The following is a 69,443-nucleotide window of genomic DNA, read 5'->3' on the forward strand; positions in this document are numbered from 1 at the left end:
ATTTTTTGTCTTCACTAGTTGTCTATTTGGGCCCATGGAAAATGAGTGACGAGAGGTACGATACAATCTACACGCAGAAGGTTTCATTCAGAACGGGAGGGCAACAGAAATGCTAAAAATAAACCTGCTTCCATACAGCGCAGCAACCGAAAAAGGGCAGAACGATTGCTTCATTTTACTATAGTGTGTATATACACTGTGCAGAATTTGCGATGGTATGAGAGAGTCCGTTTGAGTATTTGTCTTTTTCATACCAATTTTTGCACCCGTTATTTGCTATGAAACTAACCTCCTCCCAAAATGCTCCAATGCGGTGCTATTTTCACAGCAGAAATTTTCTGAAAACTAGGCATCCATGGACCATTTCAGTGCGATTGTTCCACGAGAAATATTTATTTATAATATTTTTATTCCTCGCCGTTCATCAGCATGAGGCAAATTTCCAGTCAGAAATCTTCGATAAAGCTTGTCTTAATAGGCCATTTGTTAATGCCATAAATGTTAATATTGCCCCTCCATTCATCAGAACGTTGCAAATTTAACACTACACAGCAAAAAATAAATTTTAATATAACATCCAAGAGGATGCACTTCAATCATGTCAAAAACCCCATGAAATTTGTATGGTCACAAAAATAAACAATTGCAGTAAAAGCAGCGTAATGTCAGTTCATGCACTGTATTAATGATAATTTTGTCCTTTTTGGCAAGTAATTTAACACCATATTATCGACAGATTGAAGTGCATCCACTTAGATGTGATACTGAAGTGATTGATTGATTTATTTTGTTTATTTAAGAGACTTTCAACCGCAGGCTGATATTATAATATTTTTTTTTGCTGTGTATAAATTTTCAATACACCTTGCAAATCTATTCAGCAGTACTATTAAATTTAACATCAGGAATTTTCAGTTAAACCCCGTCCATTCACTATAACGGTGCAAATTTCACACCACAATTTTCCAAAACAAAACGCTTGCCCCTCCATTGACCAGAACGCTGTAAATTTTCCACCACTAATTTTCATTGAAGGTTCCCCTCCTCCTTTACACCAGCTAGGAGCTAAATTTGTACTAAAAATTTTCAATAAAGCTTGCACAATTCTCCATTTACAAAAACGGTTCAGATTTTCCTCCAATATTTTCAATACAGCTTGCCGTTCCACCAACACTTAGTTATTTTTCACCAATTTTCTGCAATTAAGCTTGCCCCCTCCATCACCAAAAGGGTGTAAATTTTCCTCCCTTAATTTTCATTGAAGGTTTCCCTCCTCCTATACACCAGCTCGGAGGTAAATTTGAACTATAAATTTTCAATAATTTTATTTAAAATCAAATTCAATTAAAGACCCCTACCGCCCCCTGATACAAACCAACAATTCCAATTTCAGGAAACAAAAATTAAAAAAAAATAAAATCAAACTCAACTAAAGACCCCTAGCGCCCCTTTTGCTTCTAGGAAATTAAAAGCAAAAATTCAAATTTTCTCAAACATCACAAACGTCTTCAATTTGCATTAGTATCATTAAAAAGAAATAAAAATAAATACTCTTAGCGTCCCATTATGCAAACCATTTGTATTTAATGAAAAAATCAAAACGCCTTCCAGAAAAAAAAATATGGAAGAAAATAATATTTAAAATCAAATTCAATTAAAGACCCCTAGCGCCCTCTGTTACAGCAGAGATATTTGAAATCACACATCCAATTTTCCCATTTTTCAAACGCCCTCCACGAGCATGCTCATCATCAAAATAAACACAAAAAAATAAATTCAATTAAAGACCCCTACCGCCCCCTGATACAAACCAACAATTCCAATTTCAGGAAACAAAAATTTAAAAAAAATAAAATCAAACTCAACTAAAGACCCCTAGCGCACCTTTTGCTTCTAGGAAATTAAAAGCAAAAATTCAAATTTTCTCAAACATCACAAACGTCTTCAATTTGCATTAGTATCATTAAAAAGAAATAAAAATAAATACTCTTAGCGTCCCATAATGCAAACCATTTATATTTAATGAAAAAATCAAAACGCCTTCCAGAAAAAAAATATAGAAGAAAAAAATATTTAAAATCAAATTCAATTAAAGACCCCTAGCGCCCTCTGCTACAGCAGAGATAGTTGAAATCACACATCCAATTTCCCCATTTTTCAAACGCCCTCCACGAGCATGCTCATCATCAAAATAAACACAAAAAATTAAATTCAATTAAAGACCCTTACCGCCCCTGATACAAACCAACAATTCCAATTTCAGGAAACAAAAATTAAAAAATTAAATCAAACTCAACTAAAGACCCCTAGTGCAAACAAACTATTCTAATTTTATTAAACATTCTAACAGCATCCAGAAGCATGAATGTCATCAAATAAAAAAATATATAAAATTTAATCAAATACCCCTGGTGCCCTCCTGTTGAATCACACTTTCAAATTCCTTATTTTCCAAACGCCTTGCTGTTTTATGACATGAGTATCATCGAAGTAAAAACAAATTTAATTTAAATTAGATACTCCTAGCGCCCCCTGTTGCTTTTTGTAATTTAAAAATAAAATCATCTTTTTTAATTCCTCCGCCGAATTTGCTTTTGCTTAACAATTAGAAAATAAATCAAGTTTTTAAAGATCGTTTTGTGTGGAGGCATTTAAACTAATCTTACAATTTTGTAAACACTTCATGATTGCCTACGGCGGCTGTCTCAGAGAACTTAGATTTTTTTGTTCACCTTGCTGATAAATCACAAGAAAGGTGTGTGTTATGTTTATGGACTTTTGATTTTTTTATAATGTGTATGAAAACAATAGGAGGGCGTTAACAGTAAAGGTCTAGCATGAGGAGCATCAGGAGGGCGCATAAGGTATGAAACACAAATCATTTGGGGGGGCTATGGCCCCCCCTGGCCCCCCCTTGCGCACGCCACTGGCAGTGACGTATTTCTATCTGTTCGCAGATGTTCAGCAATGTGTACAACATTTTTGCTTCTAACACCAGCAAGCTGCCTGTTGGCCCAGACCTTATATAAATGTCATTGGAACGCTACCACATCACATCGCTCGTTGAGCAGAAAAACGAGCACTTTTTGATTCACCGATTTGTTTGCACTTCCCCTTCTGTTCTGTGCCTATACAGTAAAAGTATGGACGACTGTCACCACAAAACTGAACAAAGCTGTTCCAATCGAGCAAAGCGGCTCGCAAAGCGGTGCATTTTGACCGTTCGATTGGAACAACTTTTGACAGACGTTCATACTTTTACTGTAGGGCTTTATATATACCCACTGACGTTTATGTAAGGTCTGGGCCAAAGCGCTTATTGGTGTTGGTGAAATGTGCAAATGTTTAGTGGTGTTCGTATTTTATTGCAATGTTTATCTTTTTACACGCAACAGCTGTTGGCAGTGACGTATTTCTATCTGTTCTCAGTATGTTAGCAGTGCCCGAATAGAAATTTACATTAGCCCAACGTTTGATTTTGATGTCTACATCAGCATCGAAATCAAATGTATGCCTGCTGTCAAACATTAGAAAACATTATGATTTAGTTGTATTTAAGCAACGTAACATGGTGTATACATCAGAAATTTTGGAACAAAATTTTGCCATTCTAATGTCGGTCTGACGTCAAAAATTTCAATCTCTTGACATTAGAACCAAACGTTTTAAGGATGTTTTCTGATGTACATTACGTTAGAACTAAACGTTGTTCGGATGTTTTTATATGTAAACGTTTTCTGATGTTTTCTAATGTAGATGTTTCCCGATGTTAGAACCAAACGTTTTCGGATGTTCTCGGATGTAAAAAACGTTAGAACTAAACGTTGTTTAAATGTTTTTATATGTAAATGTTTTCTGATGTTTTTTAATGTAGAAGTTTCCTGATGTTAGAACCAAACGTTTTTGGATGTTTTCGGATGTAAAAAACGTTAGAACTAAACGTTGTTCGGATGTTTTTATATGTAAATGTATTCTAATGTTTTCTTATGTAGATGTTTCCCGATGCTAGAACCAAACGTTTTTTGGATGTTTTCGGATGTACACAACGTTAGAACTAAACGTTGTTCGGATGTTTTCAATTGTACTTCCTGTTTGTTGTTCTCTGATGTTTTCAGATGTACAAAACGTTTAAAGTAAACGTTGTTTGAATGTTTTAAAATGTAGATGTTTACTTATGTTTTAAGTAGTATAACCACTAGAATCTTACTTTTCAAATGCTTTCAATTATATTTACAACACATTAGAATTAGTAACATAATCGTGTAAACACTACACACCATTGTTGTTAGATAACATCATAAAAATGCGTACATAACTGTCAATGCTGAAGCTCCCGTTTCCCACCAGTCAGTTAACTGACCTTAGCTAACCTAATGTCATTGCGGCAACTCTCTATGCGGCAGGGGAACTATGCCATTAGCGCGCTAAGAGTTATTAGACCACTGACATAGGCGCCAATTTGTAGGTGACGAGGCACTTGGTGACATTACAGCGAGCTTGACGATTGTTGCAGCATTTTTTAATCAAACTAACAGTTAAGGTGTGTAGTGTTTACAAGATCATGTTTCTAGCACTAATGCTTTGTACAATTGAAAGCATTGGAAAAGTTAATTCTCATGTTTTGCACAATCAGAAAACATAAAATTGTACAAAAAAAAATCATCCATTCTGGTAGACTATCTCTTAAATGCATACAGAATAGCCATTGCGTAAGCTCCCGTTTCCCACCAGTCAGTTAACTGACCTTAGCTAACCTAATGTCATTGTGGTAACTCTCTATGCGGCAGGGGAACTATGCCATTAGCGCGCTAAGAGTTATTAGACCACTGACATAGGCGCCAATTTGTAGGTGACGAGGCACTAGGTGACGTTACAGCGAGCTTGACGATTGTTGTATCATTTTTGAACGAACTACCAGACAAAGATGCCTAGTGTTTACATAATCAAGTTTCCAAATCTACAGGGCCACCCACATTAGATCCGGATCTGGAGCGATGCAGCAAAGTGACAGCTAAATATATTGTCTAACTATAAAATTTACGACAACGCAACGCAAGCAGATCTAATGTGGGTTACCCTTAAGGCCTGTGGAAGAGTGAAAACTGGTGGCCGCGTGAAACTTTAGGGAAATTCCCCAATAATTTGCAAAATTTAGCAAAACACAAATGCTCCGTCCATGTGTCGAACCACAAACGAAACTCGTCAGTTGGTGGGGATTGATGACTTCCTTGGTTGCTTTGGTGGTGTCATGCCTTCCTTCGAAAAGAAGCACAGCCGTGGATCCTGGCCCTTGAGTTGATGAGTCCAGGTCTAGGTGTTCAATTGCCTCCCTAGCGTAAGTGGTTGCCACTCGGTTGCAGAACATAGAACGATAGAAAATAAACAAGAAAACAAAGCCAAATTGAAGATTAATCCAGGGATTTTGCAATAAATATTTAGATGAGCTAAGACTAGAGAATGCTAGAGAAACTGAAAGACTATCAAAGCAAACTATGCACCTAGATCCAAATCTTTTCAGAAAACTTATCAATACGCATAGTTTGAACCGATGTATAAACATCATGCAGACATTGTTGTCTTTGAAATGTCTACGAGCCAGGTAAAGGGCCGAACCCAATGACACCAGGACAGCGGCATAGCGGTATAGGGGTAAATGTACATTTTAAGGTTAGTTAGAAGAACTACTAGAACTTCAGGGTAGTTCCATAGAGGTAACTCTAAGACCACTGGGTCCCGAAGAAAATCATTATTATTTTTGGCTCACTCAGTACCAGAACAACGGTCCCAAGCAGTCCCAAGCTATTTCACTCACCCCTGCATGTTCTGCATGAATCCACACACCCCTGATGTTATCTGTCAAACTTTCATAGCGAATCAAAACAAACATAGTGTAGTAATAGAATTTCAACTAGAATAGGGTACGTTAATCGTTTGCTTGGGACCAATAGGCTACTAAAGTGGTGAGCCAATTTAAAATCGTTAGTTTCGTATTGATTGTTGGTAGTTCTATAAACATCAGAAAAATACCAGATTTAATTTAATTTAAGTTAATAATTATTCTGAAGACCTACAACCAACCGGTGAACACTCGTGTTTATTTCAGTTACAATGGAGACGTAATTTGTGATTAGCCCCGGTCCCTTTCAAATTGTATCATTATTTATGAACGGCCTTATATTTGAAATGACGTTTCACATTCATCTAGTGATGTCCGATTTTCATTCGAATAATCGTTTAATCGATTAACGAACCGAAAAGTAAACTATTTATAATCGGTTAGATCATGCCGATATAAGCATTAACATCTCCACAGGATCATCACCGATCGTTTCAAATATGTGCTGCACTCTCATTGGTGGAAAAATAGCAGCACAGCGAACAAAAAATAATCGATTAGTTGTTAATCGAGTAATTAAAAAATGGGACATCTCTGATTTTGGTGTGATTGTTTTGATAAAAATGAGCGCAAAATTTCATCTCTTCCGAGGGGGCAGCAAAACCACAAAATTACCTTGAATACGGGGGGTTCTCATTGGATGAAAGGGACCGTGAAAGAAGACACTAAAATAGAAAGTTTTTCTTCCGACAGTTTCATCTTAGTATTCATCTTTGCTACAACTGAACAGAAATTCAAACGATGTCCTTTTGATATTCTTTGAATAGTTTAAATTGATCAGGTATTATTCTGAGAACCTACAACTGATCAATAAATCAATCGAAACTTTTCGGATATTACTACAAGAGATCAAAATAAGCAGGAATTGTTTTGAAGACCTACAACTGATCAGAAATTCAAATAAAGTAATTTAGAAAATATTCGAAGTGGTCAGGTTGATAAGGATTAGAAATTAAAATCTTGAGATATTTTTCGAAGAGGTCAAGTTGATCAGGAATTATTCTGAGGACCAACATCTGATAAAAAATCGAATTGAAGTCGTTTGAAAATTTCTTCAGAACGTAGAATAATCGGAAATTGTTATGAAGATCTTACTACACCGAAGGTCGTAGATCTTCAGAGAAGCTAGCAGAACTTTAGGGAAATTAAAAAAAAAAACTTCAGAGAAGTTTTAAAAAACTGAAATCTTTAGAGAAATCAAAAGAAAATCAGGGAAGTTCGTAGATCTTCTGAGTAATTTACAGCACTACAGTAATGTTTGTCGTCGTTTCGAGAAATAATCACTACTTTATGGATGTTCACAGATCTTCAGGGAAGTTTGAAGATCTTCAGAGAAATTAACAGAACTACAGTGATGTTCGTAAATTTAAAGATAATTTTTTAGTTCCTAAGGGAAATTTATAGAACAGAATTTCAGAGAAGTTCGCAGAACTTTAGATAAACTCACATAACTTCAGGGAAGATCACATAAATTTAAAGATCCTCGTACATCTAAGAGTTATTTTCAGTACTTCAGGGCAGTTCACAGAGCTTTAGGCAAATTGGCAGAACGTCAGGGAAAAATACTGAATTTCAGGGAAGATTGTTGATCCTCAGAGAAATTTGCAGAACTTAAAGGAGGTCTTCAGATAAATTTGTATTGCTTCAGAAAAAAATTGCAGAAATTCAGGAAAGTTTTGTAGACTTTTAGAGAAATTTTTAATATTTTAATGCTTCAGGGTAGTTCGAAGATCTTCAGAGAAATTCACAGACCTTCAGGGAGTACACAGAACTTCAGGGAAGTTCGAAGATCGTCTAAGTAATTTGCAGATTTTTAGGAAAATTTAACATAACTTTTACTTAACTTTAACTAAACTTTAACATAACCTTAACTTAATTTTAACTGAAATTTATTATAATTTAAATTTTAACATAGCTTTAACCTAACATCAACTAACCATATCTTTAACTTCACTTTAGCTTTAACATAAATTTAACTAAACTTTAACATAAATTTAACTAAACTTTAACATAACCTTAACGTAATTTTAACTTAAATTTAACATAACTTTAATCTAACATTAACTGAACTTTAACTTAACTTAAGCATTAACATAACTCTAAATTAATTTTAACATAACTTTAACTTAATTTTAACTTAGCTTTCACATAACTTTACCTTGAACATTACTTCAACTTTAACTTCCCGAAAAAAAAATTACAGTGAAATTTTCAGTGGAAACAATGCTCTAACATTCATATTTATTGTCGACAATAAAAATGATTGTTATAATGTTGTACTCTTCCGAAAACGGCAAAACTGCTACCTAGCTGTACAATGAATGTACATAATAAAATGTTGTTACAATGATTTTTATCGTATTTTTCATTTATTTTATTGTTAACATGATTCGATCATGAACAATAATGAACAACTCTATTACAATAAAAATTGTTGTTACATTAAATATTGGTGTATTTTCATTGTGGGTTACTTCACGAACAATAAAAATAAATCTGATTGAAGCATGCAGACTATGAGAGGGTCAGCAACACTGCCAATGTAACTAAGATAGGCGCTGCTCGTATGGCTCTGGCTTTGACAGTTCGTTTGACTCAAAATCAGGCAGTCCGCGTCCGCTCATATCTTATCCTAGACCCTCTCTAAAGCTTAATGGAGACCTTTTCCGTGCAGTCAACCCTAATAAAAATTGTATGGTTAATTTGCTTAACGACGTGTTCTGGGTATCATCCAAACCATTTGTGAAATAGTTCAATGATTTGGGTTATCGTTCGTTTATGGTTATTTTTTATTAGGGAATAATCATACAATAATAATAAAAAACTCCACCACTTGAAGATGTCAGAAAGGAACTCTCAGGTGGAACGAGGGGGACGACTCTATCTACGATGCAGAAAAGATTGTGTTTTACTGTGGCTAGCTGCACGCACGCTGAGTAGATAGAAGGAAGATTTATGTCGATTTTGAAGATTTCCTGCAAAAAGATGAAGCACGATGCAAGTAGATGGGAAAAATGAAAGATGATTTTTCGAAGATTGATTCGCTAGTATAAGATTTTTTGATCATCTAGAATTGAGATTTAGATGTGTCGCCCCCCTCGAGGTGGAAGCATATTTCATGGGCGATTCTCTCCAGTCGAATGCATTAACTTATCAACGGCGCTCAACCCCCAAGGAGACGTGACCTAGGGATATCGAGCGCAGGGGAGTTGGCCTGTATTTCTCACAAGTTCCGGATCGAATCTCGATCCATAACCAGTAAAAAAAAAGGACCACCCATAACAGACATGCCACCCCCTTCCCTTCCCGGGGCAATGTTTTATTTTTTCGATTTATTTTTAAAATCGATAAAGTAGATCTGTCAAGCCAACACATACACTCTAAAGTACACTGTTATTTTTTTAATCAATAAATTCGCCAACCAACAGTAAAATAACAATAATATATTATGTTATTGAAAAAAAAATTATATGGGAAAATCACGAAAATTTCATTGTTAAGATACTTAACAACCCCCCTTTTTTATTGTAAATTTTCCATTTACCATGAAATTTACTGTTTTGTACAACATAAATCAAGGTAAATTTATTGTAGACGTAACAATATAAATCATTGTTAAAACAATAATTTTCGTCTTATTGTTACATTGTTTCTTAATGTATTTTTGTTGTTATTTTTTTTCGGGTTAACTTGAGCATAACATAACATAACTTTAACTTATCTGTAACATAACTTTAAGATAACGTTAACGTTAACTTAACTTAACTTAGCATTAACTTTAACTTAGCGTTAACTTAACTTTAACTTATCTTTAACTTAATATTAACTTAACTTTAATTTAACTTTATCATAACTTAACCTTAACTTTAACTCATCTTTAACTTAACTTTAACTTCTCTTTAACTAAACTTAACCTTTTTTTACTTAACTTTAACATAACATTAATTTAATTTTAACTTAACTTTAACATAACTTTAACATAACTTTAACCTAACATTAACTTAACTTTAAATTAACTTTAGCATTAATATAACTCTCACATAATTTTGACATAACTTTAACTTAATTTTAACTTAGCTTTCGCATAGCTTAACCTTGAACATTACTTTAATTTTAAAATCATTTTAATTTTAACTTCACTCTAACGTAATTTTAACTTTACTTTAACTTAACTTTAACAAACTTTAACTTATTTTTAACTTTAACATAACTTTAACCAAATTTTAACTTAACTTAAACGTTGTTGTTAACTAAATTTTAACTTAAATTTAACATAACTTTAATTTAACTTTAATGTAATATTAACTTAACACATCTTTAACTTGACTTTAACTTTATAATAACTTTAACTTAACTTTAACATAACTTTAACTGAACTTGAACTAAACTTTAACATAACCTTAAATTAATTTTAACTTAAATTTAACAGAACTTTAACCTAACATTAACTTAACTTTAATAAACTTTAAATTTTATCTTAAATTTAAAATAAGTTTACCATTAACATAACTTGAACTTAACTATAACCTAACATGAACTAAACAGATCTTTAACTTAACTTAAACTTTATAATAACTTTAACTTATCATTAACATAACTTTAACTTAACTTGAACTAAAGTTTAACAAAACCTTAAATTAATTTTGACTTAAATTTAACATAACTTTAACCTAACATTAACTGAACTATAACTTAACTTTAAATTTAATCTTAAATTTAAAATAAATTTAACATTAACATAACTTGAACTTAACCTAACATAAACTTAACATATCTCTAACTTAACTTTAATTAAACTTTAACATAACCTTTACGTAATTTTAACTTAAATTCAACATATCTTTATCCTAACATTAACTGAACTTTAACTTAACTTAAGCATAAACATAACTCTAATTTAATTTTGACATAACTTTAACTTAATTTTAACTTAGCTTTCACCTAACTTTACCTTGAACATTACGTTAACTTCAAAATTATTTTAACTTTAACTTAAACTTAACTTTAAGTTAACTTATACTTAACATAACATAACATAACGTTAACTTAACTTTAACGTAACTTTAACTTAACGTTAATTTAACTTCAACTTAACTTTAACTACCTATCACAGAACTTTAACTTTAGTTTAACATAACTTTTACTTTAAAATAACTTAACTTAACTTTAACAAAAAATTAACTTTAAAATAACTTAAACTTAACTTTAACTTTAAAATAACTTTAACTTAACAATCTTTGTACAATTTCACTGGTTTAGATCAATCACGGAGTGCAACTATCGATACGTGCAGTCAGACTAAGCTAAGCTAAGCTAAGCTAAAATAACTTTAACTTAACAATAACTTAAACTTAACTTTAACTTTACTTTAACATAATATTAGCAAAACTTTAACTTAAATTTAATCAAATATAACATAAATTTAATTTATTTTTTGCTTAACTTTACCTTACCTATAACATAACTTTAAATAAAGATTACCATAACATTAACTAAGCTCTAACATAACTTTAACTTTAAAATTACTTTAACTTAACTTTGACACAACTTTAACGTAACTTTAACTTATCTTTAACATTAATTTAACTTAACTTTACTATAAAATAACTTGAACTTAACTTTAAATTTAAAATAACTAAAACTTAACTTTAACTTTAAAATAACTTTAACTTAACCTAAACTTTACTTGAACCTAACTTTAACAAAACTTTAACCTAAATTTTACCAAATCTAACATAAATTTAATTTCTTTTTAGCATAACTTTAATTTTAAGATAGCTTTAACTTACCTATAACACAACTTTAACTTAATTTTAACATAACTTTAACTTTAAAATTACTTTAACATACCTTTAACATAACTTCAACTTAACTTTAACTTACCTTCAGCATAACTTTAACTTAACTTAAACTTTAAAATAACTTAAACTTAACTTTAACTCTAAAATAATCTAGACTTAACTTTAACTTAACAATAACTTAAACTTTACTTTAACTTTAAATTAACTTAAACTTAACGTTAACTTTACTTGAACATAATTTTAGCAAAACCTAAATTTTACCAAATTTAACATAAATTTAATTTATTTTTAGCATAACTTTAACTTTAAGATAGCATTAACTTACGTATAACACAAATTTAACTTAAGTTTAACATAACTTTAACTTAGCTTTAACTTACCTTTAACATAACTTTAACTTACCTCTAACAAAACTTTCACTTACCTTTAAATTACCTTTAAATTAACTTTAACATCCCGCATAAACAATAACCATAAGAAGCGCCTAACCACCAATTCGGGATATCATCCCAACTTTATGCGGTATGGTCGTACCATCTATGACATCGTTAGTGTATGGTATCCGTTTATTAGGGATAACTTTAACTTAAGTTTAACAAAACTTTATCTTTCCTTTAAAATAACTATAACATAACTTTTTCTCTTACATAACTTTAACTTAACTTTAAACTTACTTTAACATAAATTTCACAAAACTTTAAATTAACTTTAACTCTACCTTAACATAAGTTAAACTTAATTATAACTTAACTTTAACTTTAACATAACTTGAACTTAACTTTATCTTACACATAACTTTAACTTTACTTTATCTTAACTTAAACATAACTTTAACTTAACTTAAACGTAACCTTAACTTAACTCTAACTTACCTTTAACGTAACTTTAAATAAATTTTAACTTTTACTTTAACAGAAGTTTATCTTACCATCAACATAACTTTTACTTTAACATAATTTTAACTTAAATTTAGTTGTTACATACTTAATTTAACTTAACTTTAAATTTTACTTAACTATAATAAAACTTTAACTTAAACATAAACATCGGGATCCGGTATCGGAATGCGTTACATCAGTAAGGATGCTTAACTCAGCCGGATTCCTCCTGCGGATCAATTTTGGAAAATAGTTACATCAAAATTGATCCGTTGGAGGAATCCGGATGAGTTAATCATCCTTGTTGATGCTTTGCATCAGTCAATTAAATCCGCCGGATTCCTCCAGCGGATCAATTTTTGGAAAAAAAAAATACATCAAAATTGATCCGCTGGAGGAATCCGGATGAGTTAAACATCCTTACAATAAGGATGCTTAACTCAGCCAGATTCCTCCAGCGGATCAATTTAAAAAAAAATAATTACACTTAATAACAAATTGTTCAATACTTACCTCTATTCCCGAACACCTCCGGAATTATTGGAAGCAGGCGGCTGAAAAAAAAAACAATTACAAAATAATCAAAATTTTGGATCTGTTTGTTAGAATTTGTAATTATTTTTCAAAATTGATCCGCTGGAGGAATCCGGATGAGTTAAACATCCTTGTTGATGCGTTGCATCAGCAAGGATGCTTAACTCAGCCGGATTCCTCCAGCGGATCAATTTTGGAAAATAGTAACATCAAAATTGATCCGTTGGAGGAATCCGGATGAGTTAATCATCCTTGTTGATGCTTTGCATCAGTCAATGAAATCCGTCGGATTCCTCCAGCGGATCAATTTTTGGAAAAAAGTTACATCAAAATTGATCCGCTGGAGGAATCCGGATGAGTTAAACATCCTTTTTGATGCGTTGCATCAGTAAGGATGCTTAACTCAGCCGGATTCCTCCAGCGGATCAATTTTGGAAAATAGTAACATCAAAATTTATCCGTTGGAGGAATCCGGATGAGTTAATCATCCTTGTTGATGCTTTGCATCAGTCAATGAAATCCGTCGGATTCCTCCAGCGGATCAATTTTTGGAAAAAAGTTACATCAAAATTGATCCGCTTGAGGAATCCGGATGAGTTAAACATCCTTTTTGATGCGTTGCATCAGTAAGGATGCTTAACTCAGTCAGATTCCTCCAGCGGATCAATTTTTAAAAATAATTACACTTAATAAAAACTGTTTAACACCTACCTCTATTCTATTTCCGTACACGTCCCAATCCGGAATTATTGGAAGCAGCCGGCTGAAAAAAAAATACAAATTAATCAAAATTTTGGATGTTTGTTAGAATTTGTCATTATTTTTCAAAATTGATCCGCTGGAGGAATCCTGATGAGTTAAACATCCTTGTTGATGCGTTGCATCAGCAAGGATGCTTATCTCAACCGGATCAATTTTTGAAAATAATTACATCAAAATTGACCCGCTTGAGAAATCCGGATGAGAAATTACAAATAATAACACTAAATATAACAAATATTTGAATACTTACTGTTAAAGTTGCTACTTTCCTTCGCGGCTCGGGTGAAGGAATTTGCGGTGCGCTCCGTGCACTCAGCCATCTTGTCTAGTTTGTTTATAAACAAACCAGACAAGATGGCTGAGCGCACGACAAAAAAAAACACACCAATTTAAAAACGTCAGTCTTTAAGTCGCCCAATGTCAAATGACGTCACTTTGTCGCCGGCAATTCGTGTGTAAAGCCCTACAGTAAAAGTATGGACGTCTGTCAAAAGTTGTTCCAATCGAACCGTCAAAATGCACCGCTTTGCTCGATTGGAACAGCTTTTTTCAGTTTTGTGGTGTCAGTCGTCCATACTTTTACTGTAGGGCTTTATTCGTGTGGGGTGCTGTATTCGTACACGGTAAGAAAAAAGTACCCAACGGCCAGTTCACTTTTACCTACTTTTGACTAGTTTGTCTCCTTTTCTCCTTCTAATGTTGTCAAAAACGGAGGAGCAAAACCACCCAACAGGGGTAGTAAGTGTATTCGTATACACGGATGCGGTATACACGCTAACTTGAAAGTACTCATTAATGAGTAAAAAAAGACCCATTTTGAAGAAAAGTGGTTTAACTCATTGATGATTAAACAATTTTACCCATTAATGAGTATCTGTTACCCATTAATGATTAACAATTACTCATTAATGGGTAACAGATACTCATTAATGGGTAAAAAATTTACTCATTTAATGAGTTAAGCCACTTTTCTTCAAAATGGGTCTTTTTCAACCATTAATAGGTACTTTCAAGTTAGCGTGTACAGCACACTATAGCCGACGTTATGTTTAACGTACAGAACAAGAGTAAAATCGGTTTTCAATTGAAACGATAATAATCAATTAAAACACTAATTAACTCTTGCACTGTAACGTCACCAGGGCATTGTTTTACATACAAATAAACATTGCCCACAGGGCATGCCAAAACTTCTTTCCCACTGCGAAAAAAAAAACTGTACACGGCCAATGAGATCAACACAAATTTGAGTACAGTGTACTCAATATCGAAAAAAGTGCAGGATGAGTAAATTTGCCGCATGTTTTCCTGTGGAAAACCTCAAAAATCTGCCCTAAAATAAGGAAAATTTACGAGAATCCAGAGAATCCAATCTTTGCTTTTCTCATATTCGGAACATGAGGGAAATTAATTCAAAACTGAGTTCCTGCATTTTTTGCGATTTATGAGTGAACTAACCTCAAATTTGGGTCGTTCTCATTCGCCGTGTAGTGCTGACTCAGGAAAAACAAACTTTGCATGCGGCGAGAGACCGAGGGACAACAATTTACATCGTTGTGAACTTTGATTCTAATGTAACGTTTGGTTCTGTTGTCATTGGATGTATTCTGATGTTTTATGCGTGCAACAAATTACATCGTGATGAAGTTTGATTCTAATGTAACGTTAGGTTCTGTTGTCATTGGATGTATTCTGATGTTTTATGCGTGCAACAAATTACATCGTGATGATGTTTGATTCTAATGTAACGTTAGGTTCTGTTGTCATTGGATGTATTCTGATGTTTTATGCGTGCAACAAATTACATCGTGATGATGTTTGATTCTAATGTAACGTTAGGTTCTGTTGTCATTGGATGTATTCTGATGTTTTATGCGTGCAACAAATTACATCGTGATGAAGTTTGATTCTAATGTAACGTTAGGTTCTGTTGTCATTGGATGTATTCTGATGTTTTATGCGTGCCACAAATTACATCGTGATGATGTTTGATTCTAATGTAACGTTAGGTTCTGTTGTCATTGGATGTATTCTGATGTCAAATTTTACATCGTCAAGACGTTTGATTCTGATGTAACGTTTGAGGCTAATGTATTTTTATGTACTTGGACGTCACACTGACGTCTGAATACATTAAGATTACAGCAATACACGTTAAAATTTAATGTATTGAAGATGTCTGCTGATGTTTCCTACATTACAATTTCTATTCGGGTGACGTATATCTATCTGTTCGCAGATGTTCAGCAATGTTTACAACATTTTTGCTTCTAACACCAGCAGGCAGCATGATAGCCCGCATAAGCGCGAACCATAAATTGACCTTACCGATAATGGTTATAAATTGTTTATAATCCCTGCTAAACTTCAACTGAAATGGTTATGGAACTTTACATGAACGTTTAATGATAAAGTTTTAACCTTAAGTATTATAGTTTTTTGGAAGTGGACCTTACAAATAATGGGTTGTTAAGAACCATTACCATTCCAAATTCTTGTTTTCTCCATACATTTTCGGAAAGAAAACTTTACTAAAACCTTTTAACTTATGGTTTAAGAACATTAATGGTAATGGTTATGGTAACCAGTAAGGTCCATGAATGGTTTTGTAACATCGATCAACTTTATGTGGAATATATCGCGAATTGGTTGCCTGTAAATTACTGATTACCAATTCACGATATATTTCACGTAAAGTTGAGCGATAATACAAAACCATTAATGGACCTTACTGACTACCATAACCATAACCATTAATGTTCTCAAACCATAAGTAAAAACGTTCTAATATAGTTCTCTTTCCGAAAATGTATGGAGAAAACAAGAATTTGGAATGGTAATGGTTCTTAACAACCCATTATTTGTAAGGTCCGCTTCCAGAAAACCATAACACATAAGGTTAAAACTTTATCACACAAACGTTCATGTAAGGTTCCATAACCATTTCAGTTGAAGTTTAGCAGGGATTATAAACAATTTATAACCATTATCGGTAAGGTCATGTGATGGTTCGCGTTTATGCGGGAGCCCAGACCTTATATAAATGTCTTTTCAATTGGCGTTGACGGCACCGTCAAAAAATTTGCTCTTCCAGCAAATATAGACAGTTTCTTATGGGAATTTTCGGTGGAGTGAAAGGATAGTACAAAGTCCGCCATGTTTCACGCACAGTCTGACGTTCGCTTATGGATTTTCTCATAGGAGTAAAGAGTTACAGAGTCGCCGTCAACGCCAATATACCAACAGCAGTGTTTGACAGTAGGCAGCATGTCCCGGGCTCAAATCATTTATTTTACTGTGCTGGACTCGTTGCCACGGTATAACATGTTGCCGAGCATGTTGCATATGCGCCTGACACTGGACTGCTTTCCTCCCACTTGGCAACAGAGGACTTTTGCATCAACTTCAATGACTTCCAACAAGAAAAAAATTTAGTGGTTGTAGTAAATTATTATATCAATAACTTTGTCGAATTATCTTAACAAGTAATAATTAATATTACCAAACTTCACAACTGATCATTTCCAAATGTATCCCGACTTCTTTAAGCTTACTGCGTGTTGATGATCCTCTCTTCGATTATATTTACATTATATTTTATTGGAATACCTTCCACTGAGCGTCCATTGGCAATGACGGTAAATGCGTAGCTCTTTACTCCTATGGTAAAATCCATAAGCAAACGTTAGACTGTGCGTGAAACATGGCGGACTTCATATTATCCTTTCACTCCGTCGAAAATTCCCATAAAGAACTGTCAATCTTTGCTAGAAGAGACAATTTTTCGAAGTTGCCGTCAACGCCAATTGACTTCTCGACGCAACATCTCACTTATACAACCTAGCTAGCGCAGTCCTGTAAAATCGGTTTGTTTATTATTTTCAACCACGAAATCAGCTGTCAAAGTGTTCGACTGACAGCGGATTGTTTTTTATTTTCAACCAGTAAAATTCTAATATGGACCAACAGGTCTGTGCCATAAAAAGGGAGAAACTAGAGTCGGTGTATAATGAGTCACGCCAAGAGAAAAACAGTTGAACTCGCATCACGGTTTTCGAAAGATTCCCTTTCTTTTAACTTGGCAACAGAGGACTTCTGCATCAACTTCAAATGACTTCTAGCGAGGAAAAAAAATAACGGCTGTAGTATATCATTAAATCAGTGATTTTGTGGAATTAGTGAAAAAGCAATGGTGATCATTCTAGTGCCGTGTACTAAATTCCAGAGCGTAGAAATTGGAAAGGGTTTTCGACGGATAAATGAATTCGTACCGTTTGTGTTTGACCGGGAAAACTCTGACCTCGGGACATCTTCAGGTTCCACAGAACCACACTAGACGAGAAAACTGTAAAAATTGAGTCCCTGAAGAAGGTCCCAGACGGACCGAAACGTTGGACAAAAATTAAATAGCAGTATTTTGATTTTGTCGAGACTGAACAGCCATTCACAACACACATCAATTCCCAGTCGAACCGTTCCATACGAATTATCTTAAGGAAAAATAGTAGAAATTGTCATTACTGATCATTACAAAACGTATCGCATGACAAATGAAATGCTCACTGCGTGTATATGATCATTTCTTCGGTTATATTTAATATTTAATTGCAATACCTTTCGTGGACCTTTCATAGCATCGTAATGCTTGTTTACTTTGCACGATAGGTAGCCGGTTTGACAGTTCAATAGGTAGACTTGGCTTCACTCTTGGCGTAACTAATTATACACCGACTCTAGGAGAAACCAGTAAAATGCATGTTTTAGTGAAACTTCTCACTAATACTAACGGTGGTAGAGAACTCTATCCAGCTTTCCATGCTCAGTAATGGTGGCCTGTTTGTATGAATAAATGTATCCTTCACTGTGCTTTTTGACACTAACTGGAGGGCGCATGTTGTTCCATTTTCTTCTGTTCCTGGGAGAGGGAAAGAGAAGGGTCAAAATCCGAACCTTTAGATAGCACAGTGAAGGATATATTTGTTTATGCAAACAGGACGCCATTACCGAGCATGGACAGCTGGATAGTCCTCTTCACCTCCAGGCGGGATCGTATTGGTGCGATTTGCTTGTGTTAGTGAGATGAATTTTGTTGTTAGCTGTAAGATTTTTGTGTTTGCTGTTAGCAGAGTTGATGTTCTAATAAGAGTCCCACTAAGAGGAAATGTTGCGAACGAGCAGCACTGTTTGTGATTTACTTTTCGTAAACCAGATTTTTTGCGTTAGCATCGGATGACTTTCGTTCAGCAGTGAAAAATTTCATGTCGATAACGGAACTTCTGGGAGACAAAAATAATCATAGAACCTGAAAAATGATGTGCTTGGTTCAACTTATAAATACCACTATGCACACAATAAAGCGAAGTAATGTTTTCATCTAAAATTACTGAAATATTATCAGAAATGAATGCAATACTTGTATTTCACTGGTGTGGGAACAATAATGTTTATTTACTTTGCTTGTTTTGTACCCCGCTTGACAGTTCGATTGGTCACTTCACGGTAACCAGCGTAAACACATTAATGTGTAAAATTTCACACATTTCGTGAAAAAAAGGACCCATCAAACGTCAACAGAAGTGTATTTTTTACACATTTTTCAAGAACGGTTTTAACTGCAAAATGTGTAAAAAGTAATCATTCAAAGAATTTAAATATGATAAGGACGCATGGTTTTTTTTATATCGGAGTTTTCTTATTTGTGTCAATGATTAAATAAAGATTGATCGGATTCAATAAAATTTGATTTAAAAAAATCGCATCCAGACACCGGACAATGAAAACCTAAGTAATGATATTTTTTCTAAAGATTAGCTATGAAAATACTTTGAATCACTTACCCTCTAAGCTTGTCTACCGTTTGCTCTGTTACAGTTTGGACCGTAGTTTCTCCATTTTTCTGTTGAAATTGCTGAAATATTTTTGCTTAGGCAAATGGCGTGCATCAACGGAGCAGGATGTGGCAAGGTTTAAAGTTTTTTTTTACCCATACATGAGCATAAAAATGCACATTTTTTGACTGGAACTACATTCTTAAAATGTGTATTTTTTACACATTTCAAGATCTCCAATATTTTTTGACAGCCGCCTTTATGCACAAAAAATGTGTATTTTTTTACTCATTTATATGTTTACGCTGGTTACCGTGTTGGCGGGACTCTTATTATAACGTAAAGGCCTGTATAGAGATCGAAGTGAAGCGAAAAATTCATACAAAATACTAAATTTTTCACCTGCGCGAAAAACGCAATTGGCAAATATTTCGCTTCGCTTTGAACTGTAAACAGATGCGATCCAGCGAAATCTTATTTTGTGGATCGTATCTTTTTCGCTTAAGCCTAGTATACAGATCGAAGCGAAACGAAATTTGAAGCACGCGAAAAATCATGAAATTTCGCTAGCGAAAAAGGTTGTGAAAAAAAGTGTGTGGAACATTTTCCAGTTTCCTTTTTTCGCAGTTTACAGGTTCATGTGAAACGAAATCGATCAGTTTACACCTCCGGTGAAGTGAAAATCTGACAGATACGCTCTCCCGAAACGTCAACTTTTCGCTTAGCTGCTGCTCTTTTCGCGAGCGCTGCATGCGCGGAAAAAAAATAAACCTCTTAGATTATAACATTGACTCTAATATGGACCAAAAGGTCTGTGCCATAAAAAGGGAGGAAAAATCAAGGTGGCTATATATAGGTGTTCTAATGTGTCAAATTCATGATTCAGCCATGTTGGATTATTGTACATATATTTACATTAAATTACATATATCACAAGTAACAAGGAACACGTTAAAATTCTGCACGGTCGCCTATCCATCTTGCTTGGAGGTTTACCCGGCACTAATGATTCAATTAATTGCCTGATCGTCGCTGTCTTTGGATGCTGGAATGGCTGAAAGCGAGAGAACATTGCTTCTCCCATCGCTCCTGTTGCCGATCGATGGTGATCGATGATCGGTGATCCTCTCCTGTCCTGTGATGTGTGACTGCACTTCCGTTGCTCCATGTATGGGTATGTCCGAATAACGATGCCCAAAATTCACCTCGTAATCATCTCATATGGTACACTGATAAAATTCGACACATTTTTATTGGCGAATTTCCATGTAAAATTCCACATGATTTTCATGTGTCCACACATAAACAGAATTCACTCAGAAGTACACATGAAATTTATGAGTCAAATGAATAGTATGTGTGGTTACAAATGAATTGTATGTGTACACATAAGAACTATGTGTCTGACACATATATATCATTTGTTTATCACATTGCAAAAATTCATGTGTGGGACACATAAAAATAATCATTGAATTTTTATTAGTGTACAATGGGGTGAAATATTCTTCGGTCGTGTTTATTCAATTTGGGCTGGGCTACTCTCGAACACACGGTAACTGCAAAATACCCAATAATGACTACAAAGTAAGCATTTTCGAGGGAGACTGGGACTATCCATTAAATGAGTAAAAATATAACCCATTTATGAGTATTTGTTATTCACTTGTTTTTGTAGTTGTAATTACTCATAAATGCGTAAAATTTTACTGATTTAATGGGTAGTCCCAGTTTCCCTCGAAAATGCTTACTTTGTAGTCATTATTGGGTATATTGCGTTTACCATGTATACACCCACTATGTGAAAAATAACATTGACTCTCACGCTATTTCAAAACTACCCAAATTTGGGTACAATCCACCCAGATCGGTCAAAACTAAACCTACCCAAAAATGGGTAAACTGTTATGGGAGTGACAAGTTGACAAATCAGTACCAACATTTCAAAAGGGTGAAACGGACAAATGTAAACAAATTGAGTTTTTTTTATAGAAATGGACACCCTAATAAAAATAACCATAAAAGAGAGCTTAACGACGTGTTTGGGGTATCATCCAGACCATTTGTGAGATAGTTTACCCATCAGGGATACAGTTCGTTTATGGTATTTGTTTATTAGGGCAGCAAGTGATGCAATATTATGAACAATTTCATAAAATTTCACAAAAAAAACTTGTTTTGTCACCCTAAATTAACATTTAAAAAAGGCTTAACTAACTTTTGTAGTTTAGTATAGTGAAGTAAATTTCACCCCTCGGTATGTTCGCCATCAGCGAGGGCGAAACTGCATCCAGGTTTGAATTGTGGCCTCATTTTTGATTTCCGTAGTTTTGATGGTTTTCATGCGAATATTGCAGTATTTTTTTATGTATAACATAGCCTCGTAGCCATAGCGTTTACAACGGTGAAAAAAATCTCCCAAGGTACTCCACCTACGTACATCTAGTTGTAGCACAAACGAAGTGACAGACGGAGCGGCTCGAAAACTTTGGTGACTAACCTGCTATTGCAATTTTTCAGTGTACCACATGGCAACACCACTACTACTGGATTGTACCACATGGCAACACTACTACTAGATTGAACTAGCATTTTCACCAAATGTACTAGAATGTTTTGGTTCTATCTCTTTCACTCTACTCAAAACTGAAATGCATAAAAAAATGACAAAATGATACGCACTCTTTGCACACTGTCAAAGAATCATTGTACACAAAATCAACTTTGTTCAAATCAAAACAAAAAAACTAACCCATCTGGTGGATGATGGCGCAAGCTTCCAGGAAAATTCTATTACAGTGAACCACATTATTTCAATGGATTTCTTCGCCAGTTAGTCGTCTGTAACTTCGTTTGTGGTTGTAGTTTCTAAAATGCATTATTCTCAAATGAATATTACAAGATTGCCCACAACTCAAATTACCTTAAGATTGGAAACCCCAGAACCCGATTAAGATATGTTGTTTTCGCGGTTCCAAATTAAAGATCATGAATCGTGTCCATGAATCGTCGCAAACGGAAAACCAGCTGCTGGGTCAATTCGTTGCTATTGACGTACAATAGATCCAGCTGATTTCTGATGGATGAAACAAACATAAAACCAACGCAATCAGTATCATTTCCTTGATCCTTTGTATGGCACCACTTAGAAGCAATTTCTTACTGAAAAGTACCCACAGTGGCCTCCGTTTGATCTAGCATGTTCAGTTTCTATGATTTTAGAGCGTTCATTACCGCTGGGAGATAAAATTAAAACTTTGACAATTCCATCAGACATGATGATGATGATTTTTGTTTTTGTTTGTTTTCAAAACCATTCAAATTTTGAATTAAATTAAATTAAAGAAAATGAAAGAAATCCAAGATATAAAATTTGATAGTTTGTCAAACAAAAGGTACAAAAATGAAAGGGCGTAATCAAAATTGATGAATATAAAGGGCAAAATCTAATTTTGAGGATTTTTAACGTAAAAAACACAAAATAAAACTCTAAACTTCTATGAACTGATTAACAAGGGTCAACTCAGGTTGAACGGTGCAAATAATAGACCTGTACTGCTTACTGATTTCAATTAAATCCATTTTTTCGCTTCGAAAACTTTGACAGCGTTTTTTACAGCTTGACATCATTGTTAGTTTCGCCGTTTTGAAATGTTTATGCCGAAATGAATAACATTGACATGAATCCGATTGACGTTGTTCATTTGTCAACTTGTCACGTTCAACACAGTTAGTTTACCCATTTTTGGGTAGGTTCAGTTTTGACCGATCTGGGTGGATTGTACCCAAATTTGGGTGGTTTTGAAATAACGTGCTTTGGCTGTTAGAACCAGCTAGGTGGCATCGTGTGGCATCCCTATCTTGTTTGCCTTGCCTTGAAAAGAGCTAACATCGCTGCGGACCCGCGAATTGCGGCCCCCACTGACAGCTCATAATTTGTAATCAAATAGAAGATTCAAGCCAGAATTTCAAAAAAGGCGTGACTGATATTATGGATATTCTCAATATTTTTGCTTAAATTTTGTAAAAAATAAACTTAGGACTCATAAAATATTATTTTCTGATTTTCTACCACGAAGTCAACCATTTATATGGCATAAAAGGGAAAATAATTTCATTTGATAAAAATAAGACAATTCAGTCACGCCATTTTTGCAGTTCACACTGTAATTGTGCCGTTTCAGATGTTGGTTTCAATAACATGGCGGCATGCCACCCAGCTGGTTAGAACTGGTCATTCGAAAATAAAAAAAAATAAAAGCAAAAAATAAACGAAATTTCTTTTATTTTTTCCTTTTTTTTATATAATATGTGGAGGAAAGGGACTCTTTCGAAAACCGTGATGCGAGTTCCACTGTAATTGTCATGGCGTGACTCTTATACACAGACTTTATCAAATACAACAAATAAATCTTAACCAACAATTGAAAAGACGCTATCAGCTTTAATAAACAAAACACTGTAAGTATTTTCCTCGCAGAGCGTAGGCCACCCACGCAAACCAACAATATCATCGGGTACACACTTAATCTAGCTCGGTAAAATCTCCAACAGCCGATTACTTCGGCATTCACTTTTGCTGATATCTCTGCAAAATATCTGTTTGTTAGCTGATATCTCAGCAACATTTTATTTGTTAGCTGAGTCTCGGCAATTGTTTGACTGAATCTCAGCAAAATAAATTGCAGAATTACTCGGCTGTTGGAATCTCGGCGAAAAAAATTAAGTGTGTAGGGAAAACTTTCTCCTATACTATGATGCTATTGATTTGCGTGGACGATCTTTTATGTAAGAGGAAATGTCTTGAGGCCGGCGCACAATAGATACGTTTTCGGGTTTTTTGACAGATAATGCATGGGCTAACTGTCAAAAAACCTGAAAACGTATCTATTGTGCGCCGGCCTTTACACAGTTTTGTTTACATTAGCTCATAGGCCCTTTTCAATTATTGGGCGAGACATTTGTTTTTCGCAACTAATGTGTTGTACTTACAATGAGTTGCAGTAAAAATCAGGATAAAAACGATAAAAATGCCATTAAAACTTGTGTTATCGATGGTTGCGGGGCAAACTCGAAAACGAGTCCATATCTTTTCTTTTTGAAAGTACCGCAAAACCCCGAACGGAGGATCGATTGGTGCGATGCTATGGGAGTAGCAGTTCAGAAGGGCAGAGTCTACTGCTGTACTCGGCATTTCGATATCCCCGGAGACTTTGATGGCGACGCACCTTCAGATAAATCAAGTGGTATCCGGTTGAAGCTAAAAAGCCATGTCTTGCCTCATAAGGATATATCGATTCAATGTAAGTATTTTAGTTTTTCAGTTTATCAAGAATATCCTGTATTTTTTCTGCTCTGTTCTTCACTCAGTTGATAAGTTATTCACGTAATAAAATGCTTTTTTTATAAATGCTGGTAGTTACCTGACATTTTATTAATCAATCGAGTGCAAGGCATGAGCCAGCAAACAGTGCATACAATTTGGATTAACAATTAATACAACTGTACTTTATGTTTTCTATTGTAGATGAAACCAGGAATATTTATCAGCTGTTTGAAATTATGAAAACCACGAAAAAAATCGAAAAACCAAACAGATATTTGCTACCGGCGATTGAACAAGATCTCAATATCAAAGTTCCTTTGAATATTAAACCTGCAACTATGAATGAAACATACGATTACGTTATCGCTAAAATCAAGGATTATTTCAAATCGGACCTTCCTAAGTCAAAATATCAGTTAGTGCAGATGTTGAAGGGCCACAGAGATAAAATTGCGGAAATGGTCAATAAGAAAAATATGAAGGGTGCTCTGCATGGTACAGTATTGCTGAAAACGGTTCAACCATTTCTTCAGTACGAAGCGAATGGAAATTTGGATTTACCAATCGGGCACAAAGAGCTAGAACAGTTATATTTCGAGTTGGAATCCAATCAAATAAAAGCTTTCTTCCGTCCACCTAAAAATGTAACATATAACAGTGATGCTGATGGTAACTTTAAAGATCTATTTTTCTTACCTGGAATACGCGTAAATTTGTCCCTTCCCTTCTTGGAGTTGGTTAGAGAAGTGGCATTGAATTCTGAAAAGTACATCGTGAATGTTAAAAGCATCCCCAAAGCTTCTGAAGGAAAACCGAATGGTTTGGAGTGGTTCCAGAAAGTGGATAAACCTTACAGGTTGAAATCTTCTAAGGTTGGTCAATATGTCACGTTGGAGTATGTAGACATCCTGATAAATCTTTTCGAGACATTTGAATTCATGATGAGTCAACGTCAAAGATCCACTTTGATATTTCTTTTGCAGCAAACAAGAAAGGATTTGTCAGAATATGAAATGAAGGAACTTCAAATCACCTACAGTTGCTTTTTGTCTAACTACAAGTACTATCGAATCATAAACGAAGACATCGCACAAGAAATTGGAGATGAGGAATTTTACATGTTTGTGAAGGAAGTAATCAATCCTGAATTGAATTTTCAGTTCATAAACGCAATCGATAGCAATGTAGCGAGCATCGACAAAATTGATCAATACTTTCGACCAATCCTTGGTTACATAAATGAGGAAGCTGGGTTTACTGACGGAGAACCGTACCTGACTTTCGCTGATCAATTGAAGAAGGCAATTAGTTACACGTGTCAGGAGTGTAACATAACCTTTGAGTCACCACTTGCTCATCTCACCGTCAAAGAACATCGATTTTGCGGTACCAAAAAGTGGAAATGTGTTCACTGTAATGCGGCGTTTTTAGAAACAAAGCTTGCTACTGATATGTGGGCTCACAAGTGTCCCTATACGTTTTGTAAATAAAGTTTACCAATAAATGAGAATATACTCTATGTGTAATTATTATTATTCAGTATATATCATCCCGGTCCCACCACTGAGTTCCCGTGCCAACAGCTGCCCTTCCCATTTGCACTCGTCAGCTCATGCAATACTCTAGACTCACATGGGTGGTTGTATGCGGGTTCTCCCCTCGATAGGCTCAAATGTCCGTGTCCATCCAGGTTCTGACGCAAATGATGCAAAGTTATCACTTCGTATATTACTACTATTACTAGGTACTGGTTTACTGGATAGGTCGCCAAGGTTGTCCCCAAGAAATCTTTATTTTATTTTTTTAATTTATCATTTTTCATGCTCAGTTAGCGCTCAACTTCCAAGCCGAGCAGTCGATGTTTTTGGACAACCAAGTTTTGGAAGTCGTTCACGGACTATTGTACGTTTATGTATCGATTATTTTCTATCGTCGTTTCAAGTATCGCGTTCGCGTTTGCCGCGACGTCATATTCCGCGATGCCGCGCCGCGAAAATACGTTTCGCGTTGACTGTTCGCGTTTCCGAAGATCCTCTCTCATGACGAGATCCATAAGTTTATCGGGAAAGAATTCGGTCTTACGCGCAAAAACGTGCTTCTACTCCAATCAAGCAGACAGCTTGGATGTACCTTCGTGAAGGTCAACAACCTCGAACTTGCCAAAAAGATCGTGGGGAAACACGATAGCAAGCACGAGTTCGTGTTTGATGGCAAGTCCTACAAACTACGGATTACGATGGAGGACGATGCGGTGGAGATAAAGTTGCTCGAACTACCCGAAAGCATCACCAACGACCCGGTCGCAGTTTTCCTCGCCGACTACGGAGAAGTTATTAGTGTTCGTGACCTAATGTGCGATGACCGATACAGTGAATTTGGTGGTGTTAATACCGGTGTTCGTGTTGCTCGAATGGTAGTAACGAAGAACATTCCTTCACTCGTGATAATCCAGGGCGAAGAAACTGCGGTTGGATACAAATAACTGCTAGTGCAGAAGCTCGTAGCGGATCAATCCTACGCTAACGTAACGAAGGGAAAACCGTCCATACCTCAACCGATGAAACAGATATCGGATCCACGAAAACCAACGAGCAAGTGAGACACGAGTTGCAGCAGCACAACGGAAAAACACAATGCCGCCACCAGCTGCACCAACTACAGCAAAACCCTCCGCAATGCAAGCTATTGTCCAACTATCGCCGCTGACAATCCCGATCGGTACCATCGTATCTCATCGCAGGACCGATGGCAACGACACGGACAGCTCACAAACATCTCTTGCTTCGAACAACAGCCGACGCACGCGTAGGCAACCACCGGGTAAGAAAATGCGACACTCCGGAGATGATATCACCTCCGAACACCAAGAAATCACATCAGACATCAGACATCAGAGTTTCCGATGAAGAAATACAGTAATAATGGAGTACGTCAGCTGTAATATCGGAACCATAAATATAAACACCATCACCAACCAAACCAAGCTAAATGCCCTTTAAACGTTCGTTCGCACAATGGAGCTAGACATTGTGTTTCTGCAGGAGGTTGAAAATGAACAGCTTGCATTACCCGGCTATATCGTTGACCATGCGAGAAGAGGAACGGCAATTGCTCTAAAAGAACATATTAAATTCTCGCACGTAGAGAAGAGCCTGAACGGGAGATTGCTCGCCCTTCGTGTTCACAACAATACGTTTTGTAATGTGTATGCTCCATCGGGTTCCGTGCTTCGTTCCGAACGAGAGTGGTTTTTTAATAACACCATCGCGTATTATCTTCGTCACCGCACCGATCACATCATCCTTGGAGGTGACTTCAACTGCGTGATTCGACAATGCGATGCGACGGGGCTCGCTCTTCAAGTCTCCGTTCAGCAGCTACATCTGCATGACGTGTGGCAGCAGCTCCGTCAACGAGAGATGGAATACACTTACATCACACACAACTCCTTGTCCAAGCTCGATCGGCTATATGTAAGCGCCGGTCTCCAAGAACAGCTGAGATCAACAGCTGCCCATGTTTGCTGCTTCTCGGACCACAAAGCCGTCACGGTGAGAATTTGCCTTGTCGTGGTTTCTGGGCTCTTCGTCCCCACCCTGACCACAGAAAATATAGACGAGTTTCAAATACGGTGACAATATTGGACTCGTCAACGCCGAAATTATTCGTCGTGGATGGAATGGTGGCTGTCGTGCGCAAAGCCTAAAATAAAGTCCTTCTTCTGCTGGATGTCAAAAATAGCATTCGACGAATTCAATCGTGAACAGCAACGGCTTCACGTTCTACTATGGCATGCGTACGATGGCTACCAAAACAACCGCGCTATGCTCACTATCATCAACCGGGTAAAAGCCGAAATGCTTTTATATCAACGAAGTTTTTCCGAAATGTTTGTGCGAACGAACGAAACCTACGTTGCTGGTGAGCCGTTGTCGACCTAGGCGGCGTCGAAGGACCACCATCGAGCAACTGCAAAACAAGAGAGACGATATCATCGGTGATTCTGCTGCGATACAGGATCATATGGTCCAATTCTTCACCGATCTATACGCACACGGTCATGTGGACGAAGAAGAAGAAGAAGAAGATGGACCCTTTCAGTGCGAGAGAGTCATCCCCCAGCACGATGCCGCAAATGAAGACTGCATGAATGAGGTAACAATGGCTGAAATACTTTCTGCCATCCGCACAAGCACATCCAGAAAATCACCAGGATGGGCTGCCAAAAAAGTTTTATCTGCGTACTTTCAATGTGATACATCGTGAACTGAACCTGATTTTGAACGAAGCTATCAGGTCAAATTTCCCGAGTCAGTTCGTCGATGGAGTGATATTGTTGGTGAAGGAACAAGGTGCGGGGGACACCGCACGTTCATACAGGCCAATTAGTCTAGTCAATTATGACTATAAAATTCTCTCGCGTGTCCTAAAACAGTGACTTGAAAATGTATTCCGTGCCCATGGTGTTTTGACTGCCTCGCAAAAATGTGCAAATACTGGACGCAATATCTTCCAGGCTACGTTAGCTTTGAAAGATAAAAATTGCACAGCTGAAAGCGAACAGGCAAAATGGGAAACTGATCTCTTTCGATCTCGATCATGAATTCGATCGTGTGGACCAACGCTTCTTGTTCGATACGATGCGAGGTATGGGATTCAACCCGGCGTTCGTGGATTTGCTCTCCCATATATCAACAGCTTCTACATCTCACTTGCTTATCAACGGGCGCCTCTCTGCACCCTTCCAAATCGAACGTTCGGTCCGCCAAGGGGATCCTCTCTCGATGTATCTTTTTGTACTCTATCTGCACCCACTCTTGCGGCGTTTAGAACAAGTGTGTGGAGCAGATCTAATCGTCGCATACGCAGATGACATCAGTGCCATCGTTACCAGCGTCGATAAGCTCGATGCGATGCGGGATTTGTTCCGACGTTTTGAAAGAGTAGCAGGAGCGCGCTTGAATGAAGCTTAAACAACGGCAATCGACGTCGGCCTCATTAACAATCCGTTAACTGTGCCGTGGCTTCATACCGAAAACACCATCAAAATTCTCGGAGTTATTTTCGCCAACTCGGTGCGGGTAATGACCAAGTTGAATTGGGACCTACTCGTGACAAACTTCGCTCGGCAAGTGTGGCTACACTCGTTACGCAGTCTATCCTTACGACCATTTCGATGGAGCAGCTAGCGCGAAAACGGGAGGATGGCGGTCTCAACTTACAACTACCAGCGTTCAAGTGTGAGGCATTGCTCTCGATGATGTCACAAAAGTGAGGTTACCCCAACGGTGTAGCTCCCTATAACAGCGGTAGCGATACAATCTATCAGAGATGACATTATCCTTAACGTAGTAAAAGGGCATGTGAAATTTTTGTTTCACGAGCCAATAACGAAAGCGTCTAACGGTACGCTGGGGGTAATTAAAGTACATTTCTCGCTGTATTTAATGAAATTTAAGTACATTTCTCGCTGTACATTAATGGAGCTAATGTACTTAATTTATGCGACTTGTAATTAAAGCTGAAATTTGTACTAAAAAGTAATTATATCAAAAAATTTCCGACAAATAGATAGAGAAGCTGGTTCTGCGGTCGTGTCTAGGACACAACCCTTTGATTTTTTTTTTAATTGGGTGCCCCCCTAAAAATCAAGAATTCATTTTAATTCACTGTAAACCATAGTATGTGCAGGTATGTTGAGATTTCCATAAAGTAATTATTTTAACAACCCAAAATAATGAAAACACTCTCAATTCGATAATTTTAATCATACTTTATTGTTATATTTTATTCAATTTAAAAAAATATTGTTGCTTTCTCATTATAAAAACAACACAACTTCCTAAGAATGAGAAAATTAATCATATTTGACTTTCCAGTTGTCCACTGAGTAAAAGTCTAGAACATACTTATATCGTAACACGTCCTATTTTTTTGGTACCGCCATCTTTATGAATTTTGTATATTGTCTCGATGATGGTCGTATACTGCCTAACTAGTTTCAGAGACGAACCAGCCCAAGGCTAAAAGTCTCTTCAATAAAGAAAAAAAAAAAAAAAAAAAAAACTGCCTAACTAAAGTTGTTATGACATTGTCGTCCGAAAGTTTTTTTTAGGAAGTGACTACATAAACACTTTTCTAGAATAGTTGAAAACGATATCTCGCCATCTTACCCCTCGTTCGGGTGATTTTTTAAATTGGATACCCCCGTAAAAATTTAAAATCCATCGAAATTTACAGTAATCAACTTTGGGATGCGATGGGATGTTGAGATTATAATTGTGCAGTTGTTGTAAAATATATTTTGTAGAAATTTTTTGTGATAACATTTTTCTTGAACATTTGGAAATGTTATCTTAACGTTTTATATCTCATTTTGATGGTTTAAAAAAAAAAATCGCCTTAGTTCTAAACCTAAAAGCAAGGTTGCAAAGACTCATTTCAGCTAAAACAATGTTTTTCTAAATTATGAAATAATTAGATGCCATGATCAAATTTTGAATTGGTAGGATACAAGAATGTGTTTGACATATTAAACCTGTTTATTTCACTTCATGAGAGTCACAATCAGCGATTTTTTCACAAACTCACTCACTCACTCACTCACTCACTCAGCGATCAGCAAATCGCTGATTGTGACTCATAGAAAACAAAATTTACAGGTTTTATGTTTCCAACGCATACTTTGTAACCTCTTCTTGTAAGTTACAAGTAAAACATGCCATCATACCATCTTTTGGTTTTATTATTCCGAAAAACATTATTTTAGCTGAAATGAGTCTTTGCAACCTTGCCTAAAAGAAGGACTCTGTAATGATGAAACTTGATGACGCCACCACACCTTGCTCTGCTTAAAGTAGTATAAAAACCAGTATAGTTTTTATGACTCAGCTGAGTTTTTAATTGCAAATTTTCAAGCAGTTTTCCATTGGCTTGCAAAATGAAATCGATTTACTCCGCAGTACTTAGCTCATAACCATATCACTAATATCTATATAAAGAAAGAGAGAAGGATTAGTAATTTCCATTTATTCCACTATTTTATTTGCTTATCCTTGACAGATATGCGTATTTCGTCTACAATGTGCAGACTTCTTCAGTGTCTTGTACTAATACTCGACTGAAAAAAACCATCGCAAACTACCGAATATATTACCTAGGTACCTAAGTACATTTGTACTTAAAGCTAGGTAAACATAAATCTAATGTCCTATAGAAGCAGGAACTCTACTGCTTACTCGTTAGTTTACCTAGCTTTAAGTAAAAATGTACTTAGGTTAGTATATATTCAGTAGTTTGCTATGGTTTTCTTCAGTCGAGTATTAATACAGTGTCGTATTTGTGTATCGGAGTATCGTGAACCTCTGACGGCACAACTTCGAAAAGGCGAACAGGTAGAACATACCCCGCTTTTCATCAAAACCTTTGAATTTTGTAAAACATTACTTACCCAAAGTAATATCTTACAATACCCCGATTTTGAGCGACCATTTATATTGACTACTGGCGCTAGCAACTTTGGTATCGGAGCAGTCTTATCCCAGGGAGTCATTGGAAAAGACAAACCCGTTGCTTATGCTTCGAGAACCTTGACAAAAAAGCGAAGAAAACTACTCCGCTATTGAAAAGGAACTCCTAGCTACAGTCTGGGCAACGAAATATTTTCGACCTTATCTATTCGGTACAAAATTTACACTTTACACTGACCATCAACCACTCACATACGCTCTTAATCTAAAAACTCCTAATTCTAAGCTAGTAAAATGAAGACTGCAATTGAATGAATTTGATTTTGATATAAAACATCGGCCAGGAAAACAAAACGTCGTAGCCGACGGACTTTCTAGGATACCAGCCGAAATTAACATGAACAAAGAAAGTTCTGACATAAGTTCAATCCATTCAGCGGACACTGACGTTTCAGAGTTCATTAAATGTACTGAACATTCCCTAAATATATTCCATAATCAAATCATCTTGAAGATCGGCCAAAATGATTCTGAGGAATATGAAGAAATCTTCCCTAAAATGTATCAAATAACAATTACAAAGATTAATTTTGGCGTCCCAACATTGATCCGCATTTTCCGAGATTTTATGCACCCAGGCAAAATTGATTGCATTTTATGCCCGGAAAATGTAATACAGTCGCTACAAACTGTATACAAAAATTACTTCAGTCGCTGCAAAACATTTAAAATTAGGATTACCCAGAACTTATTAATTGATTTGCGAACATCCGAAGAACAAAATACGATTATTTCAGATACACATGAAACCGCTCATAGAGGCATATTGGAAAACAAAGCCTCTATAACTAGGCGATTCTACTTCCTCAACCTCAAACAGAAGGTTAGAAAATACATCCTTCTTTGCAAAACTTGCAATAAACAAAAATATGAAAGGCATCCATACAAAATTCAGCTCTCCGAAACTCCTATCCCAAAACTACCTCTTTATATCATACACGTCGACGTTTATATAGTCCAACCAAATCTTTTTTATTCAATAATCGATAAATTAACGAGATTTGGAACTCTCCTTCCCATAAAATCCCGCCGTATCTCAGATATACGCAAAGCTTTACTGGCGTACTTCGCATTTTACGGAATACCTAAATTGATGGGTTTGACAACGAACCCGCAATTAAATCAATTGAAATACGAGGACTCCTTTTTGACCTCAACGTACAACAGTACTTTACGCCGTCCAATTACAGTCAAGTAAATGGAATCGTGGAACGCTTCCATTCCACTTTTTTTCTGAGTTTACAGAACTAACAAACACAAATACGAGAATATATCGAACAAAGAAAAATCTCTAAAAGCCTGTTCAATCTATAATAATACTATGCATTCTTCTATTTATGAAATATTTTATGCAGCAAAAGAAGGCACAGATAGACCCGTGAATATGGATGCTCTTATCGAATATAGATATAAACATTACGATGAGACCACTCTTCAAATCTCAAAAACTCAAAAGCAACAACGTGACTACCATAATATTGGCCGAGAGCAACCTCCGACATTAGAAAGCGGCGAAAACGTTTTGAACCGTGTACAAGGCATTAAATCAAAAATTAAAAGCCAATTCGAATCAGTTCAAGTAACGACAAATCGAAACCAAACATATGTGGATGAGAAACGGCGCAAACTACACAAATCCAAATTGCATAGGATTAGAAAGTAACAATTGGTTACCGTCTATTCCTTTTCCAGATTCATTCTCCAATATGAGTCGAGCTCTAACCGAAGACATTCTTTACACATTGTGCTATATGCAATTACTCGAAATGAAGAGAACGACTACTAAAGCGCTAGTTGACCTCGAACAGGAAATCCGAGATCGGCTAGAGTGGAGTACCAACAACTAATAATAATAAAAGTAATAATAAAGTGCATGTTACTAATTACATTTTATCTTTTTAGGCTGAGTTACACCCGAAGACATAAAATAGCCCAACCAAGGCGTACTGTCACCAAAACTTCGATGTTCCACAAACGATACCCCACAGCCAGATTCAGAACACACCCTAAGAAACCAGCCAACCTAATCAAGGTACACAACCACCAGTAACATTTTTTCTCGTTGATGTTGGAAAATGGACATCATTACAGTATTTCTATTAATAATTACCCTTTCAAACACCACACCTCAGTCTATACAGATAAAAAACCTGGATAAAAACCCAGGACTTCTAACTTTAAAATTACGAAAAGGACATATAAACATAGGCAACCACAAAATATTTCATATTATTGACCTAAAAAACTATGAGCTAATGTTTATAAAACTCCCAGCTACTTTGAATGGGTTAAAGGCCTTCAGCAACCTCACCGACATTGTCCACTTGCTTGAGTCGAAATACAATACGATGAAAAATTTATATCATAACCTACTACCTAGTATAAGACACAAACGAGGTCTCATAATTTTTTAGGATCAACAATTCAACAAATTACAGGGAATTTAGATAATGACGACCTCATACAAATTTTGGAAACCATTAAGAAACTTGAATTTGATAACCATATTTTTTTTTCCTTTGGTTTGTTTTTTCCGTCGATCTTGTTTTCCGTGCTGAGCACCAATGCTACCGACGTGCCAGGAAGGCAGCTCCCACACCTGGACCCTACCTATCGACCCATCAAACTCATTAACCGGGGACCAACGGCTTTACTTCCCATCCGAAGGAAGGCGTGATCAGAGACGTTATGCCTCAGAACATCCCGGCGGCGCCGACTGGGATTGAACCCAGGCCTGCTGGGGTGAGAGGTAATCACGCTTACCACTACACCACCGGCGCCGTTAGTAACCATATTTTGGTAAACGAAAATAAGGAGCAAGCAAAAATCAATGTACAACTTCAGAACAGAATATATAGAGTCATAAATGAGTTAGAATACCAACACAACCAAATAAGAAAGAACATAATCGCTCAAAGGTCAGAAATAAGACAAAACAAAAGTTTAAAATAAATCGAAGAAATTATAAAAATTAACCTCTATATTGACATCCTCAACTCCCATTTAGAAACAATTTCGGAAGCTATTCAACTAGCTAGACTAAACATTATTTCAAAAAATATTCTTTCACCGGATGAATTGCATTTTGCAATAAAACACTTGGAAGACAAGGGCATTTCTGTCAGTCATCCTGAGCAAGCCTATAATTTTCTAGGGCTAGAAGCATTCTACAATCAGAGCAAGGTAATTTTTATTGTAACCATACCATTATTAAAAACATACAAATATAACCTACTGTTTTTAGAACCATTACTCATAGGAAATAGAACTATCAAGTTGCCTGCTACCAAAATCATCATAAACGACGTAAAAACATACTTCATAATCAAGGACTGTCAACAAATCCACGAGTACTATGTTTGCGGATTTGAGAACCTGCTTTTCTAGATTGTTACGAGGCTCATCAGGAAATTGCGTAACTACATAATCTTGAAACAAGTAGTCAATGAAACCATCCAGTCCAACTGCGGTATAAGAAACCGAACACTGACAGGAACATTCTTAACGAATACCACAATTGCACAGTGACCATCAACAGCGAGAAATTCTCGAACGACGAGATTACAAAAGCCGAATCACCTGACATAATCCCTTTGGATGGTTTGGATATTCAAGTAAACGCCGTAGATCCCATCTTCGACAGACTCAACATCGTAAACAGGCATCATCTAGAAACTTTCGCCGAAACGCAAAAATTCCACTCTTTCACCTCGATAACTTTATCTAGCTTCAGCATACTAATCGGAATAACAGTTTCAATTTACCTGATTTGGAGAAACAAACCCAAAACAATACGAAAAACCAGGAAACTACAACCAGATACGAATCGGGACGATTCTTTTTCTGAGGAGGGAGTAGTTGAGGAGCGCTCCCCAACAACAACCCAAACACCAGAAGATATCGGACATCGGTTGGACACAATTAAACAAGAACAATAGCAAGTAGCCATAACATTGAGTGCGATTGCACAGTCATCGTTTCCAGGGATCCTCAACGCCAAAAACTAGTACGAATGGCAGCGTCGACAGCAACAACAACAACAACAATAACAACATCAGTAACGGTTATAACTCATCAGCACCCCGACGACCACCATAGCATACACCAAGTACACTAGCAGAAAACGCCAATTCAGCAACAAAGTAATGTGAACACCCAACCACGATGTTTACGAAGATGATCACCACATGGCAACGGCAACAGCAAGTCAACCCGACACCGGTTGGTAGCAGAAGCAGCATTAGCCAGTACATAGGATAATAATTAGAATTCAGCACTTTCTCAAAGAATGTAAGCTCTTTTGTATTTCATACATAAAATTAAAATTGAGGGAATAAATCATTCTAGTTCGAACCATCGTTGCGAGTAGTCTTTAATTTTTTTTTAAAGTCTTCGAAGTCCATTCGAAATATAACTTAAAAAAAATACTATTTTCAAAAATAGTGGATCACCCTAATTATGCACCAGCCTAATATTGGACCAGAGAAACAAGGGAGATGCGATACTGGCAAGAACAAAACAACAGTGACACGATATACCTTATACACTGAGGCGGCAGCAGACTGGAGAGACGAAATTATTTGATCCAATAATGGGTCAACAACCTCGTAGCTGGTGTGCCTCGGTCCACTCGGTAGGCAATTTTGTTGTTGCTATCGATGGTGTGATGTGCCGATAGTGGTGATGATATTGCTGATGTTGGTGTTGCGATGATGATGATTAAAGCTGGACCGTAATCAAAGCGCTCGGCGTATGGTTAACGGCTTCCTCAATCGCGCACTTGTTGTCTATAACACTATGCCAACTAACTTTGGTGAGGAGAAACCCTCGCGTGGGAGAAAACTCAAAGATATCGAACTATAGTGTCATAACAACGAGACCAGTACGTCTTGACCAGTTCAGCGTGCGAGACGGAATGACGTAGATGGTGATGGTGCATGATATTTGCTATCCATCTTCAATGCACACGCACACTAATTCAATCTATTTATTGATCAATTCCCTCCCTTAGCTTAGTCGGTAAAGGTGCAGCTACAAAGCAAGACCATGCTGGAGGTGGCTGGGTTCAATTCCCGGTCCGGTCTAGGAATTTTTTGGGTTGGAAAATTTCTCGACTTCCCTGGACATAGAAGTATGATTGGACTTGCCACACAATTATACCAATGCAAAAATGGTACAGGCATCGAAAGCTCTCAATTAATAACTGTGGAAGTGCATCTAGAACACTAAGTTGACAGCACGCAATAAGCTAATATGCGATATGCAATAAGCTTGAAATGCGAAGAAGAAGAAGAAGATTGATCAATCACAGCGCCGGCCACGTCCTCACGGTCACCGAATACACCTCTGCATCACCACGGTTTTCACGGGGAGGATAGTTGTGTTAGTGAAGTGGGTTATTTTTAGATCAGGATTCAGCTGGGATGTGTGATGCGATCGGTTGATTAAAGCAGAATTCGTTTTCATTTAAATCTAGGGGGATAGAATAAGGCAAAGTGAAAAATTGCAAGGAAGGGGACGGGTCTGAGATTGAACTCTCGACCTTCTGCTCAGCAAGCGGAAACGATAATCACTGAGCTGCCAAGCCTCGTCTATACGCGATGATCGATGCTCTTCATCGAATTTCTCTTTGCATTGTTACAACTAAGCAAAATAATTTTCTTGAATTTGTTAAATGCAGAGTTGTAACATGTTGTATTGGCTATCAAAAACAACAGCAAAGCACCGAGAGATGTTAATTATAGCGAGTTATTAACAAAAGAGAAAATCGACGAAGAGATTCGATCATCGCCTTTACGCTCTTATGCATGCTCACTGTAGAATTATTCATTTTTAAGAGACGAACCAGCCCAACGCTGAAAATCTCTCTAATAAAGCAAAAAAAAAAAAAAAAAAACAAGTAAATTCGCATAGATACACTTGAAAATTGCAATAGAATTTTTTTTTTGTTTTTTGTTGATTATTTGTTTTTCATGGTTCGAATAATAAATGCTATTCGGAGGTTAAATAAAACAAACGAAGTATTTGGTTGTGAAAATAAATTTTAATGTTTTTTTTACGTTATTGAAATTTCTGATTGAAAGAACTTATTTATTTTTTATTAAACACAAGGCGTACCTTTAATTATATCGCTTATCGGACCTGTCAAGATTCTATAATTGTACTCTACAGGATCCAAGGACGTAAAAATAAACATTGGAAGTCGATCGGATAACACCCAGAGGTTGCCTTCTGTGTCGACTTTCAGATCATTAGGGAACACAAGTGCATCACTATCCGAATCAACCAATCCCTGCGTGTCCTGAGTTAAGGGCCTTGCGGTATTCCAGCAGCCAATTCCATCTTTATTTACTTGAGTGTAGAAAATTATTCCTGTTTCTGGATCGTAGAACTCTGCTGAAGACTGCGAGTTTGGTCCACGATCACCCATCAGTTTGTAGTCGTAGTAAGACTCCGGACTTTGGGAGTAGGTTTCATTTTGCAAAATTTTATTCGAGACCATGAATTCCTTAGTACTAGAGAAAGCGTGGAAGTAGATTGGCTTGGTTCCATCACGAAGACGCTTTCCGACCGCCATTCCAAATACTCCATCCGTCCACTGGAAGTTAACACCGCCAATGTTATAATCTCCAGACAGTGGATCGAAGTGGAAAAAATTGTGTTTAACGCGCCATGATTTATCTTCGTTGAATGAATAGACTATCACTTGATATCCTCCCAAATCCGGTACGTAGGCAAAAGCATTGTTGCAGTCTCCTCGATCGGCATCGATGATCTAAAATAAACATGTATTTTTTAAATGTTGGGTATTGATTGAGATGGTTTGCCGAACGTACAACATTAGCAAAAAAAGAATCTTCCTTCAGTAGTGATTTAGGAAAGTAATGTCTTCTGATAAGCTTATCCGAAAATAAATCAAAAATTGCTAGAGATGGAGTTGCATGCTGCATCGGATTGCCTAGGATATCTTCAAGACCTGTATCCATAACCCAAAGGCGATCACATTCATCTGCTCTGACCCGAAAGGTGGAAATGATAGTACTGTTGTCTTCTAAGAGTTTTGATGAAGCTCTTGTTTCGTCTTCAGAATCTGAAAAATAAAGGACAGTATACTTGAGTAATAAGAACTGTATTCGGTTGAAATTGGAGAAGCATACATTTCTGCTTTTAATAATAATGATTCAAAAGTCTATTTGTCATAATTGCTCACTCATGCAAAAAAAAACTTGACCCTACCTGAAATGTGTATGGCCGTACAACCACTTACACTTGGTAGATGTCTTGTCCACATGGGATCGGAATAGCAATTTGCTATCGAGGGTGAGACAAAAGTAATTCACTAATTCACTCGACCATTCAATAAGAGTGCTATCTAGATGGACCGTGATGTTAGCAGGTGGAACAAGCTGAGTTGAATTCGAGTGTGGAAACACACAGGTTTGTGTTTTAGCTGCATTGATACAACCAATCGCGCTAGCTGTTTCTCGCCATCAAAGTCGTTCTATTTCCTGCCATCAGAGTCGTTCTGGCCCTGCGGTTGAGTTCGGTGGTGGGGTCTCCTAAGCATCGTCTACAGGCAAGTATGTATACATTAGTTACAGTCATTTACCTGATCAGTTTCCGTGTTCCAGTGCAACGCTTCAAGCACCTGCCGGCTGTTTCCAGTTGAGAAGCACTTACGACCGCCTTTTTATAAGCTCCTGGTTCCTTCAGCCCAGTCGTGCTGATTCCTTCCAGCACTCAGCATAGTCGACTTGGTCCTGTGGCTGGATATGGATCAGGAGTCTTCCAGCTTGCTTCTACAGGTAAGCACAATCAATGTATTGATAATTCACTGCCTGATGCCGATCAAATTTTCAGCAATTCATAGTCTGTCATTGTGATGATGCCTCTGTAACACCCAATCCTGGGAACGCGGAACGCAACGTAGAAAGCCTCTTGGAAGCCCCCAATTCCTCCGCCTCAGTCCTGTCATCAGCAGCCTTCGTTCGCCAAAGCCGTTCCGGACCTGCTGTCGGATGTGGAGAGAGGGTCTTCCAACCCACCCACTATGGCGAGTATTCAATCAGACTCGATGATGGTCAGTTATTGTCTGATGTATCTGTAATTTCCAGTAAATCTACTGGTGACAGAGTCCTTGTAGCTGTCCGTAGCGGGTTGGAGGCAATGGCCATCGAGAACGATTCATGGAACAATGTTGAACAGGTACTTCCGAATCCTTCGAGGATAAACGATGCATCTTCGTTATCCCCGGAACACACCGTAGATGTTTCCACGATTTCCAAGAATAATGCTGCTACCTCTACTGCTTCTGGACCACCACCATCACCACCGAGACGCATCGTGGATAGCACTGTGGAAACCTCTTTCAACTGGCAAGTATATTGACGATTGAGCTTCTCCTTTGCCTGATACTGCTTCAACTTCTAGCTGTGTTTCCGGTTTTGCGACCTCCACACTAGCCACATCATGTCCATGCATCCGTCCTGCCAACTACCAGCAGGTTTATGCCACCACCTGCTCTTCCTCTTCCGGGACACCATAAAACAGGCACTGAGGAAGCTTCCGAACTTTCCGACCCAGTCGCGCTTGCTGCAGACATCCGCCATCGTCATCGTCCCGATCCTGTGGTCGGTGATGGTATCCGGGGCTTCCGGCCTGCAACCTCAGGCGAGTATTGTTTATTAATTTATTTGATAAGGCTCAACCGAATTAACTTAACAGAGCCGAGGATTCTTGGTCACTACACAATACATCTTAAAGCTATAGTCAAAAGGTACAACACAATAAACACTTTATCTTCCGCTGTCCAAAAAGCCTCCTCCTTTAGAACTGGAGCCACTTCCAGTAGTTTCATTGTATGGCAAATTGTTGTACGCCAACGAGGGTCAGAGCGCGTCCATTGCAGCAATGGACGCAAAATGTGGTCAGCACTCACACCCACTCAGGCGAGTATGTTAGCGATTCCGAGCTTTCGGTACCAAATGTCCTTTCGATTTCTAGTTCCCGTGATTGCTCCTCGAATGGTCTCCAGATCTACTACCAAAACGTGCGTGGGCTGATGACTAAAATCGACTCGTTTTTCCTGGATGTTGCGGAGGCCAAATATGATTTGATTGTGCTGACGGACACGTGGCTGAACGACCGAATTTACTCATCGCAACTTTTCGGGTCACTCTATTCCGTCTTCAGAACTGACCGTTCTGCCCTAAACAGTCAAAAATCGCGCGGTGGCGGAGTTCTGATTGCAGTATCTACGAGACTAGCCAGTTACGTAAGTACGTCACCCATTTCCAGTCAACTGGAACAGCTGTGGATTGCCGTAGAACTTCCACAAAGCAAGCTTAGTGTAGGCGCAATCTACCTGCCTCCCGACCGCAAAAACGACTGCACGATCATCCGTGAGCATGTGGAATCGTTAGGCTCAATTTCGTCACAATTAAGTCCCTGCTCTCCCGCTTTCGTATTTGGTGACTACAATCAAGCTGGTCTGCAGTCTGCTTTCGCATATGCCGGTTGCTTTTGTGCTCTTTTGGACGGTTTTAACTTTTACGGGTTCACACAAGTGAATACTTTTCCGAACCGAAATGGACGTTTGCTAGATCTTGTCCTGGCACATGATTCCGCACTACCGGGCACTTCTGTTTCCTTGCCGGTCGAGCCACTGATTGATCTAGATGCCGATCATCCCGCTCTCGTCGTGTCATTTACCCAAGTAGCACACATCTGCCACACAAAGTTGCAGCAACTTGATTCTGACTAAAATGAGTTCTATCCCGCATAATCGTAAACAATAAAGGGATGATTCACAGTATCATTATGTACCATAAATAAGTATATATGTACGATTCTAGTCAGCGTGTATAAAAATGATAAGCATACAATACCATAAATTGTCCTTAGGATACCATATATTGTATTATGGAAAACAACTATATGGGATAAAGGCGGTTAAGTATAATTACCATTCAATAAGGTTGATATTTCAGAACAAAATTTCAGGTGTAATACAAGACATATAGCTCTTGTATAATCAATTTTAAAATCATAAAACTATATGTCATAACATTCTGGAATATTTGGATTATTAAATTTGGTTTTAAAAAGGAAAGTAAACGTTATACTGTGTTAATAGTTCATTTAGGTAATTTAACATTATGGTGTATTTTCGTGTTATGTTCAAACGATTAAATTCGATAAGCACTTACTATATTCCATATAGTTCGTATTTATTCCTTTTTCTTGGATCAGGGATTATGACTGACCTTAATCTTACAACTACTGACAGCATGATACCATTATTTAAGTGAACTGCTAGTATAGTGGTACCATGTTGACAGTAAATGTGAGATCGAATTCAGCCTTAGGCTAACGATTCAGTTTTGTGTAAAAACTAATTTATTCTTAAGAAAAATCCACCTTCAATAAAACAAAACAAAAGTAAAAAAAACTACAGCTTTACATTAAACGTAACAACCAATAGCAATTCATTTTCATATAACATATCAAATGGCACTATTGTGCACAGAACACGATGTATAAAACATAACATAACATAAGTATACTCGGTCCGTGCCGATCTTAACGGACCATCGCTAGTGGTTTCACACCGGTATTACCGGGTCACGGCCGCAACTGCGTAATCCACCACATCATGCCACTCGTCAATCAGCTGCAAGCACTTTCAGTACTATTTGCTCAACTTGAAACGGCCACCACAAAAAAAAACGAGTAAGGTCCCAAGAAGTCGCCGAACAGCGCCAAACGGGTGCCGAATATCTCACGGTTGCCATCCAGCAGCAGTAGCTGCCACCGATGAGGTCTTCCGGTAAAGAAATTCACAGTAACTGCAAAGGATCAATTTTGCGTAAGAAAAATGTAAGCTTATGATAGAATAGCTTTTTACCTTGTACATTTATTCACCAGCCTTGGTTGATCTTCCCGGGAGTCACTTCATACTGAAGACAACATAATTTATTGAAGACAACAATTTGTACATAATTGAATTAAGTAAAACACTTTTGTTTTACACTCTAGATTTTCAAATCAACATGGCGTGAAGCAACTGGAGCAAAACTAAAATAGGGTAAACTTGTTCACTAATACAAGTACATAAATTATTCCACTTATCATTTTATCATCATATTAGGATTCAGTAGATCCCAGTGTGCGTGTAATTTCGATCTATTGTGATTAATGGAGGATGATTAATGATAGTATTTGGATTATATACCGTATCATAACCATGCCTGTGACAGTTCAGTTAGAATATTATAGCATTTTTTGAATGAGGGTTTTCTCAAAGGGAAAATAAATACTTATCGTTGGATGGTATACCATATTTTAAGAATATGTAGTATTGACAACATAAAATGTTTTACCATACGTTACCGATAAGAGCGTACAGTAAAAGTATAAATGAATGATAACTCAAGAAGTAACGGCACGACTTAAATCATTTCTATAGTATGAACCACTTCATAAATAGTTTTTGATTATGCGGGATAGCAGTTACCTCACCGGCTTGTTTCCAGTGTGCTACTAGGGTAGTTTACCTACGCCGATTCTTTTTACGCCATCATCTGAGTGCTACTCTTTGGACTTTCGCCGGGCTTGAACAATGCGCTTGCGGAAATTGATTGGCAATTTATTGAAACAGCCGCTAGCATGAATGATGCAGTGGATTTTTTATGTGCACTGAAAGATGCTATTTTCAGCATTGTCCCAGCTCGACGACCTCCGCTAAGCCTGCATGGTCAACGTTCTGCCACCCTCCGAAAGTATTGTAGCTCTCGATCGCCGTACTACAAACGACTGTTTAATTTTGTGAGTCGTAGTTATCGAAATTACAATCGTTTTCTCCATAATCGACACGTGAAATGCACGGAAGGAAACCTTCGCACGAATCCGAAAAGTTTTTGGTCGTTTGTCAACTCAAAACGGAAGGAATCCGGGTTGCCTTGTGTTTCTCTGGAATGACTCGGCTAATAGCGAAAGAGAAAAATGCGACTTGTTTGCTCGTCATTTCAAGCAAGTGTTCCACGATTTCTCCGCTTCACCAACACAAGTGCTGGACGCTATTGCTGGAACGCCACGTGATGTGTTTAGTTTCGTTATTCCGCGCATTTCAGAAGACATGGTGATAGCCGCAACACGCAAACTGGCATTCCGTCATCAGTTCTAAAACGTTGTGTAGCCAATCTCTGCCTTCCACTTGCGAGGGTATTAAATCTCTCTGCACAGCAATGTGAGTTCCCCTGCCGCTGGAAACTTTCTTATCTGTTCCCAGTGTACAAAAAAGGAGATAAACGGAATTTCATAAATTATCGTGGAATCACCTCCCTGTGTGCCTGCTCAAAACTGTTCGAAATTATCATAAATGGTGCTCTGTTCGCACGCTGCAAAAATGATATCGATACAAAACAACACGCGAAGCGCTCCGTGTCCACGAACCTGGTGCAGTTAACTTCTAACTGTCTGCGATACATGGATTCAGGATGGCAAGTCGATACTGCGTATATGGATCTAAAAGCTGCATTTGACACGGTGGACCATAATATCTTGCTGGCCAAGCTGAAGATACTTGGCATCTCGCAAATGCTGTGGATTCGTTCAGATCTTACTTGGTGAATCGCTAGTACATGTCAAGATTGGCGCGTCGAAATCGGATGTTTTCTCAAACAACTCGGGAGTCCCGCAAGGCAGTAACCTAAGACCGCTACTATTTTCGCTCTCTTTAAACGACGTCGCCTTGCTGATACCATCAGGATGCCGCGTTTTTTATGCAGACGATACGAAAATCTATAAAATTATTAAAAGCCTCTCGGACTGCTGGGATCTCCAGAATATGTTAGGTATTTTTGCTGACTGGCGCTCAAGAAATTTGATGAGTCTAAGCATAGAAAAATGTAACATTATTTTCTATCACCGAAAAATGGAACCAATCATGTTTGACTATGTTCTCTACGGACGCTGTCTTGCTCGTGTAGAGCACATAAAGGATATCGGCGTTACCTTGGACTGCAGATTCACTTTCAGAATCCAATGACATCATCGCCAGAGCTAATCGACATAGGGCTTTATTTTCAAAATTGCCGACGAGTTTCGTGACCCGCTATGCCTCAGGTAACTTTACTGCTAGCTTGTGCGATCTTTATTGGAGTCAAGTTCAGTTGTTTGGTGCCCTTTTCATGCTAGCTGGATCACTAGAATTGAATCCGTTCAACGCAAGTTTGTAAGATATGCTCTTCGTTTCCTCAACTGGCGTGATCTAACGAACCAGAAAAGGTCACCCGAAACGAGTCTATGGAGGTAAAACTCTTTTTACCCTCGCTGACAGATACTGAGCCCAGTTTTTGGACATCCAGTATCTTCACCGGGAGAAGCAAGGGGTTCTTGAAACGGCCAACCACCTGCTTCTCCAAGATCTCGGGGGTCAGACTCGCTTCAGTAACCACACCTTCAATCTCCACATCACGAGCTGGGATGTAAACTCTATACTCGAGCGTAAAGAGCTGGGAGACAGCAACCTCATTAGCTTGCTTAAGATTAGAGACGGAAACACGAAGTTTATTGTGCCTAACCTTCGTGATTTCGGTCACGGCCGAGAATCGCTTCGTCAAATCATTTGAAATTTGTACCACATTCAAAGGTTTGTTTTTGGGCTGAAAGTAGACAACCCATAGATCAGTCGAGTTATTCGGATAGGCCCGTGATCGGAAGCTTTTCTCAGCCTGCCCATTAACAGACTGAGATGACGAACCAGGGATGACATCATCAGTTTTTTTTAGATGATTGGTCATCCATGTCGTCTTCCGACAAAACTTCCATTTTGTCGTACTAGTGGGAGCGCAAAACGCTCTACCACTGAAACGCACACAGACACAATACACAGAAAACACTACAAACACAGAAACACAAAATGAAAATTTAACTAGGGGAGGACAGTACATAACGCACCCCCGGGGTAAGACGCACTTTTTCATTTTATTTTGAGTTTTTCTTGGAATTTTTAATCCAATTCAAGGATTTATCACGCAGGATTTTGATTCAGATGCTATGCTAGAAGTGCCTCTTGATAAGACAACAAAAAAGTTACGTAAAAGCCATGAAAAACACAAATGAAAGTCAGTTGGTGCGTTCTGCTCAGGGGGTGCGTTGTATACCATTCTCCCCTACTGGGGGAGGAAAAGAAAAAACAAAATCAAAAACAGTACCCCATTCTAGTTGAAATTCTAGTACTACACTATGTTTGTTTTGATTCTACATAAAAGTTTGACAGATAAAATGAGCAGTTCGTGGATTTTCCTATGTTTTGAGGGATGCATCGATTAGCTTGGGACCGAAGATAGCACCAGAGCTGAGCCAAAAAGTTGAGCTCGTTTCTTCGGGACCTTCTGGTCTTGTTTCTGGAAAAGCTTAAACGCGTCGGACTTTTTACGATAAGCTTCAGTGCATTGCTGGTTTTGCCAAGGGCAAGGAGGGTTCCTACGGAAAGACGTTCCTGGACCCAGCCAAGTTTGAGCTTGAAGCACGCTGTCCACGATTAGGTTGGAGAGAAAGTTATATTCCTTTAATGGTGGAAACCCTCCTACCGACGTTAGGGCCTTTTCTATCACAGTCTTGAACTTTGCCCAATCGATATTATGGGTTAGTTAACGGATTCCGACGGATTTAACCCACTGGCAATCGAAATTTTGATCGGCAAGTGATCACTACCGTGGGGATCTTGGAACACATTACACATGCAATCCAACCATAGAGGTAACTCTAAGACCAGAATATCCCGAAGAAACGAGCTCAACTTTTTGGCTCAGCTCTGGTACTATCTTCGGTCCCAAGCTAATCGAAACATAGGAAAATCCAATAACCCCTCATTTTATCTGTCAAAATTTCATAGCTAATCAAAACAAACATAGTGTAGTACTGGAATTTATACTTGAAGGGGGTACGTTAGTTGATTTGCTTGGGACCAATAGGCTAGTCAAGTAGTGAGCCAATTTAAAATCGTTAGTTTCGTATTGATTGTTGATCCAACGATAATGAATTAGAGCAAAGGGTGAGGTCTAATCTACTTCCATTCGAGGATGGACCAGCCAAACGTGTTACATCTCCATTGTTAAGAATTGAAGCTGTCTCAGAGGTCATATATCAAAGTAGAACGGTTGTTATCATACAGTTACCCCGTGGGAATTAAAATCTCCCATAATCAACCGTGAAGTAGGAAGAACTGAACGGATATCTGAAAGTTGCTTTCGATTAACCGAAACTCGGGGAGGAATATAAACAGAAGCAATACAAAGGCTCTTGCCTTTAATAATAACCTGACATGCGACAGCTTCAATTCCTGTAAATTGTATAGAAGGATCCCCAGAAGTACCCCTCCTCCACGCGAATCCTCACGATCCAGTGGAATAATGTTAAAACTTTGGAATAGAAAATGAGTAATGTAATCATGAAATGGAAGATATCGATCTGAAGAGCGCCATGCTTCATAAAGAGCAAAGGCTAAAACAACTAAAAACTTAAACGATTCTAACTTAGGAATAAGACTTTTACAGTTTCATTGTAGAGCAGTGATCAAATCTCGTTTGGAAAATTGTCCATGGAAGGAAATGATTGCTGCAAGGAGGGGCCACTTCAATGTCAATTGCTTCAAGAGGATCTTCACAGTAACAAGCATTGCCAGAACAATGCTTTTGAGAGGATCAGAAATATCGAGGTACTTGAGGATACCGTCCACAATGTTATGAAATGAGAACATCCCAGATGAAGAAGGGGCTTCTGTTCTAAAAAATGGGCCATCAGGGGTTTTCGATTTCCCTGTTAGAGATGAAAATGCTGGTTATAGTCAGTTCTGCGGAAAGCAAGAGGAGTAGAAGCTTGCTTTTTTCCACCACTCCTTTATTTGGGCAAGCTGATTTGGGGTTCCTGATCTGCAACGTTCCACAAACAGATGCGTCTTCGTTTCCATGAAGAATTAAATGGAGATCTCTCATCAGCCAAGTCAGAGTCAGACTTGTCATCTGACAAAAGAGCAAAGGGATTTTTGTCGTCGGTCTATGGCGTGACTGTGCAGGCGCCATCCTCGTGCTTCTCCCCGCATTTGGAACAGCGTGCTTTGCTGCCACAGTGAGAGGCCGTATGTCCCAACTGTTTGCAATTTTTGGTAGTTCATGTCCCGAGGAACAAACAAGCGCACAACTAGCCGAAGTTTTTTCCAACTCGATGTAGTGAGGAAGGGCTGAACCGAAACGAGTCTGTGAGGGTAAAGCTTTTTTTACCTTCGCTGAAATATACTGAGCCCAGTTTCTGGATTTCCAGTATCTCAGTCGTGGGAAGCAAGGAGTTTTTGAAACGGCCAACCGCTTGCTGCGCCAAGATCTCGGAGGTCATACTCGTTTCGGCGACCACACCTTCGATCTCCAACATTACGAGCTGGGATGTACACTACTCGAGTGTAAAGAGCTGGGAGGCAACAAACTTGTCAGCTTGCTTCAGGTTAGAGACGATAACATGAAGTTTATTGTACCTAACCTTCGAGATTTCGGTCACGGCCGAGAACCGCTTTGTCAGATCATTAGTAATTTGCATTACATTCAATGGTTTCTTTTTTGGCTGAAAGTAGACAACGCATGGGTTAAGTCTTCTGAGTAGGCTCGCAATCGGGGGCTTTTCTGAGCTTGTCCATTTCCAGACTGTGATGACGAACCAGGGATGGCATCATCTGATTTCTGGGATGACAGACGTTTGCGACCCTTCTTGCCATCGGGTGACAAACTGGGATTGTCTTCCGACAAAATGTCCATTTTGTCGTACTACTAGTCAATATCACTTTACAACCAAAAACCGTTAATCCGAAAGAATAAAAAAAGGTGGATATGATGAAGTAATATATTAATGTATCAACCGTGCAAATGATAATTGCTAGTAACATTATAAATCGTTGCGTACCCTTTCTTGCTGGTAATTGGTTAGCCTCCCAACTGGGATATGGGTGCAGTACGGGTGATAAACCGTCGGAGATGTTCACAAAGGTCAATGAAGCCGCCACTCCGGATTTCCATCTGGAAGAGAGAACGAGTAAAATATTTATTAATAAATGTGGTTAGTTACATACGATGAGGTCCATAGCCATTCTTCACTATAGAGCAGCACTTCCATTTCAAATGACGAGTTTTTTTTTAAATTTTTCGATCGACCATCTACGATCATGTTGAAACTTTGTTTGTTATTGTCCAACATGCCATTTTATATATAGAGTAGAGCGCTATTTCATCGTAATAGCACATTTCCGTTCTATCGATCAGAAAAGATCAATAATATCAATGATTTCACATTGCACAAATCAATAATAGGTTTGTTCCGATATGCGTTAGTTCATTAGCTACAACATAAATCCTATTAGAGCGCATTGTATGAATATTTATGCTCATTGTTCTCAAAACAAAAGAAGCGCTTCTATCGAATTCACTTTTTCTACCATGATCAGTAGGACGAAGAAATGGCGTTTCAATGCGTTTGGACGGATTTGAAACTCGTAGGACGAATTTAGAATCAAGAAGCAGTATTAGATTTTAAACAATATCTCAACAATTTGTGTCTCTTTATCAAATCCAACCGTCCATATGGAAAGGTGAATAAAAAGAAAAAAAAATAAAAAATAAAAAAATAAAAGAAGTCGTCTTTGACAGAAATATTACATTTTTTGTTCAAACCCGTTCAAACAAGAGAGGTAAAACGCGGGTTGTGCTTATTAGGACGGAAATGGTTCCTATGGTTCCCTAGTTTTGTACCCACTTATAGACGTTACGGATGGTCCACTAGATCATCTGCACAGTTCGAAAAGGAATGTAAATTTCTGTTCAATATGATGCACATAAATGGAGCGTCACATATCATATAAGTTTACATTATATATCATGTAAAGTTCTGACACATTTCATGCAATGTAGCAAATATTGTATACAAAAGCCCATCTTTGTAAACAATATTGTTTATAAGTTGCTCGATTACGTGAAATGAAATTCAAGTTTACGTGAATGAATGTTCACATCACAATTAAAATTCAGAATTTTTATCTGTGTGGAACATCCGTAAAAGTTGTCAATTTATTTAACTGATCATGTAGCTCCGTGTTTTTTTTTTCAAAACCACTCAGACGTCTTATCAGAATTAATTTGGAATTGTGACCGGAATATTAACCCTGGGAACCACGGGATGGTTCACCGGTAGATCCGGATCATCCGTTAAAGTGATCAAATAATAAAACTGATCTTGCACAGTTCGAAAAAGTAGTGTAAATTTCTGTTTAGTATGATGCACATAAATGGAGCGTCACATTTCATATAAGTTTACATTATATATCATGTAAAGTTCTGAGACATTTCATGCAATGTAGCAAATATTGTATACAAAAGCCCATTATTGTAAACAACATTGTTTACAAGTTGCTCGGTTGCGTGAAATGAAATACAAGTTTACGTGAATGAATGTTTACATCACTATTAAAATTCAGAATTTTTATCTGTGTGGAGCTCCTCGGTTTTTTTTTCTAAACCACTCATAAACGTCTTACCAGAATAAATCCGAGGTTGTGATCGGAATAAAGACGCTGTGGACTACGGGATGGTTATCTATATCATTTGGAACGTCCGTAAATGTGATATCTTCATTAAAGTGATCCTCGTGCTCCACTTTTTTTTTATTGCTCATAAATACCTTATCAGAATGGATTCGGGATTGTGACCAGAATATGGGCACTGGGGACTACGGGATGGTTCACTAGAAGAACCGGAACATCCGTAAAAGTGGTCAATGCATGCCATTCTCCACGCGGTTAAGTTACCGGGAAACCGGCCGATATTAGTCGTAACTGACTCACACAGCGTGATATTGGCTGGCCCTAACAACAGAAACACCGAAGCATCCGTGGATCCAAGGGACCGTAAAGCATGCGTCGTCCAACACTGTATTCATAAGGGTACCCGGTCACTGCGGGATCCAAGGAAACGGTCCTCCGAAATATCCGGCACAACCGTTGAAGTGGATAGTTCAAGAAAACTGATCTCAGCACTCTGTGGTGTTTTTTAGAACTGCTCATAGACATAATTTGTCTATTAATTATCATGGATGATTTCTAGGTGGTATTTACATTGGTATTTAATTACGTTTAGGCGCCATTAACGGAATTTTTGAATATTATTCTTCGAATTTATTGGACTTCTTCCTCTTGACTTCTTGGAGATCTTTCTTTGGAGTAACAAGTTAACGAGGGATTATCTTTAAGTTTGAAATTAAATCCACAGCCAAAAATTAAGAATATTATATGACGTATAAACCGAAACCAATTTAAAATTACATCGCTTTAAACTATGTTTTAATATAATTTCACATTAAAAATCATGCACATCAAAAGAAAAGAGAAAACTCCTAAAATTACACGTTTATTTGATAAATTTTCTCATGCAGTGTATTATTCTCCACGCGATGTAAAAACTTATTAAAGAACATCGAATTTTCAACGATAAAATCATAAATTTACATGCTCGTGTAAATCAAAAAACATTGAGAGAGCTCATATGGCGGACAGACCGATTATTTGAGCAGTTTTTTCTCCGCCGCGTACAGCTCGAGTCACTTCTTAAGTGGGAAATTTCTGAAAAAGTGTATTGTATGTTTTGTGAGTTCAGTTTTTGTGATGTGGAACGATATGCATATGCGCGTTCACAAATATAAAAGTTCGATGGAATGTATGTTTTAGTTCGTACAAAAAATCTATCATTTTAATATGGAAAAAAAAAAAAACATTCAGAAAAACACGTCGTTTTTCTCCTGACTGATAAATTGAGCATCTTAACATTACACGCGAACCGTGCTGGCACCATACTTTGTGCCGTTCCCAGGCATGGAAAATCATTTGAATTCATTTCGTGCATTCATTTACATTCATTGCCTCTAACTTTTTTCTTCAACACCATTCTGCAAAATGATGTAAAGAGCTTTTGTAGGTTTTTTTATTAGCTACAACTTTTCTCAACAAGTCAAATCCGTTTCTCTTATGCATTATGAACCAGAGTGAACAGAAGCCACTACTGTTTTTCAGCGAATGTATTTTACATTCACTGAAAAACAGTACAAGTTCTGCCCGCTCGAGTTCGTGATGCATAAGAGATACATATTTGAGTTATGAGCAAAAGTTGTAGCTTATAACAAAACCTACAAAAGCTCTATACATCATTTTGCGGAATGCTGTTGATAAAAAAAAAGTGAAAGGCAAATGAATGTAAATGAATGTATGAAATGAATGCAAATGATTTTCCATGCCTGGCCGTTCCTAACTATGAGTACTTTTGAATTTTTTATCAATGTTTTAATATGTTGCTACTGTACCCAACAAACATTGAATATTCAATAAGAGCTTATTCAGGCAAAACCAAGCTTCTTCAGCTAAAAATAGCTTAATCAGCTGTTGATCAACTCAAATTGTTTGTTGGGTTATGTACTGCTCCCTTGTTCTACAAACGTTTCCAAATATCGGGCTAAGTTCGAGATACGATTGACAATTCATATATTATTGCACAGTTTTTCCTCTATTCGGGATCTAACACCACTGCGACCAGTAATTTGATCTATTTTCGCTTTCAAATGGTCCTACCGTGGACCCCCGCTAATCTGAACGACACCCCATTCATATTAACGGGGTTCATTTTTAATTTGAACTTCTAGTAACCCTATCAGCGTGTTTCTGGTTGCCTTATTTGCTGTTTTGTTTTGATTCTGCGTTCCGTTTTGCAATGTTCCATTTCGCTTTACTCCGTTCCATGTGCAAAATGACGTATAGGCAATTTTTAGTTGGCACGCCGTGCAGATAACCGGGGTTCAAATTAAAAAGTGTTCAGATTAAAACCGGTCATATTACCGGGGGTCCACGGTATCTGCTTTGATCGATTCTCTTCATCGACTTCCTCTTTTGATAACCACGCCTACGCAAATGCATTTGGTGCTATTTTTTGCCACACAGTTTGATAGCAGAAGTTCCTATCTTGTGCTTAGAACGTTGAACACAGCAGGGAATGCTTTTGAAGTTGAGTTATTAATGGAAGAGAAAGTCGATTAAGTGAATCGTTCAATGCAGATAGGACCTTTTCAAATGTTTATCTAGTATTGTAGTCAGATCGTAAAATTATTGACTGTCTATAGGCTGAGTGTGAAAGCACTACACAGAAATAAAAAATTACCCAAATTAGAATTCATTTGACTCAATCTCGAAGTTCCGTACGAGAAGCTAATTTTGGGTAAACATGAAAAAACCTAATTTTGGGTAAATTATCGAAAAGACTGCAGTGGGTAATTTTGATCAAGAAGGAAAAACCAAATTTTAGGTAAATTGAACTTAGCGATAGGTTATTTTACCGGGCACTTTTTCCGAATAAAAAAAACCTAGCGTTGGGTCGGATTAACTCAACCATGAGTTATTCACCGGAATTTTTTTCTGATAAATAACCTATTTTTGAGTAAAATTTACCCAATGGAACGTTATATTAGCGGGCACTTTTTTCCCGGAAAACAAATTTTTAAAGAAAAGGGACGCGTGCAGCATAACGAGCACGTAATTATTCTGAATGTTACAAATCAAAAACAATAAAATCCGTGAAGACAATAACAATTATTATTATTTATTTTTCATCAACCAATGGTGTCGAAGGAACCGGCTCACGGGAGAATAACGGAACGGGTAACTAGAAAGAACCAGATCCACAGGCGTGGTGGAAGCTGCAAGTACTGGATACCTGAAAAAAAATAGTACCAAAGAAACGAAACTAATTATTTATGTGCTGCTCCACTAGCGCTTTAGATTAACGACTCACCAGGTAACGTTGAGTTTGGAATCGAACAACCGATGGTCTCGAACGAGGCCTCGAAGGAACCAGTTCACGGGAGAATATCCGTAATAGAACGGATGGCGGTAGAAAAACTTCCGGACGTCACACGCGTTGAACTTCATTCGAAGGGAGCAAAATCACAAATGGCGTCGTCGTGGAATTTTTTTTTCATCCAACTCAAAGTAATTTTCACACAATGCAAGCTTTATAGTAAGTTACTCAGCGTTGAATAAATTTAGGCCCACCAAATTTCCTTTCAGTTTTTACTCATCTTTCGGTAATATACGTATTACTCAACCGTTGAGTTAAAATTAACCATCATAACACATTGATTTTTACCCAATGGGATACTATAACGGTTTTACTTAAATTTTGGTTGTTTAAACTCAAGCTTTGGGTAAGTTTCATTTTCTGTGTACGCTCAGTGAATGAAAAAGAAATATTGGGTACCATCACGGTAGAAAAAACGTGTTTATTGAGCTACTGACTGAGTGCTCGGCTGTCAGTGACTCGTTTACCTCTCAATCATTCAGACTCTCACGAGGCAGTGAATGATGAGGCAGATGGTAGATCATATTCATAAGAAAATGACTCATTGAACCTGACTGATTTGCGCACTGATTGTAGTATGTGTATGATTGCACATTACGAACTTCGCAAAGTATGGTAAATACATGGTACACATTTGTTTTATCAATTCGAATGAATAATATAAAAACGAATGTAATGTTTGCGAAATTATCACCCACGCGGAATATACCGATTTCATGGAAAATTAATCTCATTTAAACATGTATTAGGTAGTCATACACCAAATGCGTGTAATTTTAAATATCCTGCAAAATTATAAGACTGGGTCATCTGAAGTCATCCATGTAAAATGACGTTTTATTTGACGCAAGTGACGTTTTATTTGACAAGTCGTGTAAATTTAAAAACATATTTAATTTTACATAAACATGCATGCTCTTTATATGTGCATGGAAATTGGTGTAAAATTAAAAAAATCCATTTCAACTGCATATTTTCCACACATGGTGCTGCAAAAATTTGCTGGAATTGAACGTTAAAACATTTAATCTCATAACGTGTGGAAAATTATCTAAACCAAATACTCGTATTATATAAGGAAACCAATATGTTCAGAGATGTGTCAAAAAAAGAGATTTAAGAGTTATTCTTGATTCTAAATTAACATTTGTGGACCATTGTAATACTTTTATACATTGAGCAGGCAATATGCTCAGTTTTGTGAAGCGCTTTGGTTTCCATTTAAAAAAAATCCTTATACGATAAATTGCTTTATGTTGCATACGTAAGGTCAATATTAAAATATTGTAGTATTGTTTGTAGTATTGAAGAACGAATAGAGTCAATCAAAAAACCATTTTTGTTATATGCTTTACGCAAGTTAGGATGGACAGTATTCCCTCTCCCGTATGAAGCGCTTTGTTTATTAATTGAAATTCAAATACTAAGAGAGCGTCGCGAACATGCTACACGCAGAAAAAAATATTTTAAACGTAATAATATTTGACGTAAATTTAATGAGAATTTCATTTTGTTTTGGCTGCAAAATGAAATCATTATTATTTCAACAATCCAGTATTTTTTTTTATTTTAGAAACCCATGGATTGTAAAATCAAAAAGAAAATCTTTTCGAATTTACAAGAGCTTTTATGGTTTTGACGTAAGCTGTCAAATTTGGCAGCTGGGTCAACAAAAAAATATGTTTGTTTTTAAAAGAGATTTCTTGTTGATTCAATCATATTTATTTTATAAAGCCTAAAAATATACGCAGTAGAAATAAAAATATGTTTATTGATTCAATTTTTAATAATTTGCGATTATTTTTATGTTTTGTTTTCCATTTGTTACCAACAGAATTACAATTAAATTTAAAAAAATAACTTTCTGAGGCATAAAATCTCTCCGGTTCATGAGTTGATGGGTCGATAGGTAGGGTCCAGGTGTGGGAGCGGCCTTCCTGGCGTTGGGAGCATTGGTACTCAGTACTGAAAATAAGATCGACGGAAAAAATCAAGGAAAAAAAAAGAAAAACTGTTTATATTTTGGAACAGCAGCATACATACTTACCTCTAGAGCTGAATCAAACGAGAAATTTTTTGTTATTGTTTACATTTTTGTCCGGGTTTTCACGAGGGAATGGTTGGTAGTTATTTTTGCATTCATGGCCCGGGGAATTGACACAACATATAAATGTTAAATTAAAATTAACTATTGTTGGCTTGATAAAAGAATATTGTTATTTTTATAATAGTTGCAGTTGAAGAGTGGCTTATGAAAACAAAAAGAATCTTATTTTGAATTTATTTGAATAAATATTATCGAAACAATAAAATGCAATATAATTTCAACCGGAATTGTTTGTGTAAATACAAATAAAGTTTTTTTTTTTGGTTCAATGCAAACAATTTTCTGTGCGTGATGGTTTCTTTTGTGAACAATATTCTTTCACAGCGCATTGACTCAGCATATTTGCTATGTAGATTAAATTTTTACGTACCCTCTCGCTATTTACATACTGACAATTGTTCACAGTAGACCACCATCGTACTAATTTTGCTAAATTTGAACCGCTAAATCAGATAATGTCTGCCTATAACAAATATTGCGAAATGAGCGACCTAAATATGTCAAAGACATATTTGCGAAAATATTTCAAAACTCTGCGAATCAATAAACTTATAGTTTCATCACATCAATATTTAATCATCAGAACGGATATTCCGGATGTTTTAGTGGACCAACTCGTGGTCCCCAGTATACATTTTCTAATCAAAACTCCGTTTTTATTGTGATAAGACGTCTATGAGTGGTTTCTATAAAAACACGGAGTTCTAGAATCAGTTTCATGAATTGACCGCTTTTACAGAGGTTCCGGATCTTTTAGTGGTCATCCCGTACACAGCAAAAAATAAATTTTAATATTACATCCAAGAGGATGCACTTCAATCATGTCGAAAATCTCATGTAATTTTTATGGCCACAACAATAAACAAATGCAGTAAATGCAGCGTAATGTCCGTTCATGCACTGTATTAATGATAATTTTGTCCTTTTTGGCAAGTAATATTACACCTTATTTTCGGCACGATTGAAGTGCATCCACTTTGATGTGAAATTAAAATTAATTTTTTGCTGTGTAGTCCTCAGTATAATTTTTCTGGACGCATCTCCGAATTTATTGTGATAAGACGTCTATGAGTGGTTTCTAAAAAACCACGGAGCTCTAGGTTCAGTTTCATGAATTGACCACTTTTACGGATGTTCCGGATCTTCCACAGAACCAGACTTATGTCCTACCGGAAACTGACTCTTCCCAAAAGGTGGTCAACTATCTGCTTAACATGTTTTCCAAAGAAATCAGGACGTTATCTCTTCAAACTCGATAATTGTTTTTGGAAGGGTTTTGCTTGAAGTACCCAGACGTATTAAGTATTAATGTAATTATATAATGTGAACTAAATAAATACTTAAAAACACTATTTTATTGAATACATTTTTATTTATGAAATGAATGCCATAATTTGCTAGTGGTATTACAAACCTAGGATACTTTTTCAAACAGACTTATCTGCGTTCGATCGACGATTTGACGCAACTGGGAACTGGCATGTTGGACAGTAACAAACAACTGTGTAAAATAACAAATAATTCTAAAAACATCGATTCGAAACGATTTGCGAATCTGTGTGGAACTGCCCAGAGATCAAATCCCGGAAACACGTTTGGCTATTGAGTTTTGGAAAATGTTTCACTGAGTCTTAGCAAACAAACGAAATGTTTGCTGAGATCTCAGTAAAATGTGTTGCCAAACACTTGGATGTGCAAATCTCGGCAACATATACGGAGTGTACAAATGTTGTACCGAAAGGCTGTAATATAATTTGAAAAGAAATCTTTGATCAACGAAGTGAAATATCGTATTTTGCTATAAGAAATTACGAATACGTCCACATATAATCGTTTTTGCTACATGAATTCACACATCACATAACGACAAAAATGATTAATGAGATGATGTCGGGATCAACTACACATAAAAAATCAACTTACCTCCGTTTTACGGTACCTGCTAACTGCAGTCCATGAGCTGTTCAGTGGATATAAAGAAAATCAGGTTCTACAGTAGTTGCTTTGTCGTTTTGTTGTAAACGTTTCCTTTTATTCTGCATAGTTAAGTACCCAACCAAACTTGTTTCTTTCCATTCTTTATTTAGTATTTCGTATAATCGGGAAATGATGCATCGAAACCTTGTAGTTATAGAAGTGAAACACTCCAACTCGAAGGAAAAGTTCATGGAGACAATTCAATGGTATCTTGCACTGCATTGTCATTGATTTGGATGCTTTTGGCATTTTTCGTTGCATGCGAATAGCGAAAAAAAAATTCATTCGGTTACTTGATGCGATGTAGAGTTGAAGCAAATTTATGATTTCACGTGATACCTATTTCCAAAATTATATTTGGAAGAATGAACTCTCACATAATACTTCGTCAAAAGCTCAATATTGTTTTCGTAAATGACTAAGATGTACCTGGTGTAATATATTGCATTGTATTTCTCATTAGTGTTATCCAGGCAGTTAAAATGCGTAACTGCTGGTTTACTTTGATGGCTCCACGCATTTAATTTGCTCAATTCATTTAGTTTAATTGCAAATTTAGCTAATATGTAATGAAAATGCAAATGATCGTGACTAACAATTCACATTGTTTTTACAGATCATTTTTAGCTCGAGCACTGGGCTCAACTGAGGGCACATCATCATGAACAACTTCCGATACAACGTAAGCCCAGTAAATGTTTCAAAAATCTCACTCCACAATTAAGAAAAGCATTTCGCGTGAGATCTTGTTAAGAATTTGTTCGGACAGACAGGCATGGGAAATCAGTTACATTCATTTTGTGCATCAATTTACATTAATTTGCCTCTAAATTTTTATCATCAATAAAAATCCGTAATTTGAAGCACGAAGTTTTTTTAGGCTTTGATAAATATAAGAACCATCTTCTTTTGTCATAAGGGTGACCATTTCCATGTTAGAGTGGTCCAAAAATCTGCCTTTTTTTCAAAAATTAAATTTTCAAAACCTCATTACTTTTGAACCACTAGGCCAATTTCAAAGGTACAAATATCGAAGGATAGGTAATTAAACATTATTTTTAGAAAATTGGGATTTTTAAATTAAAAACATTGATTGCATATGTTTTTATGGTTTTCAAGGTTTGTAGACAGAGGACAAAATATGTTCATATTTTCCTTCAAAATTTAGGCTTTTTCACAACATATAAAACATCAGCGATGTTTTTTTTTCTTCTTCCGTTTTTTAGTTATATTTTTTTTACCTTATTAGTTTTAAGTTTTCGCTCAATACTCCTGATACAAAGCTAAAAGAGTCACATAATCACACAATGGAGACGCATGGTAGTCTTGTCGCATAGGAGTATTGAGCGACAACCCAAAACTTGATATCTTCAAAACAAATATAACAAATGTAAAAAAATATACCGCTGGTTTTTTTTATAAGTAGTTGTCTAGAAATGCTTAAATTTTCCAGGAAAAATATCAAAACATATTGCGCACTCTGTCTACAATTAATTTTTTTCTTTTCTTTGATTTGTTTTCCGTCGATTTTGTTTTCCATACTGAGTACCAATGCTACCGACGCCAGGAAGGCAGCTCCCACACCTGGACCCTACATATCGAACCATGAACTAGAGACCAACGGCTTTACTTCCCAACGACGTGATCAGAGATGTTATGCCTCAGAAAATCCTGGCGGCGCCGACTGGGATTGAACCCAGGCCTTTTGGAGTGAGAGTCAATCACGCTTACACTACCGGCACCGCTTCTAGAAATCCAAAAAAAAGTACAATAAATGTTTCCAATACAAAATATTTTTAATTTAAATATCATTGTATTTTTTCTATCTTTTATTTGATATTTTGATCTTTGAAATTGTCCCAGTGCACAGTGGTCCAGATTACAGATTTAGCTGCAAGAATGAGTTTTGAGCCTGAAATTGAAATTTTAGACAAAAAGTATCTTCTACAAAGTTGTTCCTTATAGTTAGGCACTCATTTTTATGACAATGATTTCTAGAGTGGTTCTCATTATCATTGAAATCAAACATTTAACTTCTTTATGTGAAGTAATTAATGTATACATTATTTGGCAAATTTATATCTGTTCTAATTTAAAGCAACTTTGTGAAAAGAACTTTTTTTATCTCATGAATTGACTGATTTAGAGCAATTTTCCTAAACTGAGTTAAGATGTCTCTAAAAAAACAGTTTTTTTTTTATCAAGTTTTCTCATTTCAAATTTCTCAGTAATGGTGTTTTAAAATAACTTTGAGATCTTTTGCAGGCGCAAAATTTTGCTCCACAGAGCTTGTGAATATATTTCGCCGATCAAGAGTTATTGACGTTTTTCTACTAAAAATATGTCCTTTTCAAATGTTAATACCTCTGAGTGGGGCAAACAAACAAAAGTTTTTTTTACGAGGTATGTTATTCTCAAGAATGTGAAAATATTTGAGGGATGTTATTTTTGAAACACGTATAAAATCAATTTGAATTTATTCGAATTTAAGATGAATGTTTTATGTGAATAGTGGTTGTCTACATCTCTTTTAATAAAAAAGAAATACCCTATTATTATCGCAGGATCCTTATTCAGCTCAAAGAGCATCTCGCCTTTCTGGGTGCGCCTGGTTTTTACCACGTTCTCTCCTAGTTGATTCAACGGAGGAGTGCTGCATACGACGTTTAGTCATTTGTTTCGACAATCAGAGCATCGGCCTTACTTCGCTCCCAACGAGGCCTGGGTTTCTCCTTCTTCTGTTCTTCTTTCGTTTTCACTTCTTTTTCCTCCGCTTTTTATTAGTCGATGAACATACCGTTCTCCGCCGTGTTCCACTCCTGTTGCCACTTAGCCAACGATTCCACTCTCACAACTTTCCGTACTCTTCCGGCTTCTCTCCGCCTATAGCAATCGTTGTCCTCCGCCAGGGTGATGCCGATAGGGATCATTCCCACGATAACGCATACTGCTTTCGATTAGATGGTTCTGACCATGGCCATGAGCCGGAACGTACTGCTCAGTTTCCTTTGGTTCTGCTTCGTTTCCAGTGCTGCAACCCAGGCTGGACCTCCATACCTCAGTATTGACGACGATACACTGGACAGAAGACGCCTCTTGCTACTTCTGGGATCAGCGTTGTTTGGCATTATTCTAGCTATCGCGTTCATGGCCTTCGAAGCCTTCTCACAGGCATATTGGACGTGGCTGTTGAACTTTAGCCGGTCATCGATCATCACTCCCAGGTGTTTCAACACACGCTTAGAGGCTATAGCGTGCTCCCCGACGGTGATTTCAATCGCCTCGGTTGACAACACTTCCACCTCTCCCAGCGTCTCGCATGTTACCGTTAAGACGTCGTCGTCCGCAAAGCCAACGATCTCAACTCCTTTGGGTAGCTTCAGCGCTAGCACGCTGTTGTACATCCCGTTCCAGACCGTTGGACCAAGGATGGAGCCTTGTGGAACTCCCGCTGTGATCCTAATCGATCTCTGTCCCATGTCTGTCTCGTAGACCAGAACCCGGTTCTGGAAATAACTCCTCAGGACTGCACAAGTAATCAGGTACCCTCATTCTATGCAGCGCTTCGGCGATGGCCTCCCACCTGGCGCTGTTGAACGGATTCTTGACGTCGATCGTTATCACGGCGCAATGTCGATCTCCTCTCCGTTTCCGTTTGGACGCCTTCTCGACTCTCTCGACCTCTGTCCGAATTTCATCCACCGTCGATCTCCCTTTCCGGAATCCGAACTGCCTCTCCGACATTCCGTGCTCACTCTGCGTACCTGTTTAGGATGATCCTCTCCAAGAGTTTTCCGAGTGTATCTAGCAGGCCCAAAATTCCAAAATGATGCTGGATCCCCCGGTGGTTGTCCTGGTTTTGGCAGCAACACTAGCTTCTGTATCTTTCATCTGTCCGGGAAGTGACCCTCGTCCAAGCATTTCTGCAGCACCATCCTGAACATGTCCGGGACGCCTGGATCGCCACTTTCAACGTTGGGGATTCCATCCGGGCCGGGAGTTTTCTGCACCTTCAATCCTTTCGCCACTGCTACGAGTTCCTCGTTGGTGACTTTAATGTTATCTCCCTCTCCTTCTCCGTACGGTGTAGGTGGCCAGGTCGTTGCGTCGTGCTTCAGGAAAAGTCCTTCCACGATGACTTTTAGCTTCTCTGGACACATTTCAGCGGGCATCATTGGATTTCTAATCTGCGCCATCACGACTCGCTATGCCCAGGGGTTGGCATCAGCGTCTCGACACAGCTCCTTAAAACAGTTCCACTTGCTCTACTTTATCGCTCGTTTAAGTGCGGCCCTGACCGCTCGAAACACTCCTTTTCTTTCCTCTCTGTCTGCTTCTGTGCTTCTTCGGCATGGTCGTGTCACATGCTCTCACTAACGTTTCTGTCAGCTATTCCGCGTTCAGAACCACGGGGCATCTCGCCTTTCTTGGTGCGCCTGGTTTTCACCACGTTCTCTCCTAGCTGCTTCAACTCCGGATCCTCTCGAACCTTTCGGAGGAGTGCTGCATACGACATTTTGTCTTTTGCTTCGACAATCAGAGCATCGCCCTTACTTCACCCCCGACGAGTCCTGGGTAGCTCCTTCTTCTGTTCTTCTTTCTTCTTCACTTCTTTTTCCCTCCGTTTTTTTCCATTTCTCGATAAACAGCAAAAAAAAATGTAATATCGATCAATGTAATTCAAGCTGATGTATGAAATAATGATGTAATAGCAAAAAGCAGATACAATATAACATCAATAGATGTAATTTTGTTCGCAAAATCGATGTACATCGTACAACGTTATATTACACAACCGATGGATTGACCTGGTTGCAGCAGTTTGGATGTAGTATTCAACAACTTTTTTTTTCTGTGTAGCTCTATTGCACATTCAGCAACCCTTTTCAGAATGTCTGGGAGTTAGAAGATTATAGGAGAGTCATGCCCATTCCGAGGTCAGGTTCACACACAATGAGCCCCGCGTGATTGCATCACCGCGTTATCAAAAGAATATTGGTATTACATACACACTTTCAGGTTCGAACATATTCTTTTCAAACCAGGCATGGATTAAGGTTACTTTTGTTTATAGTTGAAGATGCTAATTTCAAATAACAGACTGTAGTGGTAATTTGTACACGATAGATGGAGTAGATGAAAGCATAGAGTTGATAGTTCCGTTAGAGTACGGCAGTGTGAAGATTGTATATAGATATTAGAATAGCGAGCTAGGACAACTTTTAAGGAAGGTACAAATCGGTTTTTTCATCTCTCTTTACCAAACTCCCCCTTTGGAGAGGGATGGTGAGGGGTGCCCCTCCGCCCCGCCATCACTGGCAAAAAGAGATGAAAACCGACCCGCTCAAGTACCAACTGTGTGTTTGAAATAGTTCTACCGATTTTTACCGCACTTCAGTTGTTATTTGAAGGAAGGCATCCAGTCGTAGGTTTGGAAATTGCAACTATTGTTTACCCCTACCATGATATGTAATTACGAACTCAATGATTTCCAGGACGATTTGGTAGAAATACACCAAAAAGGGTGTGCATAGACATAGAATCCGCTGAGACCTGCATAGCTGCTAAGGATATAATGACCTGAATTCAATGAAGAATTAAAGAACCTATAAGATCTTCTATACAAAGTAATTGATGTGTATTGACTCTGGCCCTTATTACGGGTGTCACTTCACGCCGAACACAAAGTGAAGTGACAAATTTTCAATCACGGTGAAGTGATTCCCATTTGATTTGTCCGGGAATCACTTCACCGTGAATGACAATTTGTCACTTCACTTCGTTTTTACTGTGAAGTGACACCCGTAATAAGATCCTCTATGATTTTGTCTGGAGATGTTCTGTTGGTAAGCATATCGTGCAAGCCTTGCCTAATCTTGTTGATTTTGTTTCTTGAATGAGGAAAACTTAAAATATTTTTTGATGATGAGAATAGATCTTGAATGATTTTATGATAATGTTTGGACATATTCTTTAGGAAGATCAGTGCTCAGGTAATTTAGCCATATGTCAGGGATTAGCTCCAGAATAGTTTGGATGGCCTATATCCAGGCTGTCGATGACTGCGCGTGATAAGTTTGGTCGCGGTTCACTAGCATTAATATTCTTTCATGGGTCCGATGTAAGTCCAGGGCTGACTAGGCGAGGAGATCGGAGCCATTTACAAGAGCCATGCCTCAGAAGACCGTGCAGAACTGTACTGGTTCACTAAAACCCCGGTTTACGAAACCAGGTGGTTCGCCACGGTTTTTCAAAAACGGTTTAGGTTAGGTATACTATTGTTAACAATTCTATAACCAATTCATCAATGTTCCATATCCTGCGTCCTATTCACGAACAAATTTTATGTTCGAAAATGTTAATTTCCCATTTTTTCATGTTACGCTAGATTTCGTCGCTTCAAGCGTTTTTATCCATCAGATGACTAAAAAATGCAAAAAAAGTAAATGTAAATTTATTTTTGAAACTTTATGTACTTCATGTAGTGGCGCCGGTGGTGTAATGGTAAGCGTGATTACTTTTCACCCCAGCAGGCGTGGATTCAATCCCATTTGGCGCTGCCCTGGCGTCGGTAGCATTGGTGCTCAGCACGGAAAACAAGATCGACGGGAAATAAATCAAAGAAAAAAAACTTCATGGGTGAATTTTTAATTTTAAATAGTTAAAACTTTGTACGCTTTGTGGCACACCTACATAATTTCTGACATAGCTCAAATTCAACATAACGTCTTTATTAGAGGCGGTAAACATTTAGTTTATGGTCCAATTGTGAATTTCTTGGGCAATTTTTTCCCCCTTGGTTCATTGGCACTCTAATAAAAATACAAATTTAATTAAAATGTCGTTATTACGGCCCACTGGGAACCCTCCACGTGTCCTTGACTGATTGGAGAACTTCTTATAATTTTCTATGCTTCATATAGTCGAATCATTTTCCAACCAAAGAACTTTAACATGGTTTAGCATTGTTGCTGATAAATTTGAAAATGTTTATCCTATATTATTAACACGTGCGAATTAAATCACATGCCAAACCTGTTGCTACTAATGAAGTTCAATTTCAATTCAATTCAACTGATCATTTGTGACAGTGAGAAGGTGTAGTTAATCGTCCATTAAGCAACAAGTTCGTATGGAATTTATAACATGAACTTAAACAAAAATAGTAATACATGACCACTAACAATGTACATACATGTGTACCCGCTTCTCGTTTCGATGGGTCAGTAAATGTTTTGCGGGTTTCAGCTGTCAACAGTCAGGGGGGTAATTTTCCAATGTAGGGGTATGAGGGGCATAGTGAACAGGTGGGGCATAGTGAGCATCCCGTGCACCAGCTTGGACTTCCGGCCGTTCAGAACAAACTAGTTGGTGGTAGGATCAACATCATAATGATATTGAACCTACTGCCAGTAAATTTGTTTCATGCAGCTAGAGATCCAGGGCAAAACGACGGGATGCTTACTATGCCTCACCTGTTCACTATGCCCCACCTCCCCCTACATAGATGATTAATTTACCATGCGAAACGAGAAGATTATAATTTGACATGGATTGATGGGAAGTAGTAGTAAGACAATTAAAGCCATTGACACAACAGTTGTAGAGAACAATTTTTATTTGCACAATGGGCTCTTTTGTGTGTGTCAGGTTCTGGTTCAGTAAATAAGTATAATAGTACAGTAAAGTAGTAAAATCTCTTTGGGTTAGTCAATGATAAAATTGATCAATATATTGTTGTTGTTAGGTGTATATTCATCGACGATGGAGCATGATTGCACAATAGTTGATGAATGAAACACCTTTTAAATTTTTTCTCATGATTGGTTATTTGTTCTATAGATGTTTAACAACTATGTAAAGTTGGCTTATATACTTAAGACCATACATTTTCTAAGTAGATAAATTTTTCAAATCGCAGGTCATCGACGCGTGCACAATCGTTTTTTAAATATTTCAATCAAAAATAAAATGTATATACCATAGACACTTGCCAATAAACTCTCCCCTACCCTGTCCCTTTGAATGGCGGATCACCACCCCCTGCTCCCCACTGCTCTTTCTATCTTTATTTAGGTCTCCATAAATTGTGCCAAATTTGTAAGAATTTGATAACGATTTGGATTTACAGGAATATTTCAAATTTTATTTGGGAAAAGGAACAAAATTATTCAATAGCTTGTCGAAGACCGTAAATTGATTCGACTTCTGTGCAAAAAGTTATTATTTTTTAACATAACGCTTGTTGTTAAAATGCTTGATGTTCAAAGTTTAGCTTTTTTTTCTCTTAACATCGGCTGTTTGATTCATGTCTTTCTGCTCAACCGACTTCAACGAAATAAGACAAAAAAGAGTGTTCATCAAAATTGTATCCGTATAGTTTTTTTTTCAAGGTAAAATACTCTCTCATCTCTTGCAGATCATAAGTAACCTATTTGTTGTAGTAATACATGAACAACTCGGCTGAAGATGCAAGTGTACCCGTTATGGTTATAACTAAAAAAATGCCCGCTCGCTGATGGCCATGAACTATCAAAATATGGACGAAGAGGTTGAGAGAAAAATCTCAAAGTGCTTCTATTTTCCAAATAACGTGTTTGATATTTTCTTGATTGAAAATTTAGGATCAAATTCAAGGACTACTCGATAAACGTATTTTACTTTTTTTTTAAATGACAGTAGCCAGCACTATTGACAGGAGCTATGATAATGTACACCGGAGCAAGCTAGAAAGATCAGCTTTTCGTGGTACGTTACGGGATGTAAGATCTACCACCGATTCCTTGTTCTGACTATTTCAAACTAAGGGAACATGATTTTTCAGTAATCAAAGGAACACATCTTAGTCCTTGTTACTTTTTATGCATTGTTGATATTGACAAGACTCGGCTCTGTCCACCGAGGATGATCTTGAAACAAGGACAAAATGAGTTAGTTAGTCTTCATCTATGCGATTCCTAATCTTCTATTCGTTATTCCCTAGGTTGAAATGGTTAAGACTAGGGCTATGATGCATGGTCATTATCGGTGTCATTGTTTAATTGTGTTGCTAAGGAATCCAATGTTGACTGACAAAGGGACGCGCCGCCTTTGGAGGGCGTTTCAACACTCCGGATATATATATATATATATATAAATAACGGGACCTTTCAATTAGAATCGATTCCTTGCGATGAAGGCAAGAATGACAACTGTATCAAACCCGAATACTTCATCATTTCTCAATAGTGATGAAATAATACGACATGCACTAAACTAAGAACACGGGATATACTACAATAGATCACATTACTGGTCGCAGTGTTGTTAGGTCCTAACCAGAAAAAAACTGAAATGTGGGGAAAGATGAAACGTAAGCTGTAACTTTATACGGAAGTGAGTTATCACTGTGATGATTTTTAACAGTATAATATAAACTTAAACGCATTCTATGACTGTCAAATTAGGTTGTTACAAACAACTTAGCGTGTTCCTCTGCAATATTTATTTTGATTTGATATAAAATTTACAACACACTTTTTTACGCATTGCTTAGAACATGTAAGCAACTTAATTTTTCTGTTTTTTTACATATTTTGTTTTTTTTTAGGTTTTGAATTGCATCTGAAAAAAACTGTTTTATAATTTATATATATATGATATGATATGATATGATATGGAAAACCCCGGTTACAAATGAAGTTACAAAAAATATCTTCAACATTTCAAGAATTTCAACTTGCTCCACATTATTACACCCTATGGGGCAAATCGAAATGAATATAAGAAGGCAAGTTGAAATGTTGATAAATCACTTCAATATGTCAAAGGGCAGCCAAGAAACAACGATGGGTGCCCTTAGAAATACTACAGTATTTAAAAAAAATACTTTCAAAGTGTTTTTATGTTACTTCATACGCGAAGTTAGTGATTTTCAGAGTTGGTTGGAAATGCTAACCATTTTCTAGCTAATAAATTATCACACTAAAAGTTTCATGTTAGCATTTCCAACCAATCCAAAAAAAATACTATTATTTTTACCATTGAAAAGGGAGATTCACAAGACGCGACGCGAGACAAGACACAACACTTATCGTTCTTACAACTTTAAAATAAATTAAAATTTACCTTACTGTCGACCGGTTTCGGGCGTGATGCTGCCCATCTACGGGACAATGTCCGACTGATTACTTGGATGTTCATACGTTGTTCCGTACACGTCCAAAAAGAAGAGAAGAGAAGCTACTGGATTCTCAGATTTGTCAGGTTGAAAAGGCAGGATATAATGGGGGGTTCATCTTCATTCATTAATGGTTCAGCAGCATTGGTGATGAATGATGATTCCCAGGCGTTTAGATGTGTAGTTTTTCTGACGGATTTAATGAGTTTTGCACCTTTCCAGTCAATGTTATGGTTTAACGTAATTGTGTGTACTGCCACAGCTGATTCGTTTGATTTTCTGTTGTCTACAGCATGTTTATGTTCCTTTAGGCGGACCTTTACTTTGCGGCGCGTTTGTCCAATATAGACTGAAGGACAATCCTTGCATGGAATTTGATAAATTCCAGACTGTTCATCCGGCGGAACTTTATCTTTCAAATTACACAACAGGTCACGCAAAGTGTTGTCGCTCTTGTGTACTACCTGTAGTCTTTGTCGCTTGAGTGTGGATTTGATTGGATTCGTAATTTTGGGATAGAACGGCAGGCTGATTCTTTTTACTTCCTCTCCCATTGGTTCTAGTGTGGTTATATTTTGTCGGTGCTTCTTTCGTTTGTGTTTTCGGAGAATTTTGTCCACGAACTCCTTTTCATACCCATTCACTTCAGCCGCTTTGTAGATACGAATTCTTTCCTCTGCAAACTCGTCATCCTCCATGGGTACATTGTAA

At 37.3% G+C, this 69,443-nt stretch overlaps 2 protein-coding genes across 2 annotated transcripts; one reads left to right on the forward strand and one right to left on the reverse strand.

The window, feature by feature from the left end:
- The first annotated feature begins 24,692 nt into the window (after positions 1 to 24,692).
- On the forward strand, positions 24,693 to 27,507 carry LOC135716249 (uncharacterized). The gene is made up of 4 exons (XM_065238932.1): positions 24,693 to 25,002; positions 25,227 to 26,507; positions 26,566 to 26,629; positions 27,141 to 27,507. Exons 1-4 carry the CDS (start codon positions 24,693 to 24,695, stop codon positions 27,505 to 27,507), a joined length of 2,022 nt encoding a protein of 673 aa, XP_065095004.1.
- An 11,147-nt stretch (positions 27,508 to 38,654) lies between these two features.
- On the reverse strand, positions 38,655 to 49,595 carry LOC135716248 (L-dopachrome tautomerase yellow-f2-like). The gene is made up of 3 exons (XM_065238930.1): positions 49,508 to 49,595; positions 39,391 to 39,644; positions 38,655 to 39,329 (listed from the first exon to the last, which is right to left on the reverse strand). The coding sequence occupies exons 2-3, from the start codon at positions 39,538 to 39,540 to the stop codon at positions 38,655 to 38,657; spliced, it is 825 nt and encodes a 274-aa protein (XP_065095002.1). The 5' UTR covers positions 39,541 to 39,644; positions 49,508 to 49,595.
- Between the last annotated feature and the right edge of the window lie 19,848 nt (positions 49,596 to 69,443).

Source organism: Ochlerotatus camptorhynchus, unplaced genomic scaffold (assembly GCF_037179485.1).
Source record: "Ochlerotatus camptorhynchus isolate MF236.1 unplaced genomic scaffold, CSIRO-AGI_Acam_v1.1 ptg001177l, whole genome shotgun sequence".
In the NCBI taxonomy this organism is placed as follows: domain Eukaryota; kingdom Metazoa; phylum Arthropoda; class Insecta; order Diptera; family Culicidae; genus Ochlerotatus; species Ochlerotatus camptorhynchus.

Bases quoted from the DNA above. Each gene is read 5' to 3' on its own strand.
- LOC135716249 (XM_065238932.1), top strand. From the start codon at position 24,693: ATGAGTTGCAGTAAAAATCAGGATAAAAACGATAAAAATGCCATTAAA. The intron at 25,003-25,226 runs GTAAGTATTTTA...TTTCTATTGTAG, and splicing joins TAAGGATATATCGATTCAAT to ATGAAACCAGGAATATTTAT. The intron at 26,630-27,140 runs GTCAGCTCATGC...CCAATCAAGCAG, and splicing joins TGCCCTTCCCATTTGCACTC to ACAGCTTGGATGTACCTTCG.
- LOC135716248 (XM_065238930.1), bottom strand. From the start codon at position 39,540: ATGGATACAGGTCTTGAAGATATCCTAGGCAATCCGATGCAGCATGCA. The intron at 39,330-39,390 runs GTACGTTCGGCA...TGTTTATTTTAG, and splicing joins ATTCTTTTTTTGCTAATGTT to ATCATCGATGCCGATCGAGG.